This window comes from Chlorocebus sabaeus, chromosome 6 (genome assembly GCF_047675955.1).
Source record: "Chlorocebus sabaeus isolate Y175 chromosome 6, mChlSab1.0.hap1, whole genome shotgun sequence".
In the NCBI taxonomy this organism is placed as follows: Eukaryota; Metazoa; Chordata; class Mammalia; order Primates; family Cercopithecidae; genus Chlorocebus; species Chlorocebus sabaeus.
The window spans coordinates 60,834,263-60,902,965 of NC_132909.1; the positions used below are offsets into that span (position 1 = coordinate 60,834,263).

Sequence of the window (68,703 nt, forward strand, 5' to 3'; positions counted from 1 at the left end):
ATCCCTGAGCCCCTGCCACCCGCAGGACAGAACCCTGCGGGCTTCCTCCTGGCCTTAGGGTGGTCTCAATGGCTATAACCGCCTCTCCCCAGCCTGGTGCTCAGCCCTGCATCTGTGCCTAGGAGGCGCTCGTTGAACGTGTATGGGATGAATGAACGAACCCAGGACACGAATCAGACACGACTTACATACCTGCCTTTACCTGTGGTCCTTCCTCCTGCACTCTGCCACGCTATTCCCACCAGTCTCAGCCACATCAGGTCTGCAAGGCCCATCCGGCCTGACCCAGGCCCACCTTTACAAGAACCCCTCCAACCCCTCCCTGCGGTGCAGGTCCTTTCTGCTCCCCGGCCAAGCCCGGCCCGGCCCTGCCCTGACACCCTCTTCCCTTTCAGGCCCCGCCCCTGCACTGGCACTGCTCCCTAAGGCCCTCCCAAGGCCCTGCCGTCTGTCCTGGACCCACCCTGAGCTCCCTCCTACCCTGACCCTGCTGTGCGCGGCCCCGCCTTCCTCCTTGGTCACGCCCCCGATCCTAGCCCCGCCCCTACCTTGACCCAGCTTTGCAAGGCCATGCTCAACCACGCCTCCCTCTTTGGCTACGCCCCTGGATCCTGGTCCCGCCCCTACCTAAACCCTGCTTGCGCGTCCCCGCCTCCCTCTTTGGACACGCCCCGGGTCCTGGTCCCGTCCCTACACTGACTCTGCTCGGCGACACCCCCATTCGGCCCCGCCTTCCTCCTTTGTAACAGCTCCGGATCCCCGCCCCTGCCGTAACACTGCTCCCCGAGGCCATGCTCAACCCCGCCTCCCGCTTTGGCCAAGCCCCTGGGTTCTGGCCCCTCCCCTACCTAAACCCTGCTTGCGCGGCCCCGCCTCCCTCTTTGGCCACGCCCCGGGTCCTGGGCCCGCCCCTACTCTTACACCACTCGGCGACACCCTGCTAGGCCCCGCCTTCCTCCTAGCCCCCTCCCCACCCCAGACCCAGGCACCGCCCCCGAGCGTCTTCTACCCTGACCTGTTCTTCGAGGCTCTGCTCGGCCCCGCCCTTCTGCCGTGACCACGCCCCTGAGGCCTGGCCCGGATCCTGCTTGGCCCCATCCTCGAGTCCCCGCCCCCTTCCTGGCCTTGGCCCCACCCACCCCACCAGGCCCCGCCCTCGGCCCCCCTCCGGGCTCCGAACCAGCTTCACCTTCGCCTGGGCCGGGCCCCGAGACCCCGCCCCCCGTTTCAGGACCGTTGGCACCGGGCTAACGGTTCCACCACGTCAGCCACTCTGGACGCCCGCGGCCTGCCCCAGGCAGCCTGGCCCCTCCCTGCCTGTCCTGCGCCGGTGAGCAGCTGGTGCTCCCACTGCTGTGCGTCCCTGGGAGCCCGCGCACCCTCTCTGGGCTCCACCCGGGCTGAGAGCTGGGGTCGTGGCAGCGAGGGTAGAGAGGTCGCCCCTAGAGGTTAGCGCGGTCGGGGCTCGGGGGCGGGGGCGGACAGCCCTGGACTCTGGAGCCCTGTCCAGGGCGGTCCTGTGCCTCTGTGACTGCGGGAAGACGGGGTGGGGGGCTTCCGAGTAATGGGGCGTCCCAGTTAGTGAGGGGGCAGGAAGCCAGCGCTGTGTCCGTGTCTGTTTCTGCCCCCAGATACACTTTGAGTGGATTCTGGCCATCTGAGCATTCTCTCCAACTCTCCGACCCCCAGTCTGCCCCCACGGGGGTCTCCCCACCACTCCCCCGTCCCACAGCCTAAACCCCTCTTCGCCCTGAACCTCCCTTTTCCTCATGTGGTGAATGGGCACTGGCCCCGCTCAGACTCCCAGGAGCACCAGAGCTGGTCCTGAGCCAAGTCCTGTCCCACCAGGACCTGGGGACACAGGTGACTCAGACCTGACTCAGGAAGGCTCAGGTCCTGCTGGCATCCGCGGAGGTGGTGAGAAGGTGATCAGAGCTGGGATGGGGGACTCCCCAAGCAGAGGGGCACCCCAGAGGAGGCACAGGGCCCAGCGTGGTGGGGCTGGGAAGTATGAACGGAGACCAGAAGGGTGAGGACGGGTGCACCGGGCCGCCGGAACCCAGGAGCAGGGGCTTGGTGAGGAGGGCACTGCTAGAGAGTGGGCAGGTCGGGGGCCAATTGCTAGCGTCTGGGGTGGTTTGCCTATTCCTCATAGGGGGCCAAACCAGGGCCCCCAGTGCAGAGCTAGAGCCAGACCCACATTCCTAAACCTGCTAGTAGAGAAGATTCCAGGATCTTCCGACCATGTGCTGTCTGCCTCCATCGCCCCCATCAGAGTTATGCGCCCAGCCGGGAGGGTGAGGAGGGGGGATGGCCATGCCTGACCCTCATGCTGTGTTTTGAGATATAACATATAGCCCGGGGGTCCCATCCAGTCAGTCAACAGACAACTGAGCCTCTAAGCTGGTGCCGCGTGGGGAGAGGGGCAGGAGGCCGTCAGCGAAACCAGGAGGAGGTGAGAGTGGTCCTTCCAGGAAAGGCGAGGTGTGGGGAGCAGTGGCTGGAGTCTGGCATGGCAGGTGGTAGAGTCCTTCTAGGCTGAACTGGCGGGAGGCAACAGGGGTGGCTGCCGGGGGACACTGGCAGATGGGTTGTTGCAGGTTTGGGGATCATCTTGGGGTCCCCTGGGTCTCAGGGTGTCCAAGGCAAGACATACAGCCAATGGCTGGACATTCAGAGCCTGGGGGGAGGCTGCAGATGAGTGTGGGAGGTAGCATTTGAGAGGGTCGACCCCTAGGCCGTGAGCTCCTTGAATACGAGTGGTGCCCAGCAAGGGCTGGGGCCGCTGCTGTGACCCAGGGCCCCTCTCTCCCACAGCCCCACCAGCATGGACAGCCTAGCCCAGAGAGAAGATCTCCAAGATGATGAGGACAAGAACTCAGGTGCTGATCCTGAGCAGAGGGGGTGGTGCAGGTGGGAGGGATTACGAAGCGCAGGGCTGGCAAGGCGCAGCGGTTCTCACCTGTAATCCCAGCACTTTGGGAGGTGGAGGTGGGTGGATCACTTGAGGTCAGGGGTTTGAGACCAGCCTGGGCAACAGGGAGAAACCCCGTTCCTACTAAAAGTATGAAAATTAGCCGGGCGTGGTGGCGTATGCCTGTAATTCCAGCTACTCGGGAGGCTGAGACAGGAGAATCACTTGAACCCAGGAGGTGGAGATTGCAGTGAGCCGAGATTGTGCTACTGCACTCCAGCCTGGGTGACAGAGCGAAACACCACTGCACTCCAGCCTGGGTGACAGAGCAAAACGCCACTGCACTCCAGCCTGGGTGACAGAGCGAGACGCCACTGCACTCCAGCCTGGGTGACAGAGCGAGACGCCACTGCACTCCAGCCTGGGTGACAGAGCGAGACTCCATCTCAAAAAAAAAAAAAAAGTGCAGGGCTGAGGCTGAGATGGGCTGGGGCCCCCCAAACCTGCACGACAGGCCTTGCCTAGGATTCTCATTTGGTTTCTAGTACTCCCCAACCCTAGTACTGACTGGGTTTGGGGTATTTGACTCAGGATTTGGGGGCTGCATGCCCAGAAAGATCCGGGCTGTCTGCTGGATGTATGGCCTTGGACACCCGAGAGCCCATCACCAAGCCTCAGTTTGCCTCCCTCTGTAAAATGTATAGGCCTGAACGGGTCTCCCAGGGCCTGTTCTCTGCGTCTCAGGACTGGCCCATGGCCGGGGGTGGGGGTGGGGTGGCCACTCTCACAATCCACTTGTGCCCACGCCACCTATGGGCAGGGGTCTGGTAGGTCCCCAGGTGGTGCCTGCTGCCCGACTGTCTTTAGGGGCTCCGACATCTCGGGCCTCCCTGGCACCTGGGTCCCTCGGGGCCCATTAGCCCTCCTCTGGGCGGTGGTTAGGGCTGTTTTTCCTGGCCCTCGAGCTCCAGCGACGCCCGGCTCTGCCCTCGTTACAGCATTCACCTGGGAGGTCCAGGCCAACAACCGCGCCTACAACACGCAGTTCAAGGAGAAGGTGTTCCTGTGCTGGCGGAAGAAGAAATACAAGGTGGGCAGCCCCTCCCGTGCCTCCCCGGCCCCCAGAGGAGCTGCCGTGGCACCCCTGGGGAATCTATTTTTTGCACCTCTTCAGTCCTGCCTCTGCTTGTATTTGCTTGATATTTTTCTTTTCTTTTTTTTTTTTCTGTTTTGTTTTGAGATGGAGTCTCGCTCTGTCGCCCAGGCTGGAGTGCAGTGGTACGATCTTGGCTCACTGCAACCTCCGCCTCCAGGGCTCAAGCAATTCTCCTGCTCCGCCTCCCGAGTAGCTGGAATTACAGGCGTGCGCCACCACACCCAGCTAATTTTTGTATTTTTAGTAGAGACGGGGTTTCACCATATTGGTCAGGCTGGTCTGGAACTCCTGACCTCAGGTGATCCACCTGCCTCGGCCTCCCAAAGTGCTGGGATTACAAGTGTGAGCCACTGCACCCAGCCTCTTTTTTCTTTTTTCTCTTTTGTTTTGAGACAGAGTCTCGCTCTGTTGCCCAGTCTGAGTGCAGTGTCGAGATCTTGGCTCACTGCAACCTCTGCCTCTCGGGTTCAAGCGATTCTCCTGCCTGAGACTCCTGAGTAGCTGGGATTACAGGCACCCACCACCATGTCCCTCTAATTTTTTGCATCTTTAGTAGAGATGGGGTTTCATCATGTTGGTCAGGCTGGTCTGGAACTCCTGACCTCAAGTGATCCACCTGCCTTGACCTCCCAAAATGCTGGGATTACAGGGGTGAGCCACCACATCCGGCCGGTATTTTTATTTTCATCTCGAGGACTGAAGCGCCCGTCCTAACCAAATCACTGGTTTGGCGCAAGAGTTCTGGGTGTCTCATTTGCCCTGTCCCAGTGCACATGATGGTGTTAATACCCAACCTGAAAGTACAACGTGTCCATCGGGCCCTGAAATCCTCCTGGGTGTCCTGCTTTGGGAAATGCTGGTCACAGCTCAACGAGTCTTTGCACTCAGTAGAAGCTCAATTAATGCTGGCTCCAGGCTTTTGCATTACTGAGCAGGTGCTCAGTAAATGCTGCCCGGGGCCTTGTATTCAGCAGGTGCTCAGTAAATGCTTCCCTGAGGCCTTGCATTCAGGAGGTGCTCAGTAAATGCTGCCTGGGGCCTTGCATTCAGCAGGTGCTCAGTAAATGCTGCCCGGGGCCTTGTATTCAGCAGGTGCTCAGTAAATGCTGCCCTGAGGCCTCGCATTCAGGAGGTGCTCAGTAAATGCTGCCTGGGGCCTTGCATTCAGGAGGTGCTCAGTAAATGCTGCCCGGGACCTTGCTTCAGGAGATGCTCAGTAAATGCCACCCGGGGCCTTGCATTCAGGAGGTGCTCAGTAAATGCTGCCCTGAGGCCTTGCATTCAGGAAGCGTTCAGTAAATGCTGCCTGGGGCCTTGTATTCAGCAGGTGCTCAGTAAATGCCACCTGGAGCCTTGCATTCAGGAGGTGCTCAGTAAATGCCGCCCGGGGTCTTGTATTCAGGAGGTGCTCAGTAAATGCCGCCTGGGGTCTTGTATTCAGCAGATGCTCAGTAAATGCCGCCCGGGGCCTTGCATTCAGGAGGTGCTCAGCAAATGCTGCCCGAGGCCTTGCATTCAGGAGGTGTTCAGTAAATGCTGCCCTGGGGCCTTGCATTCAGGAGGTGCTCAGTAAAACGTGGCTTCAAGTCTTTGCATTCAATAACCCTGGCTCCAAGTTTTGCATTCAGCAGGTGCTCAGTAAATGCTGGCTTGAGGTCTTGCATTTATTAATAATGCTGGCTTGAAACTTTGCATTCAGCAGGTGCTCAGTAGGTGCTTAATGAATGGTGTCCCATAGCCCAGAGGATTCTGGGCAAGGCCAAGTGGGGCAGGTCTGGCCTTGGACACCCCCATCCCCTGGCCTGGAAGGCACCCCCCTGCCACGTGGCCTGCGGCTCTTGTTCCAGACCAACGTCATCCGCACAGCCAAGTACAACTTCTTCTCGTTCCTGCCGCTGAACCTGTACGAGCAGCTCCACCGGGTGTCCAACCTGTACTTCCTCCTCATCATCATCCTGCAGGTGAGGCACGTCGCCTCCTGCAGGAGGTCCCCCCTAGCCACCTGGCAGCATTGATGTATTTGTCTATGTGATGGGTGGGTTCATGTCTCGCTCCCCACAGACTGGGACCCTCATCGCTGAGTCCCTACTACCCTGCCCAGGGCCTGGCACACAAGAGGTGCTCAATACACGTTGAATGACGAAGGTGGATGGACGGACCCTCCAGGTCTGATGACGGCACCCTCTCCACGCCCCACTGGTTCCTGCTGGGCAGGGCTGGGTGTCGGGAGGCGTGGCCGTTCCCCAGCCTAGACAGTCGGCCACGCAGCTCCCTAGCCCCCGCCCTCCTAGCTGACCTCAGAGGCGAGGGGGAAGGAGGAGCCCAGAGCATGTTCTCTGAGACCTGCAGCGTCACATCCTGGGACCTGGGTGGTCCAGGCCAGCGTGGGGCCAGCATCCGGCCAGGGGCGCTGTTTTCAGAGCACCCACCCTCACCCAACGTCTCATTTCGGTTCTGGATAGAGAGGTTCTCCTTTTATCCATCGAGTCATTCAGCATTAATGCAGTACCTACTGTGTGCAGGCCACTGGCCGGGCACCAGGGTGGGGGATGGTGGAGCTCACACCTGCAGGGTGACCTGGGGAAGCAGGAACACGGGAGGGAGGGGGAGCAGTGAGGGCCAAGCTTGGGGCTGGGGAAGACTCCCTGGAGGAGGCAACGTGGGAGCTGGGCTTGGATGGGAGAAGAGGAGTTTGCTGGGGAGAGGAGGCGTGTGGGAGAAGTTCCAGGCAGGTGGAGGGATGCCGGCGGTTTGTCCCAAAGGCTGGGGGGTGCAGGTGATGGCTGGAGCCCGGCCAAGGTGGCCAGCAGATGGTGTCACATGGTGCGGGGCTGGGTTGGCTTGGTGGAAGGGCAGGGGACGGGGGAGGGGGCTGGTGTGACCCTTCCTGTGGCCCCCTCCACGTCAGAGCATTCCCGACATGTCCACACTGCCCTGGTTCTCGCTTGGCGCCCCCATGATCTGCCTCCTCTTCATCCGTGCCACCCGGGACCTGGTGGACGACATCGTGAGTGCTGTTGGACACAGCTGCCTGGGGGAGGGGGCGGGGACGCGGGGGGGAGCCCTGGGTGAGAGTGAGAGCAGGAGAGGGCTGGGCTTCCTGGAGCATTAGGGGAACATGGGCCTGGGAGCCTCAGCTGTTGGGGCTACGTTGTCCTTATCCACTAGCACCCACACTGGGGAGGTGCCGCTGGTGGCATTGGCTCCGCTAGCTGCGTGGTTTTGGGGCCATTGAGCTTTGGTGGGGTGGTGGTCTGGCAGGCACACTAGGTGGTGGGCAGCACACCTATCTTCTCCCCGCTGACAGCAGTGGGTCCAGTGGCCCCCGTGCCCGGGATCCCTGGGCAGACACAACGTGGCATGGGGCCAGCGGACAGGGACCCCGTGTTGTGGGTGGGCACTGCTGGGATGCAGCACGGCAGCGGCTTGGGCAGGGGCAGGAGAGGATGGACGGTCTTTCTGATCCTTTCCCTCCTGGCCCAGGGGAGACACAAGAGTGACAGAACCATCAACAACAGACCCTGCCAGATTCTAATGGGGAAGAGGTGAGGCTGGGGCTGCAGCCAGGATCCCCGGGGACACAGGGGCTCCAGCCCAGCAGGGTCATTGGCCTCGGCAGGGCAGGGTGCCTGGCCAAGTGTCCATCACCTTCCATGCTCCCCGGTCTACCAGCTGGTTGAGTCCGACGGGAACTGGCCTGCATTCATTAGGCGTTTGACTGGGGTGAGGACAGAGGCCAAGGCCCCGATGGCGAACCCCTGCAGAGCTTAGGGCTGCGGCGATGGGGAGGACAAGGAAAGTCTGAAGAGGACGTGGGTGCAGGACCCTGGAGGTCACTGGGTGGGAGTGTGGACCCGCGGGGAGTGGGGTGGGAGGCCGGGGAAGGCTTCCAGAGGGGGCAAAAGCCTGGAGGTGGGGACTGCAGCCGCAGGCCCCACGACATCCCGTTCCTCTGCTCTCCCCGTGTGGGGAGGGTCGGCAGAGGGAGGGGCCTCCCTCACAACCCCCTCTCCCCGCAGCTTCAAGCGGAAGAAATGGCAGAATCTGTGCGTGGGGGATGTGGTCTGTCTCCACAAGGACAACATTGTCCCGGTGAGCTGGGGTTGACCCTGAGGTCCCAGAGCCACGCCCCCGTACTGAGAGCGCCCCTCCCAGGGTGGGGAGGGCTGCCACACCCCCGGCTTGTCTTGCATCCCCTCTTGCAACGCTGCTGCCCACTCCACCCCAGGCTGACATGCTCTTGCTGGCCAGCACGGAGCCCAGCAGCCTGTGCTACGTGGAGACGGTGGACATTGACGGGTGAGGAACTGTGGCATCGCTGGGGACCCTGGGGGGTGGGGCACATGGCCCGGAGGAGCCCCCTTCCCTGATCACCAAGGAGGCGGCCAGCCAAGGTCACCCAGAGATTCTGGTCACTCACCCCATGAGTGTCTGGGGGGTGGGTGCTGCCAGGCACTGAGGGGAGGAAGACGCCCATTCTCCCCATTGTTTCATTGCTGGAGGCCCCCTTGTGTGCAGCCCTAGGCCCTGGCCTCAGCACTTTGGCAAACATACTGTGTGGCCTTGGGCAAGGCCTTCTCCCTCTCTAGACCTCAGCCATCTGACTGGCAGCTGGCAAACTAGTAGGTGCTCAGTGAAAATGTCTGAGTGACTCCAGAAGGGGTCCAGGGGCTCCTCGAAGCAACTGTCTCCCCATTTTCACCTCTCTTTTCACCTCCCTCCTCTCCTCGTCACCAGGGAGACCAACTTGAAGTTCAGACAGGCCCTGATGGTCACCCACAAAGAACTGACCTCTGTAAAGAAGATGGCGTCCTTTCAAGGTGAGCGACATTGAGCAGGGAGTCACGTCCCCCAAATCTGTAAAAGTTAAATGTTAGGGTATTTTGTTGTTGTTATTACTGTTTTACAAAAAAATGTGCTGGCCAGGCCCAGTGGCTCACGCCTGGAATCCCAGCACTTTGGGAGGCTGAGGCAGGAGAATCACTTGAGCCCAGGAATTCAAGACCAGCCTGGGCAACATTGCGAGACCCCATCTCCACAAAAAATAAAACAATTAGCTGGGCATGGTGGCATGTGCCGGTGGTCCCAGCTACTTGGGAGGCTGAGGTGGGAGGCTCGCTTGAGCCCAGGGAGGCTGAGGCTGCAGTGAACTGTGATCACATCACTGCACTCAGCCTGGGCAACAGAGTGAGGCCCGTGTGTCAAAACCACAAATAAAATGCTACATTCTATTAAGTGTAAAATTTAACCACAACGCAGTCATGTTTGGTTGTTTCATTGAAAAGGCACCTGTGTGCGTGGGCTGGCGATTCCTGTGGCGGGAATGGCCTCTAAGAACGGAGTGCTGACCCCGCCCCACTGCTTGGCTGCTTCTTTTTCTTTTCTTTTCTTTTTGAGATGGAGTTTCGCTCCTGTTGCCCAGGCTGGAGTGCGGTGGCATAATCTCAGCTCACCGCAACCTCCGCCTCCCAGGTTCAAGCGTTTCTCCTGCCTCAGCCTCCCGAGTAGCTGGGATTACAGGCACCTGCCACCACGCCTGGCTAATTTTTGTATTTTTAGTACAGATGGGGTTTCATCATATTGGTCAGGCTGGTCTCAAACTCCTGACCTCAGGTGATCCACCTGCCTTGGCCTCTGAAAGTGCTGGGATTATAGGCGTGTGCCACCGCGTCCGGCCAGCTCCCTTATTTAACACCGTCAGGGCACAGAATCATAGACGGGCAGTGACTCTTCCTCTGGCACTCCTCCTGGGGTGAGCAAGGATGCTTTGGTGCGCCCTGGCCTCCTCCCTCTGCCCCAGCATTCTCACTGGGCACGGACCCATTTTTCAGAGGAAGAGACTGAGGTTCAGAGAGGTGGCCTGAGGTGTGGGCTTGCCCTGTAGTTCCTCTGCCCTCTGGCCATCCCACCATGGATGTCTCCAGTTCCTACATTCAGGACGGAGTCAGGCTCCCCATCCGTAAGACGTGATGGGGAGGCAGATGAGGACCCTTCAGGAACCCTGTGGCCCCTCTCCCTTCTGGGGTCCCAACCCATGCCTCATTGTCATTTTAACCCTCACCGAATGCTGCCTGGGCCAGTCCGTGTGGTCCGAACCTGTTTCCTCCGGCGGAAGTGAGGACATTGCAGGGTGTTGGGGAATGGGGGGTGGTGGTGGTGGACGGGCTCCAGCACCCAGGAGGAGGCTCATCAATCAGGTGTCCCTTCTCCTCTTCCCTCTTGACACATTTATTGAGCACCTACTGTGTGCAGGTGCTGGGCCGTGCCCTGGGGTGAGAGTGTGGCTGAGACGAGGCTGGCGCCCGTTCTCAGGGAGCTCACAGACAGTAACAATAGCTTTGCACGAATAAACGTCGCAGAACCACGAGGGCGGGAGCTAGGAGCTAGGAGCTAGGAGGGGCTGATCTGGCTGGAGGATCAGAGAAGTGTGAGTCCCCGTGGAAGGAACAACCTGCCCAAAGTCCCTGAGGCCAGGCAGGGACAGGAAGGCTTTGGAGCCTTCCTGAGGCAGCCCTGTGCTGGGGCACCAGAGGGCAAGTTTGGGGCACTGAGGGGCTTGTGAGGGTGGCCAGAATGTTCTCACCTGCACCCGGCGCAGGGAACCTGGGGAGGAGGGCCTGAGCCCACTGACCACTGACCACCTGGCTGCCCACAGGCACGGTGACGTGTGAGGCGCCCAACAGCCGGTTGCACCACTTCGTGGGGTGCCTGGAATGGAATGACAAGAAATACTCCCTGGACATTGGCAACCTCCTCCTCCGAGGCTGCAGGATTCGCAACACAGACACCTGCTATGGAATGGTCATTTATGCTGGTACGTCTTCTCCAGGGTCCTGGAGTGGGAGCTGTCCCGATGGGGACGTGGTGGATGGATGTGGGGATGGGTGGGTGGATGGGTGCATGGATGGATAGACAAATAGATGGGTAGATGGGTGGGTGGGTGGATAGATGTGGGGATGGGTGGATAGATGGATAGACAAATAGGTGAGTAGATGGGGGCGTGGTGGATGGATGTGGGGATGGCTGAGTGATGGGTGGGTAGATGGGTGGGTGGACGAGTCGGTGGGTGGGTGGGTGGGTGGGTGGATGGATAGATGGATACGTGTTTGCAAACCTTGCAGGTTTTGACACAAAAATTATGAAGAACTGTGGCAAGATCCATTTGAAGAGAACCAAGCTAGACCTCCTGATGAACAAGCTGGTGGTTGTGGTGAGCTGCCAACAAGTGCCCCTGCCCCAGGAACACAGAGGAGGGTCGGTCAGGGATGTCATCTTCTAGGCCTCAGTTTCCTTCTTCTGCAAAATGTGTAGCCTGATCCTATGGGCAGGTCTTTGGGCCAGAAAATCTTTCATTAAAGTAATTTTTTAAAAAAAGTTTTTATAAAATAGTAATGATTATTTATTTAAATTATTATTTCTTTTAGAGATGGAGTCTTGCTTCATCACCCAGGCTGGAGTGCAGTGGCACAATCTTGGTTCACTGCAACCTCTGCCTCCCGGGTTCAAGCAATTCTCCTGCCTCAGCCTCTCGAATAGCTGGGACTATAGGTGCCTGCTGCCACTCCTGGCTAATTTTTTTGTATTTTAGTGGAAACGGAGTTTCACCATGTTGCCCAGGCTGGTCTTGAACTCCTGTGCTCAAGCAATCTGCCCTTCTCAGCCTCCCAAAGTGCTAGGATTACAGGCATGAGCCACCATCCCCGGCCAAAATAAATATTTTTTTTAGGCTGGGAGAGATGGCTTATGCCTGTAATCCGAGCACGTTCTGGGACCGAGGTGGGCGGATCACCTGAGGTTGGGAGTTTGAGACCAGCCTGAACAACGTGGTGAAACCCCGTCTCTACAGAAAATTGAAAATTAGCTGGGTGTGGTGGCAGGCACCTGTAATCCCAGCTACTTGGGAGGCTGAGGCAGGAGAATCACTTGAACCCCGGAGGTGGAGGTTGCAGTGAGCTGAGATTATGCCACTGTACTCCAGCCTGGGCAACAGAGCAAGACTCTGTCTCAATAAATAAATAAATAAATAAATAAATAAATAAATAAATAAACAAATAAAAATAAATGTTTTTCGGCTGGGGCCGGTGGCTCACGCCTGTAATCCCAGCACTTTGGGAGGCCGAGGTGAGTGGATCACGTGGTCAGGAGATCTAGACCATCCTGGCTAACACGGTGAAACACTGTCTCTGCTAAAAATACAAAAAATTAGCCGGGCGTGGCGGTGGGCGCCTGTAGTCCCAGCTACTCAGGAGGCTGAGGCAGAGAATGGCATGAACCCGGGAGGCAGAGCTTGTGTGAGCTGAGATCGCGCCACTGCACTCCAGCCTGGATGACACAGCGAGACTCCGTCTCAAAAAATTAAAAAAATAAAAAAATAAATAAACAAATGTTTTTCGATCTCACTGTATTGCCCAGGATGGAGTGCGGTGGCGCCATAATAGCTCACTGCAGCCTCCTAGGCTCAAGCGATCCTCTGGCCTCAGCCTCCTGGGCAGCTGAGACTACAGGTGTGCATCACCATGCCTGACTAATTTATTTCTTAAGTTTTTCATCGAGATGAGGTCTCACTTTGTCACCCAGGCTGGTCTTGAACTCCTGACCTCAAGCCACCCGCCTGCCTCAGCCTCCTGAAGTGCTGAGATTACAGGTGTGAGCCACCATGCCCAGCCTCAGCCTTATGTTTGTGTTCACCCCATCCCGATGGCAGAGTGGGGGACCCCTGCCCCCGTCACCCACCCCGTCGCGTCTGCTTTCCAGATCTTCATCTCCGTGGTGCTCATCTGCCTGGTGTTGGCCTTCAGCTTCGGTTTCTCCGTCAAAGAATTCAAAGGCCAGCACCACTACCTCTCAGGGCTGCACAAGAGCAGTGTGGCCACAGAGGCCTTCTTCATCTTCTGGGGCTTCCTCATCCTGCTCAGCGTCACCATCCCGATGTCCATGTTCATCCTGTGAGTCCCTGCCAGCCGCGCGCCCGGTGCAGACACAGAATGGGGAGGCATGGGGGATGGCGCACAGCAGGCGGGGCTGACCGTGACCCCGAGTGCCTCTGCAGGTCTGAGTTCATCTACCTGGGGAACAGCGTCTTCATCAACTGGGACGTGCAGATGTACTACCAGCCGCAGGACGTGCCCGCCAAGGCCCGCAGCACCAGCCTCAACGACCACCTGGGCCAGGTGGAATACATCTTCTCGGACAAGACGGGCACGCTCACGCAGAACATCTTGACCTTCAACAAGTGCTGCATCAACGGCCGCATCTACGGTGCGGCCCCGACACCTGAGCTCCCGGCTGGGTCCTCGATCTCCAAGGGGCTCGGGGTGCCCGAGAACCAGAGCCACGTCTGGCCCCATGCCCAGCACCCCCGCCCAAATCAGAACCAGGGAACCATAGCAAGATGGCCTGGTTTTTTTTTTTTAGAGGGGGCCAGCAAACTTTTTTTTTTTTTTCTCTTTGAGACGGAGTTCTGCTCTTGTTGCCCAGGCTGGAGTGCAGTGGTGCGATCTCGGCTCACTGCAACCTCCGCCTCCTGGGTTGATTCTTCTGCCTCGGCCTCCCAAGTAGCTGGGATTACAGTTGCATGCCACCCCGCCTGGCTAATTTTTGTATATTTTTTCAGATGGGGTTTCACCATGTTGCCCAGGCTGGTCTCGAACTCCTGACTTCAGGTGATCTGCCTGCTTCAGCCTCCAAAATATTGGCATTACAGGCATGAGCCATCACACCTAGCCAAACTTTTAAACGGTATTTTTTTTTTTTTTTTTTTTTTTTTGAGATGGGGCTTTGCTCTGTGGCTCAGGCTGGAGTGCAGTGGTACAATCATAGCTTACTGCAGCCTGGAATTCCTGGGCTCAGGTGATCTTCCCACTTCAGCTTCCCAAGTAGCCAAGACTACAGGAGCATGCCACCATATTCAGCTTAGTTTTGTATTTTTTGTCAAGACAGGGTATCCCTGTGTTGCCTGGGCTGGTCTTGAATTCCTGGGCTTAAGCGATCCGCTCGCCTCCACTTCCCAAAGCGCTGGAATTACAGATGTGAGGATGTGAGCCACCATGCCCGGCCACTATTCTTCTTTTGACTTTCACAAGCCTTTATTTGTGAATGCTGAAATTCGAATTTCTTGGGTATTTCCCAGATTGCAAAACAGTTTTTTATTTTTTATTTTTTTTATTTTTTGAGACGGAGTCTCTGCCCAGGCTGGAGTGCAGTGGTGTGATCTTCGCTCACTGCAAGCTCCGCCTCCTGGGTTCACGCCATTCTGCCTCAGCCTCCCAGCCTCAGCGCCCGCCACCACGCCCAGCTAATTTTTTTGTATTTTCAGTAGAGACGGGGTTTCACTGTGTTAGCCAGGATGGTCTCGATCTCCTGACCTCGTGATCCGCCCGCCTCGGCCTCCCGAAGTGCTGGGATTATAGGCGTGAGCCACCGCGCTCGGCCACAAAATAATATTCTTCTTGCCATTTTTGTTCCTGACCATTTAAAAATCCAAAAGCAATTCTTAGCTCACAGGCCATACAAAAACTGACGATGTGGTGGGGTGTAGTTTGACAGCCCCAGGTCTAATTTATAACCAGGGCACATGGTTTGAACTGGGTCATAATTTAGTGTAGTGAGAAGTCCCCAAGAAATGGTTCAAGTTCAGCTATAGAAAAAGGGGCCCGAGGTTGAGGCGGGCAGATCACCTGAGGTCAGGAGTTTGAGAGCAGCCTGGCCAACATGGCGAAACCCTGTCTCTACTGAAAATACAAAGAATTAGCCAGGCGTGGTGGTGTGCACCCGTAGTCCCAGCTACTCAGGAGGCTGAGGCAGGAGAACTGCTTGAACCCAAAGGTGGAGGTTGTGGTGAACCAAGGTCAAGCCACTGCACTCCAGCCTGGGTGATAGAGAGAGACCCCATCTCAAAAAAAAAAAAAAAAAAAAAAAAAGACACCACAAAGGGGTGGTGTGCACCTGTTGCTCCAGCAACCTGGAAGTCTGAAGAGGGAAGATGGCTTGAGCTCGGGAAGTTGAGGCTGCAGTGAGCTATGATCGCACCACTGCACTCCAGCCTGGGCCACAGAGTAGGACCCCATCTCTAAGAACAATAAAGAATAAAAAGTGACTGGGCGCGGTGGCTACACCTGTAATCCCAGCACTTTAGGAGGCCTAGGAGGGCGGATCACGAGGTCAGGAGTTTGAGACCAGCCTGGCCAACATGGTGAAACCCGTCTCTACTAAAAATACAAAAATGAGCCAGGCGTGGTGACAGGCACCTGTCATCCCAGCTACTCGGGAGGCTGAGACAGGAGAATCGCTTGAACCCAGGAGGCTGAGGTTGCAGTGAGCTGAGCTTGTGCCACTGCACTCCAGGCTAGGCGACAGAACAGGACTGTGTCTCAAAAATAAAAAAATAAAAATAAATAAATAAATAAAAAAGAACAAAAACTCACCCAGGAGTAGGAAACAAAATACGTCCCACGGATAGGGCCGCGTCCCGCTCCAGGCCGTCCTTTAGGGATCCCTGGGAGACAGGATGGGCGTGCTCCCCTCTTCCCGCTTTCTGCAGATGGTGGAAACCGAGGTCAGCTTTCGCCCCAAGATTGCTCGGGGCGTCAGTTCCAGGACCGCAGGCCTGGCTCGTGTGGCTGCATCCGGTGGCCCCCAGAAGCCTGAGACGAGGGGGCAGGGGCTGTGGGATCCCGAATGGGGGGCCTGTGGGAACTGGGGCCTGAAGCCATGTCTTTCCCCAGGGCCGGATTCGGAGGCCAGGACCCGACCCAAGGTGAGCCTGCCCGCCCTGCAGCGCGGGACGGTGAGGGGCATGGGGCACAGGGAGTGGCCCGCCCACAGCCCGCCGCGCCCCGCCCCCAGGAGAACCCCTACCTCTGGAACAAGTTCGCCGACGGGAAGCTGCTTTTCCGCAACGCGGCCCTGCTGAACCTCGTGCGGAGCAACAGGGACGCGGCGGTGCGCGAGTTCTGGCGCCTGCTGGCCATCTGCCATACGGTGATGGTGCGGGAGAGCCGCCGTGAGTGCCCCGGGCGCGCCCACCCGCCTCCGCATCTCTGAGGGGCACGGCAGTGTCCCCAGCCCCACGGCTCACCCAGCCCATCTTCCAGGGCCCCCTTCACCTGGCTTAGGGGGCGCTGAGGCCGGTGACCCCAGCCCCACCTCGAGGGTGTCCGGGCCTGGAGCCCAGAGGTGTTGCCCAGTACCGTGGCGGGAGGGCGGATGTGTCATCCTCAGGGCTCAATAAAGGATGCCCAGACCTGCGGCTGGAGCCCCAGGATGTGTTGTTGAGCAGGAAGGTCGTCTAGACTCAAGTGCTCCCCTCCGTGCATTGGGCTGAGAGGTTGTCCAGGCGGGGATCCCCCGCCACACTCAATAACGGTGTAGCCCGGGCGGTGCCCATCTCCTCCCTGCACCGTGGAGATGGAGATGGGCTCCACCACGTGACCCCAAAACGGCCCCCTCCCCACCAGACCAGCTGTTGTACCAGGCGGCCTCCCCCGACGAGGGGGCGCTGGTCACCGCGGCCCGGAACTTCGGCTACGTGTTCCTGTCCCGCACCCAGGACACCATCACCATCGTGGAGCTGGGGGAGGAGCGGGTCTACCAGGTCCTGGCCATAATGGACTTCAACAGCATGCGCAAGCGGATGTCGGTGCTGGGTAAGCCCCGCCGCCCAAGCCCTGGCCCCCCCACCAGGCGGGTGGGCAACCGGGGAGCCTCTGTGGGCAGCAGGACCTGTTCCCCCACAGTCCGAAAGCCAGAGGGCACCATCTGCCTGTACACCAAGGGCGCCGACACGGTCATCTTCCAACGCTTGCACAGGAGAGGGGCAACGGAATTTGCCACAGAGGCGGCCTTGGCTGTGAGTCCCTGCAGGGAGGAAGGCTGGTGTGTGTGTGTGTGTGTGTGTGTGTGTATGTGTGTGTGTGTGTGTAGGGACAGGAGGAGGAGGCAGGGGAGGAGACTGTACAGAGAAATGAATGGCTGTGGGTACCTGGGATGGCTGTGTACAGTTGGGTAGGTTGTGCACTGTACAAAACACCCTCCCCTGGCAACACACAACACACACATACACAGGTTGGAAGGCAGCTGAACTCCAAAGTGTCCCCCCACAGAGACAGTGTCTTTTTCTTTTCTTTTCTTTTCTTTTCTTTTCTTTTCTTTTCTTTTCTTTTTTTTTGAGACAGAGTCTTGCTCTGTCGCCCAGGCTGGAGTGCAGTGGTGTGATCTCAGCTCACTGCAACCTCTGCCTCCTGGGTTCAAGCAATTCTCCTGCCTCAGCCTCTCAAGTAGCTGGGACTACAGGCGCCTGCCACCTCGCCTGGCTAATCTTTGTAGTTTTAGTAGAGACAGGGTTTCACCATGTTGGCCAACCTGGTCTGGAACTCCTGGCCTCCACTAATCCGCCTGCCTCAGCATCCCAAAGTGCTGGGATGACAGGTGTGAGCCACCACGCCTGGACTCAGACCAGTTTTCTGAGCTCCTTCAAGGCTGCTGTTGGCAGGGGAGGCAATAGGCTTTTGGTTGGGGGGCACAGGCTCGGGAGCCCAGCGGGGGGGTGAGGAGGGCTGAGCCTCAGATGTCGGCTTCAGGATGGTGACAGCTTCCACCTGCCCGGCCCCCAGGCCTTTGCCCAGGAGACCCTGCGGACACTGTGCCTGGCCTACAGGGAGGTGGCTGAGGACATTTACGAGGACTGGCGGCAGCGCCACCAGGAGGCCAGCCTCCAGCTACAGAACCGGGCGCAGGCCCTGCAACAGGTGTACAACGAGTTGGAGCAGAACCTCAAGGTGGGTGGGCAGCAGGGCTTCCAAGGGGGCCCTGGACTCTCCTGCCCCTGCCAGGGAGCTGGGCGGCTGCTCAGCATCTTCCCCGTCCTGCCCTCCTCCCCCACCAGCTGCTGGGAGTCACAGCCATCGAGGACAGACTTCAGGACGGCATTCCTGAAACCATCAAATGTCTCAAGAAGAGCAACATCAAAATATGGGTGCTCACTGGGGACAAGCAGGGTGAGTCCTGGGCGGCTCCAGGTGGCTGAGCCCCCGCAGCATGGATCTTCAAATTTCCCCGAAGTTTGAAGGCTCACGCCTGTCATCCCAGCACTTTGGGAGGCTGAGGCGGGTAGATCACTTGAGGTCAGAAGTTTGAGACCAGCAGAGCCAACATGGTCAAACCCTGTCTCTACTCAAAATACAAAAATGGGCCTGGCCGGGTGTGGTGGCGCGCGTCGGTCACCTCAGCTACCCAGGAGGCTGAGGCAAGAGAATCACTTGAACCTGGGAGGCGGAGGTTGCAGTGAACCAAGGTCGTGCCACTGCACTCCAGCCTGGGAGACAGAGTGAGACTGTCTCAAAACAAAACAAAAAACAAAACAAACAAACAAAAAAGGCTGCAACTCTCAGAGGGGCGCGGTGGCGCATGCCTGTGGTCTCAGTTTCTCCAGAGGCTGAGACAGGAGGCTCGCTTGTGCCCAGGAGGTTGAGGCTGCAGTGAGCCATGATCGCGCCACTGCCCTCCAGCCTGGGTGACAGAGTGAGCCCTTGTCAAAAAAAAAAAAAAAAAAAAAAAAAAAAAGATTTTCAGGGTGCCCTCTTTTGGCCAGGAGCCAGCCCAGGGAAAAATATTCAATTATTTCCCTTCTGATTTAAGAAGATATTAAGATCGGGCGCGGTGGCTCACGCCTGTAATCCCAGCACTTTGGGAGGCTGAGAGGGGCGGATCACGAGGTCAGGAGATCGAGACCATCCTGGCTAACACAGTGAAACCCTGTCTCTACTAAAAATACAAAAAAAAAAATTAGCCGGGCGTAGTGGCCGGCGCCTGTAGTCCCAGCTACTCAGGAGGCTGAGGCAGGAGAATGGTGTGAACCCGGGAGGCAGAGCTTGCAGCGAGCCGAGATCGCGCCACTGCACTCCAGCCTGGGTGACAGAGTGAGACTCTGTCTCAAAAAAAAAAAAAAAAAAAAAAGATATTAAGACATTTTGGGGCCGGGCGCGGTGGCTCAAGCCTGTAATCCCAGCACTTTGGGAGGCCGAGACAGGCGGATCACGAGGTCAGGAGATCGAAACCATCCTGGCTAACACAGTGAAACCCCGTCTCTACTAAAAAATACAAAAAACTAGCCGGGCGAGGTGGCGGGCGCCTGTAGTCCCAGCTACTCGGGAGGCTGAGGCAGGAGAATGGCGTAAACCCGGGAGGCGGAGCTTGCAGTGAGCTGAGATCCGGCCACTACACTCCAGCCTGGGCGACAGAGTGAGACTCCGTCTCAAAAAAAAAAAAAAAAAAAAAAAAAAGACATTTTGTGGGTTCCTGAAGGCACCGTGGATCCTAGGCACATGTGCCTGATGATTCTGGCCTCAGACACGTCTCTGGGCAGCCCAGTTCCAGCCAGAACTGCAGTCAAAATCTCAGGGCTGGCTCTCATTGGCGAGCCTGGGTTACGAGCCCTTCTCTGAACCAATCACCATGGCCAGAGGGTGGGGCATGCGGCTGCCACTGGTCGGGCCAGGGTCCACCGGGTACAGTGGGCGTGGCCCCCAGGCCGCCGGTGCAGGGCGGGTCACAGAGGCACTGAGCAGGTCTGGTTCTGGTTCGCAGAGACCGCTGTTAACGTCGGCTTCGCCTGCGAGCTGCTATCAGAGAATATGCTCATTCTGGAGGAGAAGGAGATTACGTAAGAAGTGTGGGGTTGGGGGGGTGAGCAAGGGGAGTGGGGAGATGAGAACAAGGGGCACCTGGCCCAGGTGCTTGTCTCATTGGACGGGGAGCCTGAGGCACAATGGGAAGCGGGAGATTGAGGGGAGAGAAGGGTAGGAGGAAGGAGTGGGGGAGTGGGCAGTGGGGGGAGCCTCAAGGGAAGGGGAAGGGGCAGGGGAGGGAGAGGGGGAGAGGCAGAGGAGGGGGAGGAGCAGAGGAGAGAGAGGGGAGGGGAGAGAGAGGGAATGTGAGGGAGAGGGGTAGGGGCAGAGGTGGGGAAGTGGGCAGTGGAGGTTGGGGGAGGGGCAGGGGAAAGGGGCGGGGAGGGGCAGTGGATGGAGCAGGAGGGGAGAGGGAGGGGAGGGGGAGGCACAGGGGAAATGGGCAGGGGAGGGGAGGGGAGGGGGAGGGGCAGGGGTGGGGGAGGAGAGGAGCACTGAAGGGAGAGGGGAGGGTAGGAGGGAAGGGGAGGGGAACCGGGAAGAGGAGAGGGGGAGGGGGAGGGGCAGCGGTGAGGGGGTGGGCAGTGGAGGGGTTGGGAGGGGCAGTGGAGCTCCCAGGGAAGTGGGGAGAAGCCCGCCCCCTCCCCTGCCCCGCTGACCCCTGCGCCTGCCCCGACAGCCGCATCCTGGAGACCTACTGGGAAAGCAGTAACGACTTTCTAACCAAGAAGTCCCTGTCGCAGGTCAAGTTGGCCTTGGTCATTAACGGAGACTTCCTGGTCAGTGTCGCTCAGGGTGGACGGCGGGGTCCCGGCGCCAGGGAGGGGCCTGGAGGGGTGGCGGGCTCGGGGTGGGGGCCTCAAAGGACCCCGGGGTGGGGGCTGCTGGCAAGGCCGAGGGCCGGGCAGGCTCCAGGCTGGACTGGAGGCCGCGGCGCCTGGCACAGTCCCCTCCCCGCCTGCCAGGACAAGCTGCTGGTGTCCCTGCGGAAGGAGCCGCGCGCCCTGGTGCAGAACGTGAACATGGACGGGGCGTGGCAGGAGCCCGGCCAGTCCAGGAGGGATTTCCTCTACGCCAGGCGCCTGTCCCTGCTGTGCCGGAGGTTCGGGCTCCCGCTGGCCGCGCCGCCGGCCGAGGATTCGGCCGAGGATTCCGGAGCTCGCCGTAGGTCCGAGGTGCTGCAGGAGCGCGCCTTCGTGGACCTGGCGTCCAACTGCCAGGCGGTCATCTGCTGCCGCGTGACGCCCAAGCAGAAGGCCCTGATCGTGGCCCTGGTCAAGAAGTACCACCAGGTGGTGACCCTGGCCATCGGGGATGGCGCCAACGACGTCAACATGATCAAGAGTGGGTGGCAGCGGCAGGGCTGGGGGTGCCCGGGGCGAGTGGGGGCGGCTGACGGAGGTGGCGGTGGGACTGGGGGGACCTGAGGCAGGTAGGGGGGCTGATGAGGGACGGAACGATGGGGGGGGGTCTGGGGGCGTGCGAGGGGCTGACCCGCTGCCTGTGCCCCGCAGCCGCGGACGTGGGCGTGGGGCTGGCCGGCCAGGAGGGCATGCAGGCTGCTCAGAACAGCGACTTCGTGCTGGGCCAGTTCTGCTTCCTGCAGCGCCTCCTGCTGGTGCACGGCCGCTGGTCCTACGTGCGGATCTGCAAGTTCCTGCGCTACTTCTTCTATAAGACCATGGCCAGCATGATGGTGCAGGTCTGGTTCGCCTGCTACAATGGCTTCACTGCCCAGGTGCATCCCCCGGCCTGGCTGCCCCATGACCAGGGCCTCTGGGGATGCCGTGCCCCTCCCAAACCTGCTAGGAGCAGCACTGGGCACACTGAGAACTCCGGAATCCTCGGTGGGCAGGTCTTGCCTGAGGCCACATGGCAAGGCTGCATTAGTGGAGGCCTAGAGTCCAGGTGAAGGGAAGTGATGGTCCCTGGCTAGCTCTGTGCCCAGCAACTTCCAGGATATTTGTTTTGTTTTGTTTGAGACAGAGTCTCACTCTGTCACCCAGGCTGGAGTGCAATGGCACGATCTCGGCTCACTGCAGCCTCCGCCTCCCGGGTTCAGGTGATTCTCCTGCCTCCACCTCCCGAGTAGCTGGGATTACAGGCATTGTACCATCAGGCCTGGCTAATTTTTGTATTTTTAGTAGAGACGGGGTTTCACCATGTTGGCCAGGCTGGTCTCGAACTCCTGACATCAGGTGACCTGCCCACTCCGGCCTCCCAAAGTATTGGGATTACAGGCGTGAGCCACCGTGCCGGGCACACTCAGAGCTTTCAAGCAAGGGCAGGCACTACACATGGACCTCCCCTTCTGGGGACAGTTGAAGGAACAAGATGTTGAACCCCAGAGAAGATCTGATGTGGGAGCTGGCACTCCACTCAAGACTTTGAGCGGTATCATGACAAGGACTAGAAGAGGCCCAGGGCAGTGCTGTTCCCTGCGTGTAGGGAAGCTGTTGGGAGTTAGGTGCCTTTGAGAAGGAATGAGCTCCCAGTACTAACACCTGGGCATTTGAGAGAGAGTTTTACGGAAACCCCTTAGTAAGCATATATTGGTTTCTGTTTTATTTTTATTATTATTATTATTTTTTGAGACAGAGTCTCGCTCTGTTGCCCAGGCTGGAGTGCGGTGGCACAATCTCGGCTCACTGCAACCTCCGCCTCCCGGGTTCAAGCGATCCTCCTGCCTCAGCCCCACTAGTGGCTGAGATTACAGGCGCCTGCCACCACAACCAGCTAATTTTTGTATTTTTAGTAGAGACAGGGTTTTGCCATGTTGGCCAGTCTGGTCTTGAACTCCTGTGATCTGCCTGCCTCAGCCTCCCAAAGTGTTGGGATTACAGGCATGAGCAATGACACCCAGCCTTTTTTTTTTCTTTTTTAGGCAGAGTTTCACGCTTGTTGCCCAGGCTGGAGTGCAATAGTATGATCTCGGCTCAGTACAACCTCCATCTCCTGGGTTCAAGCGATTCTCCTGTCTCAGCCGCCCGAGTAGCTGGGATTACAGGAGCCTACCACCACACCCAGCTAATTTTTATATCTTTAGTAGAGATGGGGTTTCACCATGTTGGCCAGGCTGGTCTCAAACTCCTGGCCTCAAGTGATCTGCCCGCCTCAGCCTTCCAAAGTGCTGAGATCACAGGCATGAGCCATTGTGCCTGGCCTGTATCTTTTTTGAGGCCATCCAATTAAAACAAAAACCCAGAGGTGCCGTTATGAGGGAATTTGATCATGCTTTCCTCCCTCCCTTTATCTTCCCACGTTTATCAGTCCACACTTCACCCCACCCCAGTCCCAGCCCCAACCTTGAGTGTAACTCGACTTTCTACCTCACCCAGAACCCTCCCTGGGTGCCCGCTTGGCAGGCTCCTTGGGTGTCTGGAGGCTGACTTGTTCTTCTTGCCCTTCTCCCCCGGCTCAGCCCCTGTATGAAGGATGGTTCCTGGCTCTTTTCAACCTCCTGTACAGTACCCTGCCAGTTCTCTACATTGGGCTCTTTGAGCAGGTGAGCAGGGCAAGGCTGGGTCCTCCTTTCAGATCTCTGCTCAGCCTCTCCTCCTCTCCTCTGCTCCTTGGGGGGAAGGGGGCTGGGAGACCTTCAGGCCATGGGGTAGGGCTCAGGGGGTGCAGTCCAGTACCTCTCCCTACCCACTGCCATTGACCTCCTCCCACCAGAGCCTACACTCATCCTGGGGCCGTCCAGCTCCTCCTGTGTGTGGGAGCCCCCACCCTGTGCTGGAGCCCCGGGGCCTCTGTTTGCTCATCCATGCAATGGGGAGAGGGGATCAGAGCAGATGACTCTGCTAGGTTTATTATCCCCCAGCTCCAAGAGGCCCCAGCTACGCGATCTGGAGTTGGGAGGGTGGGTCACATGGAATGTTCCAGATGATGGAAGTGTCCCACACCTATGCAATCCAGCACAGAAGCCAGTGGCCACATGTAAGCAGTGAGGAACGCTTGTGCTGCGGCCGATGTGACCCAGGGACCGGATTTTACATCTCATTTCATGTTTGCTAGAACCGTTTTTTTTTTTTTTTTCCTCGAGACAGGATCTCGCTCTGTTGCCCAGGCTGGAGTGCAGTGGCACAGTCTCAGCTCACTGCAACCTCTACCTCCCGGGTTCAAGCAATTCTCCTGCCTCAGCCTCCCAAGTAGCTGGGATTACAGGCGTGCACCACCACGTCCGGCTAATTTTTTTATTTTTAGTAGAGACAGGATTTCACCATGTTGGTCAGGCTGGTCTTGAACTCCTGACCTCAGGTGATCCCTCCACCTTGACCTCCCCAAGTGCTGGGATTACAGGCGTGAGCCACTGTGCCCGGCCTTGCTGGCATCTTTAACCGTGGTGGAATACAAATCATGTAAACTACCCTCCTCAGCCAGACTCATGCATACAGCTCAGCAGCACCCAGTGCATTCGTGTGGCCGCGTGACCAACCTCCAGGGCTCTTTCCATTGCATTTTATTTTATTCTGTAGATGAGGTCCCATTCTCTCACCCAGGCTGGAGTGCAGTGGTGCAATCACAGCTCACTGCAGCCTCCACTCCTGGGCTCAAATGATCCTCCTGCCTCAGCCTCCCAAGTAGATGGGATTACAGGTGCCCACCACCACACCCGGCCACTTTAAAAGGTTCTTTTTAGAAATGGGAGGTCTCACTATGTTGTCCAGGCTGGTCTCAAACTCCTGGCCTTAAGCGATCCTCCCACCTTGACCTCCTAACGTGCTGAGATTACAGGCGTGTGCCACCGTGCCTGGCCTTCCTTGGTTTTAATTCACTTAAACTCAAAGAGCCGCACACAGAGAGTGGCCACCCTACTGGTCTGCCCGAGGAGGTCCTGATCTCTGTTGGGGGTCCCCCATCCCCCGCAATCCCAAGAGCTTCCCCTTGCCCCCAGGATGTGAGCGCGGAGCAGAGCCTGGAGCAGCCGGAGCTGTACTTGGCGGGGCAGAAGGACGAGCTCTTCAACTACTGGGTCTTCGTCCAAGCAGTCGCCCATGGCGTGGCCACCTCTCTGGTCAACTTCTTCATGACGCTGTGGATCAGCTGCGACACGGCGGGACCTGCCAGCTTCAGCGACCACCAGTCCTTTGCGGTCGTGGTGGCCTTGTCCGGCCTGCTGTCCATCACCATGGAGGTGGGCAAGGTCCTCACCTCCCCGGGCCCTTGGACACGGCCTATGGAGGCCTCCTCCTCCGGGGACCACTGCTTTGGGGGCCTTGCTGGGCGCCCTCCCTGGACCCTGGGGGCGGGTGTCCTGGTGCAATCTCCACCGGGCCCCGGATTTACCCCATGCTGCCTGTCCAGGTCATTCTTATCATCAGGTACTGGACTGTCCTGTGCGTGGTGACCATCGTTCTCAGCCTGGGTTTCTACGCCATCATGACCACCATCACCCAGAGCTTGTGGCTCTTCAGAGTATCCCCCAAGACCTTCCCGTTTCTGTGTGAGCCCCCGTGGGGAAGTGTGATGGGCGGTCGTGGTGCCGGGGGTCCCTGATGGAAGAGGTGGCAGGTTGCTCGTGACAGTCGTCAGGCAAAGTGTCCCGGGGAACGGGCTCCTTTATGAACCAGGCACAAAGGCACCAGGGCGCTCCGCGGCCTGGGGGCGTCTTCGGGGCTGGGGGCGGGGGAGGCGGCACAGGCTCCCAGCAGGCTCTGCTGTGACCCCGCCCTGCCCCCAGACGCTGACCTCAGTGTGCTGTCCTCCCCCTCCATCCTGCTGGTGGTCCTGCTGAGCGTGTCCATAAACACCTTCCCTGTCCTGGCCCTCCGGGTCATCTTCCCAGCCCTCAAGAAGCTGCTCGCCAAGGTGAGGTGGGCCTGGGCCTGGGGTCCTCACCCGGTACATTCCAGGACCCTGGTGGGGGAGCCACGCGGGGTGTGGGGACTGCAAGGTGTCCCAGCCCCTCTTGGCCCCCCAAGACACTGGGCTGGGGGGAAGGGTGGGTGCAGAGCCCCGACACATGCCCAGTGCCCCCGGGACCCGATTTGCCAAGAAGGGAGACCTCACTTCCCAGACAAAGCAGCAGAGAGCACCCAAAGGCCACCCTGGGTTCCAATGCTGATGCTATTGGACTCTTAAGGTTTTATTTATTTATTTATTTTTATTTTTTGAGACAGGGTCTTGTGCTGTCACCCAGACTGGAGTGCCGTGGCACAATCTCGGCTCGCTGCAACCTCCATCTCCTGGGTTCAAGCAATTCTCCTTCCTCAACCTCCCAAGCAGCTGGGATTACAGGCGCACACCACCACGTCCAGCTAATTTTTGTATTTTTAGTAGAGACGGTGTTTCATTATGTTGGCCAGGCTAGTCTCAAACTCCTGACCTCAAGTGATTCGCCCACCTCAGCCTCCCAAACTGCTGGGATTATAGGAGTGAGCCACCGCGCCCGGCCTTAATGTTTCTATTTAATTAATTGATTTATTTAGAGATAGGGTCTCACTCTGTTGCCTAGGTGGGAGTGCAGTGGTGTGATCACGGCTCACTGAAGCCTCAACCTCCCAGGCTCAAATGATCCTCCCACCTCAGCCTCCCAAGTAGCTGAGACCACGGGCATGCACCACCATGCCCAGCTAATTTTTTAGCCTTTTTCTAGAGATGGAGTATCATTATGGTGCCCAGGCTGGTTCGAACTCCTGGGCTCACGCAATCCTCCTGCCTTGGCCTCAACATGTTGGGATTTCAGGCATGAGCCACACCGTGCCCAGCCAACACCATCAGATTCTACCCTGAAAGATCTAGGGCTTGGGGATTGAGATGACGGAAACAACCTTGAAGTGGTTTAGGCAAAAGGAGGAACTTGGAAACGAGTCCGTTGACAGATGGTCAACACAGCGTGCTCCATCCATGCAATGAAACACACCTGAGCCATGAGAAGGAGTGAGGCTCTGACAAAGGCCACAGCATGGATGCACCTTGAGGACATGTGCTCAAGGCCGGGCACAGAGGCTCACACCTGTAATCCCAGTACTTTGAGAGGCCGAAGCAGGTGGCTCGCTTGAGCCCGTGAGGTTGAGGCTGCAGTGAGCTATGATTTTGCCACTGCATTCCTATCTGAGCAACAGAGCAAGACCCCACCTCAAAGAAAAAAAAAAAAAAAGGGAGGGAGACTTACTAGCCCACGTAACCAAAACATATATGGAAAAGCAGGTTGCAGCTGAGATGGGCCCCAGAATTGACTGGAATGGTGTACCTGCCCTGCCACCTCTGTTCTCCCTGCCCAGCTCCTGCCACCTTTACTGCACAGGCTGGACACATGGCTGTTCCAGGCTCACCTCTCCTGGATTTGACACTAAAGGGCAGCCAAGGCACCTGGTGGCTGGTCTAGAGTTAAGTCTCAGGGAAGGACTCTGATTGGCTGAGCCAGGGTTAAGTCCCAGGCAATAACTCTGATTGGCTGATCCAAGGTTAGTTTCCAGGGCAAGGCCAATTAATGGGTCTTGAAAAGCAAAGGACTGGAGTCCTCCTTAGAACTCGACACTGGGAGTTGAGGAGTCTAATTGGCTCAACTGGGTAGGGAAGAACCTAGCCAATCCATAGTGGCCAAGGGCTTTGAATCCTGCCTCTCCTCCTCGGGGGACAGGTCACCGGAGAGCCGTCAGCCAAGCATAGAAGTCTGATTCCCCTGCTCTCCCCTTTGCTTTTCAGGAGGAGAAGGTGGAGGAGGGCCCGAGCGAGGAGATTTTTGTCGTGGAGCCCTTGCCTCATTTGTACCGCGAGTCTCGCGCCCGGCGTTCCAGCTATGCCTTCTCCCACCGTGAGGGCTACGCAGACCTCATCACTCAGGGCACAATTCTGCGGAGGGGACCAGGGGTCAGCAGTGACATAGCATCTGAATCCATAGTCCCATCTGAGGAAGAGGCATTTTCAAGCCCAGAGGAGTCACACTGGCATCTCAGGAAGATGCCCTTCCTGGGGAAGAAGCAGCGCCAGTCACAGGGGCAGGTGTCCTCCCTGGAAGTACAGCACTTCCCTACAACTAGCTCATCATTTTCTGTGGATAGACAATCCACTCTTTATTCAGAAAACCAACTTGCCCTCCCCAGATATGTGCTTACCAGCACCAACAGATTGTCTGGGTCTTTCCAGGAGCAATTGCCAAGGGTACAGGAGAGGCCACTGTCACCCAAACAGAGGCCATCTTCTCCTGAGAAGTTGCTGTGGACCAAGGAGAGGTCATATTCTCATCAGGAGAAACCACCGTTGCACAGAGAAAGCCAGCTGTCATCTTCTGAGAGCCAGCCACAACCTCTGGGGAGCCAGTCATTGCTTTCAGGCCAGCTGACATTGGAGAGCCAGCCAGACTCCTCAGAGGAGAAGTCAGCATTTTTGAAGCCCTCCACACCGTTATGGAAGAGCTGGCAAAAGGAGCCCCTCAACCCCAAGGAGGGGACGGTGCCACTTCCAGACAAGACCCACGAATCTCAGGTGGAGACTCTGCCACCAAGTCTGGCGGAATCGTCCACGTCCACGAGCGAGCAGCCTATGGAGGTGGAGCCCTGGCCTGTGGAGAAGCAGTCATCATCATCCATGGAGTGGCTGCTGGTGCCCGGGGAGGAGCAGCCATCCTTGCCCCCAGAGGAGCAGTCATTGCCCTCTGCGGAGGGGACCAGGGGTCAGCAATGACATAGCATCTGAATCCCTAGACCCATCTGATGAAGAGGCATCTTCCAGCCCAAAGGAGTCACACTGGCATGTCAGGAAGATGCCCTTCCTGGGGAGGAAGAAGCGCCAGCCAGTTCTGCTGCAAGTCAACCAGCGTGCAGGGGGCCTCCCTCTAACGACAGGGCTCCACATGCTTTTCTTTTTCTAATAAACCAGGGTCCATCTGACCCCAGCGTTAATTGAGGCTCACTCTTTCCCTACAGTTTTTTTGTGATGGAGTATTCCTTTCTGGTTTTTAAAATCAAAGCACTGACCTCTAGTGCTCTAGCCGGGTATTTGCAGGGAAAACTTTTCTTCATACTGGGGTAAGATAATGTGGGTAAAGCTTCATTGCTCTCCAAAGTTGTTCATTAAAAGCTGTGGCTCCCCCACTGCCTGACAGCTGGCCCCTCCCAAGAAAGTTTATAAATTCCAGTTCTGGTGCCATCTAGCTTCTTCATCTATCGGGAAGCCCTGGTTTCTCCCCTTCAAATACACCTTCATTCGCTGGGGTCTCCGTTCACTTTAGACTCCAGAAAGCAGTGAGCAGTGATGTCACAGAAGCAGGTCCTGACAAGGTCTGCATCTTGGGGCTTGGTTGACTCAAAGGCACCAAGCTTTTCTTTCAAAGGCGCTAAGCTTTTCTTTCTGATTCTTAACCATTCCCTGTGGGTGGTGGAGTTGTGTGGGCGGTGGAGGCTCAGAGCAGGTTGCTGGCCCAGGAAGAAGATGGGACTCAAGAGCAGAGAGGGGCGAGCTGGGTGGCAGCAAAGTCCCTCTTCCCTGCGCTCCCGTCCTCCCGCCCCAGCCTTGAGGTGGGTGAGTTCCATTCCCGCCCCGCATCTGTGCCGGGCCCGTCGGCCAACACACACACCCAGATGAGTGACTAGAAAATAATTTATTGAAGAAGAACAAATGAACAAACCCAGCACAGCAATGGTTAACAATGATGAGACTTTTTTTTTCTTTTTTTTTTTAACTTTTAAGCCTGTCGCCCGAGGGTGAAGGTGGAAGAGGGCTTCTCTCCCCTGTCACTGGAGGGGAGCGGACTTTGGAGGGTCCAAGTGGTGTCTCCCCTGAAAGCAGCCCTCAGTTCCGGTCTGTTCAAAACACTCAAGGCCGCAGGGCCTCCTGGCTCTTCCCTCCCCCGCAGCTGAGCCCATTCCACCAAAACCAGTCCCCGCAGGGGTCCCACAGGGCCACGAGGAGGAGCCCCAGGAGTCTCTTGGCCTGATTTTGCTTAAACCCCTTGGGGCAGAGAATGTGAAATGGCCCAAGCTGCGGCTGGTGCAAGGAGCATCCTGGCCCCGGCATCATTTCAGATTTCAGGTCGGCTGAGCCCTCAGCCCCAGGCCCAGCCCTCCAGACCGGGGCTTTCTGCTTTATGGGGTGAGAAGCACCCCCTTTAGCTTCGCCGTCCCCCCTACTGGGGCCTGTCCCCGAAAGCGGCCCCTCTCATCTCTCCCCTGCTGCTCTCTCCTCCAGCCTCGGTTCCCAGGCCAGCACACCTGTGCCCCTTCCACCTCCAGGGGCTGTTTGGGGATGGCTCAGGGACATGGCCTCATGGCACAAGAGGAGTCAGAGGCAGAGGACATTGTCTCAGAGCCCCCTTTGATGATTTTGGGGGGTCTTCTCTAGGCCCCCAAAGTGGGCTGGGAGGGAGGTGTCTCTGCAGGCATACACCCCCTGCCTCCCCGACAGGACAGAAAGGCGGAGTCATGCCCAGTCCAGGGAGGGGAGGCTGAGGCTGTCTGGGTGGAGGTGTGGGGGGGCGGTGCTGGTGCCTGCTGTTGGGGGCCTCAGGAGGGTCCTTCAGATCTCAGGAAGTTGGGGCGTACCCGCATCCCCCACCACCCTGGGCGACAAGCCAAGAATAGGCTGATTGTCTCTCTCCTCTGAACGAGACACTTGGGAGTTCATGCTAAAGTGAAACCAACCGGGTGATGAGGGGTTGGGGTGGTCTAAGATGTCGAGGACACCAGAGCGCCCCCAAGAACCAGGAATGGCCTGGGGGGCTCATTGGTTCCCACCTGGCTGGGGCAGGCAGGTGGCATCTCGGGGCTGGGAGGTGGAGGAGACCCGGGCACTGAGGCTCTGCTCCCGCCCCCGCTGCCTAGAGCCCCGTCCGCCTGTCCCGGCTGGACACAGTTCCTTAGAAAGGAGGAAAGAAACAGTAACGAAAGACCACCGAACAGCACCGATCGGGCACCAGACACACAGAAGCGACACGGAACCGGGCCACGCCCCCGCCCCCCACCCCGACCACTTTATTACAATTAGCGTCAAGAAAGAGTACATTAGTCATGCACCAACTCAAATTCCATTTTCTTTTTTTTTTTGCATTTTTCTTCCTTTTTTTTTCTTAAATTACATTTGAACACAGAGCACAGAGAATAATAAATACTCTTATAAGACATGACTCCAGAAAACAAGAAACAGAACAAGCCAGAGAACAGAAAGATATACCTCTGCCTCTCTCTCTCCCTCTCTCTCTCTCTCTCTCTCTCTCTCTCGCTCTCTCCCTCTCTCTCTCTCTCCCTCTCTCTTTCCTAAAGGACTCGTTTAAATAAGAAATCTGTAAACGCCACTGGTCCTTTCTGCCGCAGTCTCTCCCACGATCACGCTCCCTCTGACTTTCCCTCTGGTCTCCAGCCCTGACATTCAATGCGTCTCCCACGGAACTCGTCAAAGAAACGACATGCCATCGTCTGCAAAATTATAATTTAACGGCATAAAGCTTCAAGTCACGTATTCCAAAAACTAGCTAAGGATTTTTTTTTTTAATCACATAAACTATACATTAAATATTTTGAGGTATTTCAGAGAAAATTGTCAAAGGCTCGAAGGAATTGTGCTGGAGGTGGTGTTCCCTGCATGGAGAATGCATGCTCTTTGGTATGTGACAGCCAAATGGGCATGGGGGGGGAGGCAGGAGAGGGCCCTAAGGGCTGGGGGGCGGGTCGGGGATAGAGCCTTCTGTGGGGGTCTGGCCAAGTTTGGGATGGGGCCGGGAACAGCTGTGTGTGTGTGTGTGTGTTTGCGTGTGTGTGTGTGTGTGAGAGAGATAAAGACATGTGAAAAGGACCCAGGAGTCCTGGGCCACTTTATTTTTTTGTAGAGGTGGGGTCTTGCTGTGTTGCCCAGGCTGGTCTCAAACTCCTGGCCTCAAGTGATCCTTCTGTCTCGGCCTCCCAAAGTGCTCCTGGGCCACTTCTGTGACCAAGAGGCTTTACCCGATCTGACCACAGTTCAGCATAGCTAAAACGTTCCTCAACAAGAACGATCCCAAGTCAAGTCCTAAATTTCCAGCAGGGAACAAAACTGGAGGCCCCCTAGTGTCTGACCCTTGGGGCCCTGAAGGCCAGGCAGAGGGCATCTAGGAGACCCACCCCCTGCCAGGCCCATGCTCCGGCCAATGCCTGAGGCCCAGGCATCGATTTTCTGAAAAGCTCACTGGGCCAGGGCTGCAGCGTGATTCTCTTGGATCAGAAGCATTTTATTGCCTTTGAGAGCCCCTTCCTCCACTAAATGTCTACCTACCTGTAATCCTAGCACTTTTGAAGGCCGAGGTAGGAGGACCCCTTGGGGCCAGGAGTTCAAGACCAGCCTGGGCAACATAGCGAGACCCCATCTCTACAAGAAATCCCTTAAAAAATTTAGCTGGGCATAGTGATTCGTGCTTGTGGCCCCAGCTACTGGGAGGCTGAGGCAGGAGGATCACTTGAGCCTAGGTAGTCGAGGCTGCAGTGAGCTACGATTGTACCACTGCACTCCAGCCTGGGTGACAGAGCAAAATCCTGTTTCCAAAAGAGAAATTTAAAACATTGTATATCTATAGGCTACCTTGGTATACAAACTAATAATATGGTATGTTGAATAGGTCTGCATCTTCTTGGACCAAAATTTTTTCTTTTTTTTTTTTTGAGCCAGAGTCTTGCTCTGTCGCCCAGTGGTGCAGTCGCGGCTCACTGCAAGCTCTACCTCCCGGGTTCACACCATTCTCCTGCCTCTCAGCCTCCCCAGTAGCTGGGACTACAGGTGCCCGCCACCACACCCAGCTAATTTTTTTGTATTTTTAGTAGAGATGGGGTTTCACCATGTTAGCCAGGATGGTCTCGATCTCCTGACCTCGTGATCTGCCGGCCTCGGCCTCCCAAAGTGCTGGGATTACAGGTGTGAGCCAACCGTGCCCAGTCACTGGCCTAAAGCTTTTTCAAAAGAAATTAAAATGTGGGCCCCGGACCTGCTGGGCCCATAGGCTACGTCAGTCTGGCCTGGAGTGAACAGGACAACTCTAGGTTCATCCATCAGGAACTTAGGGGTGGGGACAGGAGAGAAACTGAGGCCCAGGTTTTAGTGGGAGGTGGGAGATACTGAGTTGCTGGCACCCAGTGACACCACAGAAGAACAGGAGCCAGTGTGCGTGCATGTCTGTGTCTGCATGTGTGTGCCTGTGTGTCTGCATACATCTCTTCGTGTGTGTCTGCCTGCGTGTCTGCATACATCTCTTCGTGTGTGTGTGCCTGCGTGTGTCTGCATGCATGTCTCTGCATGTGTGTGCACATGTATGTGTGTGCAAGTGTCTGTATGTGAGTGCCTGCATGTGTGTGTCTGTGTGTTGTCTGCATGTGTGTCTGTGTCGGGGCAGAGAGGTGGGGTGCTGAGCAGGAATGGGGACCATTTCTACTATTAGGAACCCCCCAACACCCAAATGTTCTAGAAGCATCACTCAGATCCGATCGCTTGGAAAGCTGGGAGCAGAGCGAGTCGATAAGGACAAGAGAACACTCCATACACGTCTTTGGTTCAAGAAGAAGGCACTCATCGACCTCACGATCCTCTCCCTCCCTCTCTCCCGGTCTCTCTTTCTCTCTCTCTCTTTCCCTCTCTCTTTCTCGATCTCGCGTTGGGGAAGGGTTGGCACCCGGCAGGCGGGGCCCCGAGCCGGGTCCCAGGCCAGGGAATCCTATCATCCAGCACAAATCCTTGGGAGAAATCTTTGGTATCAGGCGTGATTTTCCAATCACAGACATGAGCTTGAGTGAGGTAGCCTTTACCTGGGGGAGGGGAGGGGCATTTCACTAGAAATGTCTTTTGCATTTTCAAGGGGGGTGGGCGGGCCGCTTCCTCCCTGGGAGGCAGCCGATGGGTGGGGGGATTTCAGGGAGGAGGTTCCTTCTGGCCTCGGATCTTGAACCCTCGGGGGAGGCGGGCTCCTGGGATCCCACGACCGGCCAGTCTAGGAGGTCACCCAGACCAGATGAGAGGAGCGGGGGAGGGGGGGCGCTCATCTTCATTTCCGACCCTTCCCACTTGTAAATTTTTTTGGCAAAAACTGGAGCAAGCAGATTCCACCTTCTTCAGCTTCTTCTCTCTTTGGCGAGAGTGGAGACCAACACCAGGTTCAACCCCGCTGCCCCCTGCAAGCCCAGTTCAGCCTCCGAAGCGGGAGGAAAGGGGGGCGGTCAATTCCAGAAGGTTCCACGCAGGAAGCGGCTCCACGGCCCCGTGCAGAGGGGCTTCTCCGGGCGGCCCCAGCGGCGCCTTCTCCGTCGGGGTCCCCTTCTCCGGGGAGCGTGGACGCGGTCTCCCGTGTCCGGGGCTGCGTCCTTCCCTGCGCTCCACGAAGGTGCCTAAAGGTAAAGTGAACTCAACAGAGATGGCGGGGCGGGGGCGTCTGGAGTTTACCCGCATGTGGGAGCCCCCCGACCCCTGCGGCCTGGGATGGGGTGGGAAGGGTGCTCGCCCGTGGGTGCTGGGCGCCCGCCGCAGGCCCCTCCCCAGCCTTTAAGGCAGGCGATTCTTGGCACGAGGAATCCTGGCCGCTGGGAGGGGCAGCTCAGTTCTCGGCCGCAGGGGCCGTGCTGCCAGCGGGTGGGGTTGGTTTTGGGGAGGGTGGGGGACCGTAAGGATCCGGCCTGATGTGGGTTTTTGGCGACTTTGGAAGGGGCTGAGGTCTCTGGGGTGGGGGGCCAGGGCGGGTGGGGAGGAAGGAAGGTTTCTTCTACCTCCCTCGGGGGTGGGGGCAGGGGATCTGGCGGAGGAGGGGTTATTCTTTAAAATTCCTTTTTTAAATACCCGGTTTATATTTCTAGTATGTGCTTCTTGACCCGCTTTAGGGGACAACACAGTGAGCCCTGGTTTTTCTCGAGGCCCTCTGGGCGTCCTGAATGGAGAGGGGGCTGGGGAACCCCTTTCTGTCACTCCCTCTCCTCTGTGGGGGTGGAGGGCTTCCTTTGGCCTGGAGGGAGTGGGCATGGAGGGAGGAGGGGGGCCCTTTTTGTGCACTTGGGCTGGGGGGTGTGCTGCTTCCCCCTCCCCGGGTGTGGGGGGCCCGGACAGCACCCCCTCCAGGTGCCCCCTGGGGGCGGGTCTCCGGGCCGGCAGGATGAAGGGAGGAGACGTGGGGGCACAGCGCCCAGGCCGTGGAGGCAGGGAGGGCGCGGGGCCCGGGCGCCTCAGGCCTTGGAGAAAGTGGCCGTGGCGCCAGCGGGGCCCCCGGGGGCCGTGCTGGGCTCCTCAGCCCAGCGGTTCATGCAGCGGCGCCGCGCGTTCATGAAGAAGTTGCTGACGGTGTTGAGCTCCAAGCCAAGCTGCTGCGAGATGGTGACTTGCATCTCCTTGGACGGCCGCTTATTCTCCTTGAAGATGGCGATTAGCGTGCGCCGCTGCAGGTCGGTGAACACCAGGCGCTGTTTCTTGGGTTGCAGCGCGCGCTCCTTCTGCTGCTCCTGCTCCTTGCGCTTGCAGGCTGCGGGCGAGCAGCGAGCGGGCGGGCGAGCAGGACACAGCGCCACCGTGTGGCCGGCCGGGGAGAGGCAGGCGGCGCACGCCGCCGGGAGGATGAGGAGGAGGGGAGAAGGGACACGTGGGGGAAAGGCGGATGCACGTAAGGACCCAGGGAGAGCCCAGGAGGAACAGGAATGCAGGGAGAGGCGGAGGGGAAGACAGCGGGGAACACATGGACGCACAGAGACAGAGACAGGGAAACAACAAGGTCAACAGGGAGACACCAGGAAAGTCCAGGATGCAGCCAGAGGGCGGTGGACACAGAATCCAAGGTGAGGACAGGCAGGAAAAGCAGATGGGGTGGGGGTGGGGGGAGGACAAAGAAGGGGACACAGTGTGAGCGCCCCTCAGCAGGCACGGGCACAACTCCCTCCAGCCAGCCCCCTTCTCCATGGAGCCCACTCAGGCACCCCAAGCCTCATATCCCCCAAAACCCCATCCTCCCCTCAAATGCTCCCGACCTAAAGGACCACAGAAATTCGTGTTGGTAACTTCTGCAGCCCCAACCTGGGGGTGTTGGGGAAATGACATGGAAACTGCACACGTGAGTTTTCGGCTGAGTGTAGACTTGGGTGAAATAACTGGTTAATTACCAGGTCCTGGGGTGCATCACAAAACCCAGCAACCTTCCCCAGAAATGATGGGCCAACCAGGGTCTTTCCTTTCTTTCTTTTCTTTTTTTTGGGTAGGGGAAGTCTTGCTATGTTGCCCAGGCTGGTCTCGAACTCCTGCCCTCAAGTGATCCTCTGGCCTCAGCCTCCCAAAGCACTGGGATTACAGGCATGTGCCACGGCAACTGGCTCTGACAACCAAGCTCTACGAATGAGCAGCAGGGACACTCCTGTAAGGCCTGATACCCTTAGGGACCCTGGGAGTTCACAGTCCAATTCTGACACTGAATCCCTGCCTCCTGGCCCTGCCCCTATCCACACGCTGAGACCACCCAGACTTGGCCTCCCTCGAGCACCCAGTGGACCCTCTGGAGCGCAGAACATTTAAGGAAGAAGACTTAGGAGGAGGAGGGGAGGAGTGTAGGGACCACCTCTTCCTCTTCCAGATAAGCAGGTCACCCTTCCTCTTGGCCAGTCCGCACAGATTAGGGAGAGGGCTGAGGGAGGCTGCCCCACCGCCTGCAGACCAGACACTGGCAAAGGGAGTAAAGCAAAGGCTCGGGGTGGTGGGGCAGGGCTGAAACCGAGTCCTGCTCTTCCTGCTCCAGTAGCAAAGAGGACCCCTCCCCTCAATGCAGTCCATGTCAGTGGATACAAAACACAGGCTTCCCCACCTAGGAGCTGGGCCACAAGTCAGATGGTCTCATCTGTGGCATCAGCTTGAAACTCTATGAGAATCTCAATTTCTCTCCTGCATCCACTCTGGGACTGTGGTGCTGGAGAGGCTGTCCTGCCCTCGTCAAAATCCCGGAGTCCCAGCTACTCTGTGACCCCCAGAAGCAGCTGGTGGTGCAGGTTGTACTAGTGCGTCTCTGCTCCCAGTCTCTTCTCTGTGCCAGCCCTGGTGGCCTACTGGGATGGCACAGAGAGCTTTTCTTTTGGTTGCAGAACAGACTGGAACGTGATATGCTAGATCAATGTCCATACACATCCACAGAAATAAATGAATGTTCCCTCTGCTGTGACTCACGTCTCGGGGACAACAGGTTCGCCCATCTAGGGTGTGAGCTGACACACACTTCACTCCCTCTGACCCGGAACGTGTGGGGCTTCTAACTGTGGTTTCAGGTTTTACGACTAAATGCAAGTGATGCCTGTGGGTTACTGCACATTTTAGAAGTGTCTTAACATGAAAAAAAGAGGGGGAGAGAGAGAGAGTGAGGGAGGGAGGAGGGGGGAGAACAATGGAGAAAAATGGTTTAGTGGGGGAGGAATAAACTCAGAAGGAACCGACAAGGCAGGCAAAGATATAATTAACATTCCCAGAGGGGTAAGAGAAAAATACATCCATGAAACAAGTACAGGATGCTGTTAAGTAAAAGCGACCCTTAGAGAGTGAGGAAATGCTCTTAAAATGTCAGTACGTAATAGCCAGAGTAAAACAATTCCACGTAAGGACTGGAAGATAAAGTTAAGCAGATACTGGCCGGGCGTGGTGGCTGACGCCTATAATCTCAGCACTTTGGGAGGCTGAGGCGGGCGGATCACGAGGTCAAGAGTCTAGCCTGGCCAACATGGTGAAACCCCGTCTTTACTAAAAATTCAAAAATTAGCCGGGTGTGGTGGTGGGCGCCTGTAGTCTTAGCTGCTCGGGAGGCTGAGGCAGGGGAATCGCTTGAACCCGGGAGGCAGAGGTTGCAGTGAGCTGAGATCATGCCACTGCACTCCAGCCTGGCGACAGAGAGAGACTCTGTCTCAAAAAAAAAAAAAAAAAAAAAAAAAAAAATTAAGCAGATATCCCAGAAAATGGAACACAAGCAGCTGCAAAGATGGGAAATGAAAGAGAATAAAACGTTAAAGGATGAATTAAGATGAAGCAGGGTTGTCACCTGATCAAGAGACAGTTCAAAAATAGAGGAAGAGATGATCAAATAATGAAAAAAAATCTAGGGTTGAAAGATGAGTTTCCAGTTTAAAGGTGGTCAGGTGTAGTGGCTCACGCCTGTAATCTCAGCATTTTGGGAGGCTGAGGCAGGAGGATCACTTGAGGCTGGGGATTCAAGGCTGTAGTGAGCATGATCTCACCATGACACTCCAGCCTGGGTGACAGAGTAAGACTCTCTCTTAAAATAAATAAATAATTTTTAAAAATAAATAGGCCCACCGGGCATGGTGGTACATTCCTGTAATCCCAGCACTTTGGGAGGCTGAGGTAGGTGGATCACTTGAGGTCAGGAGTTCGAGACCAGCCTGACCAACATGATGAAACCCCATCTCTACAAAAAATACAAAAAAAAAATAGCTGGGCGTGGTGGCAGGCACCTATAATCCCAGCTACTGGGGAGACTGAGGCAGGAGAGTCGCTTGAACCCAGTAAGCAGAGGTGTGAGCTGAGATCACACCACTGCACTCCAGCCTGGGCAACACAGCGAAACTCTATCTCAAAAATAAATAAATACATAGGCTGGACAAAATGGCTCATGCCTCTAATTCCAGCACTTTGGGAGACTGAGGTGGGAGGATCACTTGAACCCAAGAGATTGAGAGTAGTTTAGACAATATAGCAAGACCCCATTGCTACAAAAAATTTAAAATTAGCCAGGCATGATGGCTCACACCTGTGGACCCAGTTATTCAGGATGCTGAAGTAGGAGGATCATTTGAGCCCAGGAGGTCAAGGCTGCAGTGAGGTGTGATCGTGACACTGCACTCCAGCGTGGACGACAGAGCGAGACCCCAGCTCTAAACAAATGGGGGTGAGACATCAAGTCCTCAGCTCAATGAATGAAAAAGGCACTGAAGGCTCATTGTGAAATTTCAGAGCACCAAGAATAAAGAGAAAATCCTAAAAAGCGTCCAGTGGAAAGCCAGATGTCATACAAAGGTTCAAGAATCCAAGCAGCTTTGGGTTTGCAAAAACTAGCAGACAATAGAGCAAGGCTTTCAAAGTTCCAAGGAAAAGTTTTTTTCTGTTTGTTTGTTTGTTTGTTTTTGAGACGGAGTCTTGCTCTGTCGCTCAGGCTGGAGTGCAGTGGCGCGATCTCGGCTGACTGCAAGCTCTGCCTCCCAGGTTCACACCATTCTCCTGCCTCGGCCTCCTGAGTAGCTGGGACTACAGGCGCCCACCACTGTGCCCGGCTAATTTTTTTTTGTATTTTTAGTAGAGACAGGGTTTGACCGTGGTCTTGATCTCCTGACCTTGTGATCCACCTGCATCAGCCTCCCAAAGTGCTGGGATTACAGGTGTGAGCCACCATGCCTGGCCTCAAGGAAAAGTTATAGTCAGCTAGAATTGCTAAACATCAAAACATCAAGCATGAAGGTGCAATAAAGATATAATCAGGGCCGGGCTCGGTGGCTCATGCCTGTAATCCTAGCATTTTGGGAGTCCGAGGCAGGCAGATCACCTGAGGTTAGGAGTTTGAGACCAGTCTGACCAACACGGAGAAACCCCATCTCTACTAAAAATACAACATTATCTGGGTGTGGTGGTGCATGCCTGTAATCCCAGCTACTCGGGAGGCTAAGACAGGAGAATTGCTTGAATCCGGGAGGTGGAGGTTGCAGTAAGCCGAGATTGTGCCACTGCACTCCAGCCTGGGCAACAAGAGTGAAACTCAGTCTCAAAAAAAAAAAAAAAAAAAAAAGATATAATCAGACGTTTGAGGACTCCAAAACTTGACTTCCCATATACCCTTTCTCAGAAAGCTACTGGAGGATGTGTTCCATTCAAACGAGGAGGTAAATCAAAAAAGGATGGTGTGGGATTCAGGAAATGTGATCTAACTTAGCTGAAAGAGAAAAGGGGTCCTCCAAATGAGGATGAGGCGGACCCTGGAAGACAGCTAGACAAAAGGACCCAGGGTATGGAGGGGACCCCTACCCAGATCAGAGACGACCTAATATGTATGGAAAGTCCCATTGAGTTGGTTTTAAATTTTGTTGGGGAGCATGGGAATAATTTTTGTTTGGCAGCTATCAACTCCTGGAAAATCAAAGAGTTGTACAGGAAAGGAAATGCAGTCCTAGTACTCTACATGGCTCATCTGTGGACCATGTTCGCCAAAAGCATAATAATGTTAATTACTAAATGCTAATTTAGGCAACAGACTGTATTTGTAATTAAACTGAGAGACTGACAGAGAGGGAGGGTATGGCTATGAATCTGAAAAGATGGCAAAGGAAAACCTGAAGGGTGAACAGTGTACCGGGGAGCCTTATATGTATGAAAGGAGAGGCAAGAACCTATGTTTATACTTTATCTGCATAAAGAAACATGGAAGGAAATGCAAAAAAACTGAATTGACTTCTCACCTCTTTGGCACTCAGCCACCCCGTGAGGATTACGGGAGAGGACCCAGTCCTCCATTCTTTCAAAGGGAAAGCTGAGTCAAAGCTCAACCGGGGCCTTGAAATTCCAAGGGAGGCCCTCTCGCTCACCTGTTGTAATGTTTAATTCATTCACTCACTCACTTATTCATTTACTTAGCAATTTACTCACAAATTCATCCTACATTTACAGTAGGGACAGAAATACAGATGTTCCTCAGAAAGTTCACAAGATCTTTGTGTCAAGAGCTTTATGTGTATCTGGTCACTCAATTCTTAACAATAATTCTTGTTTTGTATTAAGACAGGGTCTTGCTCTGTCGCCCAGGCTGGAGTGCAGTGGTGCAATCATGACTCACTGCAGCCTTGAACTCCTGGGCTCAGGCAGTCCTCCCGCCTCAGCCTCCCAAGTAGGTGGGACCATGGGTGCATACCACCACATCTGGCTAATTAAGAAAAAAAAAAAAACAGCCGGGCACAGTGGCTCATGCCTGTAATCCCAGCACTTTGGCAGGCCAAGGCAGGTGGATCACCAGAGGTCAGGAGTTTGAGACCAGCCTGACCAACATGGAGAAACCTTGTCTCTACTAAAAATACAAAATCAGTCAGGAATGGTGGTGCATGCCTGTAATCCCAGCTACTAGGAGGGCTGAGGCAGGAGAATCACTTGAACCTGGGAGGTGGAGGTTGTGGTGAGCTGAGATTGTGCCATTGCACTCCAGCCTGGGCAACAAGAGCGAAACTCTGTCTAAAAAAACAAAAACAAAAACAAAAACAAAAACAGGCCAGGCGCGGTGGCTCATGCCTGTAATCCCAGCACTTTGGGAGGCCGAGGCGGGCGGATCACGAGGTCAGGAGATCGACACCATCTTGGCTAACACGGTGAAACCCCATCTCTACTAAAAATACAAAAAATTAGCTGGGCATGGTGGCGGGTGCCTGTAGTCCCAGCTACTCGGGAGACTGAGGTAGGAGAATGGTGTGAACCTGGGAAGTGGAGCTTGCAGTGAGATGAGATCAGGCCAGTGCATTCCAGCCTGGGCGACAGAGCAAGACTCGGTCTCAAAAACAAAAACGAAAACATATATATATATGTTTTTTGTTTGTTTGTTTGTAGAAATATGGTCTCACAATGTTGTCCAGGCTGGTCTCTAACTCGTGGGTTCAAGCAATCCTCTAGCCTCGGCGTCCCAAAGTGCTGGGGTTACAGGCATGAGTCACAGTACCCAGCCTCAATCCTTACAACAATTCTGTAAGGCAGGGAGTTTTCTCCTTATTTACTCAGAGAATGTGAGCCACCCCCCAAGCTTTCCCAGCCAGTCCCAACAGGGCAGCCCAGAAACCAGAGTCCACTGGCCTAGATGGGGGAGGGAGGTAGGATGCAGATAGTCCCTTTCCCACCCCACCTCCCAGGCTCCAATCTGGTGCCTAATGGGGACCCCAGAGGCAGAGGCTGGGGGAGGGGCCAGGCCAGGCAGAGTCTGAAAAAACTTCGCGTTTTGTCGATCGCAGCAAAAAGAGGCTCTGCTGCCCCCCTTCCCGGCGTTCAATCTAATTACAGCTCCTCACAGCCCAGATCGATCCAGTCGGAGCTGTTTACCGCGAGCAGCTTTGTCATCGTTCCCATCCCCCACGGCCGCCGACAGAGGTGTGAGTCGGAGTAGGGGGGCCGCCTGGACGCCCCCTTCGTGTGTCCCCTGCCCATCACCATCGCCACCTCACCCCTGCCAGCACCCCACCCGACATCAGGGTCACCCCCACGCCAGCCCTAAAGGCCACCCCTGTGCCAATCCCAGAGGCCGTGGTGGTTCTGGGCCCCTTGTGTGGAAGTGAAAACCGAGGCTTGGAGAGAACGACTGACGGGGCTCAGAGTGGGGACGGGGGAGCTGGAATGAAGCCCTGGACTTGGCCCTGGTACCAACCACCAGCCTCATGCTGCCAGAGCCCGCCATTGCCACTTCTGCCACACAACCTCCACCAGCCTCCAATGAGGCCTCCACCTCCGTCCTCTCCTCCACCATAACTCCTGCACCAGCAATGTCAGTGCTATCCCACCACACCCTCCCTATCACCTCCAACTCCAGCACCTCCTCCTCCACCGCCATCTCCAGCACCTCCACCTCCTCCTCCATCACCTCCACCTCCATCACCTCCACCTCCTCCTCCATCACCTCCACCTCCATCACCTCTACCTCCATCACATCTTCTTCCACCACCTCCACCTCCACCTCCATCACCTCCACCTCCATCACCTCCACCTCCTCCTCCACCACCATCTCCAGCACCTCCACCTCCTCCTCCATCACCTCCACCTCCATCACCTCTACCTCCATCACATCTTCTTCCACCACCTCCTCCTCCATCACCTCCACCTCCATCACCTCCACCTCCACCTCCATCACCTCCTCCTCCATCACCTCCACCTCCATCACCTCTACCTCCATTACATCTTCTTCCACCACCTCCACCTCCTCCACCTCCACCTCCACCTCCATCACCTCCACCTCCACCTCCATCACCTCCTCCTCCATCACCTCCACCTCCATCACCTCTACCTCCATCACATCTTCTTCCACCACCTCCTCCTCCATCACCTCCACCTCCATCACCTCCACCTCCACCTCCATCACCTCCTCCTCCATCACCTCCACCTCCATCACCTCTACCTCCATTACATCTTCTTCCACCACCTCCACCTCCATCACATCTTCTTCCACCACCTCCACCTCCTCCACCTCCACCTCCATCACCTCCACCTCCATCATCTCTACCTCCAGCACTTCCTCCTCCATCACCTCCTCCTCCATCACCTCCACTTCCACCTCCATCACCTCCACCTCCATCACCTCCACCTCCATCACCTCTACCTCCATCACATCTTCTTCCACCTCCTCCACCTCCACCTCCATCACCTCCACCTCCATCACCTCTACCTCCAGCACCTCCTCCTCCATCACCTCCTCCTCCACCTCCACAACCTCCACCTCCATCACCTCCACCTCCACCTTCATCACCTCCTCCTCCATCACCTCCACCTCCACCTCCATCACCTCTACCTCCATTACATCTTCTTCCACCACCTCCACCTCCATCACATCTTCTTCCATCACCTCCACCTCCTCCACCTCCACCTCCATCACCTCCACCTCCATCATCTCTACCTCCAGCACTTCCTCCTCCATCACCTCCACTTCCACCTCCATCACCTCCACCTCCATCACCTCCACCTCCATCACCTCTACCTCCATCACATCTTCTTCCACCTCCTCCACCTCCACCTCCATCACCTCCACCTCCATCACCTCTACCTCCAGCACCTCTTCCTCCATCACCTCCTCCTCCACCTCCACAACCTCCACCTCCATCACCTCCACCTCCACCTTCATCACCTCCTCCTCCATCACCTCCACCTCCACCTCCATCACCTCCTCCTCCATCACCTCCACCTCCATCACCTCCACCTCCATCACCTCCTCCTCCATCACCTCCACCTCCATCACATCCACCTCCATCACCTCCACAACTTCCACCTCCATCACCTCCACCTCCACAACCTCCACCTCCATCACCTCCTCCTCCATCACCTCTACCTCCAGCACCTCTTCTTCCACCACCTCCACCTCCATCACCTCCACCTCCAGCACCTCCTCCTCCATCACCTCCACCTCCAGCACCTTCACCTCCACAATCTCCACCTCCAGCACCTCCTCGTCCATCACCTCTTCTTCCACCATCTCCACCTCCACGACCTCCACCTCCATCACCTCCTCCATTACCTCCTCCTCCATCACCTCCACCTCCACTTCCACCACTTCCATCTCCAGCACCTCCTCCTCCACCTCCAGCACCTCCACCACCTCCACCATCACCTACACCTACACTTCCACCTCCATTACCTCCAGCTCCATCACCTCTACCTCCATCACCTCCACCCACTCCGCCACCTCCATCTCCACCATCACCTCCACCACCTTCACCTCCATTATCTTCACCTCCAGCACTTCTACCTCCACCTCCTTCACCTCCATCACCTCCACTTCTACCTCCATTACCTCCACCTCCACCTCCAACACCTCCACCACCTCCACCTCCACCTCCACCACCTCCACCTCCACCTCCACCAACTCCATCTCCTCCACCTCCATCACCTCCACCCCCTCCACCATCACCTCCACCACCTCCACCTCCACCATCGCCTCCACCACCTCCTCCACCCTTGCCTCCACCACCTCCACCTCCACCACCCTCACCTCCACCACCTCCTCCACCTCCACCATCCTCACCTCCACCACCTCCTCCACCTCCACCTCCTCCACCTCCACCACCCTCATCTCCACCGCCTCCTCCACCTCCATCTCCACCACCTCCACCTCCATCACTTCCATCATCACCTCCACCTCCACCTCCATCACCTTTACCTCCACCCGCCCCATCACCTCTACCTCCATCACCTCTGCCTCCACCACCTCCGCCCCCATCACCCCTACCTCTATCACTTCCACCTCTGCCACCTCCATCACCTCCACTCCCACCACCTCCACATCCAGCACCTCCACCTCTACCTCCACCACCTCCTCCATCACCTTCACCTCCACCTTCCACCTCCCCACACCTCCTCCATTACCTTTTTTTTACTCACCCCCTCCTCTGTTTTCTTCACCTCCCCCTGATTTCCTTCATTATCCTTATCAACACTGCTGAACCCCATCCTGGGATTCTCCTAGTACGTGGCCAGCACAGGATACTCAGCCCCGGGTTCCATCACCAGTGGCTCCCGACCTGCGGTCGGGGGGATAGAGAGTGGTCCCCAACACAGACCTTGGCCACCAAGCTGGAGGAGGAGTGGGGTGGGGCCAGGCTGTCAGGCTTGCTCAGGGACCCCAGGTGAGTCCCACTCCCTTGGAGGCCTCAGTCCCTTCCTTTGTAAAGACAGTGCACCCCCTTCAGGCATGTCCTGGTGCAGGCCAGTCTTCCCTGGGCTCCTGAGCTTTTCCAGGCCCTTCCCTCTCCCCACCCACCACCACCCCCCCTCTCTGTCCTGCCTCCTGCCCTGGCCTCACTCACTCAGCTCCACCTCCCTGGCAGGGTCCAGTCTGGGACCTCTGCACGATGGTTCTCTCTGCCTGGTTGCTCTTCCCCAGGTCCCCTCCTGCCCTCCTCAGCTCCTTCTAGTCTCAGATATCTCCTTCCCTGTGTGGCTACCCAGATACCCCTTGTCTAATCCCGCAACTATCCCTGTCACCCCTGCCACACCTCTTCTTCTTTTTACAACAGTTCACCCACTCTGTTCAGGGTTCCCACTGAGTGAGGGTTTGGATCCCGACAGGATGCCCACTCCCTGCAGCCAGTCCTGCACCTCCTCCAGGACCCTGGGGACTGAGGCCCTGATTCCAGGAGCAGTCACCCCTGAGAGGCTCTGATCTGAGAACTCCAGGTACCCCACCCGTCCCGTCTCCCCAACGGTTATCAGCCTTTTTGGAATCTAAGGATGAGGATGACCTGGGGCTGGTTCCTGGGAGGTCCCCGAGACCCTGGGAGGATATCGAAGATCAACTAGAAGATACAGAGACCCCACGCCCACATCTGAGCCCATGCACAGGGCGCCGGCAAATGCAGTCATGGTGGCTTTACCGTAGCGTCCAGCCTCCCGCCCCAGGGCACCGTCCTGGGTCTGCCCCACCACCCCCAGCATGAACAAGCCGGTCGTTTTATTTTCTGGGCAGGTGGGATCAGGAAATCTCCGGGTGCGGGGTCCCAGCAGTGTGGCTGCCCCTTGGCTCAGTCATCCCTGATGTTCCCGCTGTGTCCAGCAGAGGGCAGCCTTCCCTGCCCCAACCCAGGAAAGGGCAGGGGCTGTAGGCTGTGTCTCCTTGGGGGGAAAAGGAGGCTGGATAGGGGGAGACCCTCAAGTTCCGGATGAAGGCATTTCCTGCAGACCCCCTGGGATTTATCCCCCACACATCAGCTCTGTCCCACTTCCTGCCTTTCTAAAAGTTGCTGGGGGCAGCCGACCACCGGGTGCCCGAGAAGGTGGTCTGCCCTGCTGCCCTCTTGGGCCCTGCCTGGTGTTGGACCATGTTAGCCTCAGTTTCCCGAACTGTAAGATGGTCTTGATCATGGCTGGGCTGTGGGGAAGGGTTTAGCCAGACAAGTCCTGAATGAATACAGCAGGGCTAACACGAGGCTGCCAGCTCCCATCTGGGGGTCCCTGAGAGGAGCTGGGCTCTGGGTGACACTTGCCTTCCAACCATAAAGTTTCTCCCTCCCTCAAGGAAGTCCTTGAGACTTAGGTTTTCTCTCAGGATCTTCCTGGAGAGGGGAGAAATGGAGAAACTGGGGCCACGAGTAGAAAGTTGGCCAGAGAACTCCTACACATTCCTCAAGGCCCAGGAGCAATGGCCTCTCCCCAGGAAGTCCCTCCCTCCCCCACAGCAGAGTCCGAGGTCCCTCCTCTGGGACTCCAGCGGCCACTGTTCCTCCTTTTAGCCTCGTGGGGCCTGAGATCTTTCTGTTGCCCAGCACAGAGTGGAGGTACAGGCAGTGGCTGAGTGATTGAGCAGTGACTACCACATTCCTGAGTTGTCCCACACGAGGGTGGTGGAGTGTGGGGGGGTCTCAGCCCAGACTGCAAGACCCTGTTGGGGAAGACCAGCAGCCACTGCCCTGGAGTGCCAAGTGGGACTGTGGGGCTCCCCGAGTGCCCTTAGCAGGAAGCCGGTAGCTGAGCAGGGGCCCTGGATTCACTCATTGCTGGGGCCCACTTGTCAACCCCTATTACCTTCGAAGAGGGGACCAGCCCCTCTCCTTCTCCTCACCCCTCCTTTCCCCGTCATCCTCCAAGAGGGGACCAGCGCCTCTCCTCCTCACCCCTCCTTTTCTACTCACCCTCCCTCTCTCTCCCCTCTCTGCTCTTTTCCTCCCTTTCCTTCCCTCCCTCTCTTTGCCTCCCTCCCCTCTTCCCCTTCCTTCCCTCACTTCCCTCCCTTCCCTCTCCCCCCCTCTTCCTCCTCTCCCGCTTCATCCTCCTGTTCATCCAGAGGCCTTTGGAGGGGCTGGGCTTGTAATGGGGGAGCCTCCAGGATGCAGCATCCGCTTTCTCCCTGGGGGGGGTCGTGGGTGCCTCTGCACGCACCTGACATTGGCTGCATGCGGGCTGAAGGTGCCAGCCTCTGTCCACTGTGGGGTGTGCCCACGTGGGGCTGCCTGAGGCTTCCCAAATGTCCCGGCAGGGTGGAGGGCGAAGTCTGAGTGAGGGACTGCACAGGCGCTCAGCCACAATGTGGGGGCGGTAGCCCTGCACATCCCAGCCCCACCGGAGCGAGGAGCTGAGAAACCTATGACTGTCAGCAGAGCTGTCTCCGCTCCGGGCGGGAAAGCGGGAGTCAGCCTGTGGGGGCCTGGACGGACGGTGGATGGGGCAACGGATCTCGGTGTGACATCCGTGTGTGGGATGCAGCAGGCTCGCGGTGTGGACGTGAGACGTGAGGGTTGTGGGGTGTGCAGGCTCTTGGGGTGAGTGTAGCTGTCACCCCGCAGAAGCCTGCGGTATGGGATATGCATCCATGTCCGCCCAGCCCCAGGGCGGCTCCTCTCTGCCTCCCCCTGCTCCCCTCACTACTGAGCCAACGGTGATACAGGTGGGCTCCATGGGCCGAGTGGCCTTGAACGCACACCCTGGCGTCTCTGGACATCAGCTTCCCGCTTTATCAAGCGGACGCAGTGACCCAGAGCCCTGTGTCCTCACCGGGCAGCAGTCCTAAGAGTCATGAAGGAGTGAACGCCAAAGCGTGGACCTGCAACCCACTCATCCATTCCACATTCAGGGAGCAGCTACTGCATGAGGCCAGAGAGAGGCAGCTCCAGGAACCGGCCTCCACTCACAGTCACAGGGCAGTGTGAAGCTGCGGCTGCCTGGGACTCCGTTCCCCAACGAGGAGGTCAGCTCTGCTCTGAGTCCAGGAAAGCGGGAGGGAGGACGCCTTTGGGTGGGTACTGGAGTGGAGGCGCGGGCCCCACTGGGCTCTGTGAGGCCTCCGAGTGGATACACAGCTGGCCGGGAGGGAGAATGGACCAGAAGGGCAGGCTCAGGCATCCGGACAGCTGCAGGGAGAGTCCCTGAAGCCCAGCGGACGCCGGCAGTGCTGGGGGCTGGCATGGCAGGAGAGGCACAAGCCAGGGTGGTGCCAGGAGGAGGGGAACGTGGAATCTCCTGGGGGTTTCCAAGGTCTAAGGAGATCAAAGAGCAACTAGGGGAAATGGAGACCAGCTGGGCGATGCCCAAAGGGAGAAGAAGAAATGGCCTCAGGATGCAGCAATGGGTGATTCAAGTGACCGTCCCCCGTCCCTCTGTGCCCGACTCTGTACAGTACCCCAAACCACCAAGTCACGCGAGTCTACCCCGCGATGTGCCCGTCCCCCCGTGTCCTGGAGCTGGATGCCCTCTCCGGCCACCTCTGGTGCTCAGCCCCGGCTTCATGGAGGAGACAATTCAATACGGAGCCCGGTCTCCGGCTGGGATGATGACCCGTTTCCTTAGCGACGCATCCTGCCCCCACCACCAGCTGCCTGGCCCCAGATACGGGGTGCACTGATGGCCCCCCACCATGCTGGTGTCTTGTCCCCACCATGGCCTCTCCAGACCCGAGTCAGTGGGTGACTTGCCCAAGGTCACATGTCCAGTAACTGTGGGGGGCCCCGGTCACATACCTACACCCTCTGTCTACACCCTGTACCCCTGGGGGAGCTGGAAAATTGATTCCCATGGGTGGGAGGCAGTGAAACCTTCTCCAAGGAGACGGGGCTGAGTCATGCCCCAGGCGTGGATCCCCAGAGGCCTCCCCAGCCCCTCATCTGGCCCCACTCCGTTCCCGCTACCCCTCCACTCTGGGTGGCTTACCCGCCCCAAGCCTGCCCTGCCTGCATCTCACGAGGCCTCGGAGCTCACCTTAGCCTCGGCAGGTGCCCAGCCTTGGCAGGGGTCCCCGCCTGCCTCCCTCTTGTCCCCACCCCTCTCCCTCCAGCTTTCCCTGCCAGCCTCCCTGATGGGATTTTAATGACTGCATTTTCAAATTAGTTCTGAGCCTTTCAAAGATTTAACCGGGAAACGCGTTTCCACTTAGACTCTCGGGCTGTCCCTCCCTCGTGGCTCCATCTGGAGGCTGGGCCGCCATGGGGTGGGGGCATGGGGGTGTCAAGGGGCACCTCTCACCCTTGGACATTCAGCCACGGAGACCCACCCCATCAGGCACCCTCAAGTGGGGCAAATCGAGTGGGCAAACACACACACGCACAAGGCGTTGATTTAAAAAAAAAAATGTGATGGAGACGCAGAGCCTGCAGTGGGAGATGGATGTGAAGAAGATGACAGGAAAGGAATCAGTGATAAGAAGCGGCTGAAGCGGCCATCCAGAAAGGGGCTGGGGAGGCTGATCCAGCGTTTCAATGATTGGGAAATTAATCCACAGATAAACTCACACTCGTAAAATGATCCGCCCCGGACGTATTCATTGCAGCTGCTATGGTGACCGCTAACGATTGGAAACAGCCTAAATGTCAGCGGGGCGGGAAGTGCTTCAGGAAAGCCTGAAACCACCACCGAGTCAGAGAGTACTAGGCGTCCAGCAAAAATGACCAGGACGCGCGCTTCATGGATCTGAGCAAGGGGAAGAATCACGGAGCATCTGGAGCTCCCCTTTCTGCAATCAATCAATCAATAAATAAATAAATAAAAATAATTTATTCCTGGAGTCTTTTGCAAGGAGAAATACAAACTGTGATTTGCAGAAGGAAGGGCAACGGAAGCCCCCTCGTCTTGCATTTAAATTCAGAACCTGGCGAATGTGTTAACTATTGTAAAATCATGTAGATTTATTTATTTAGAGACAGGGTCTGCCTGTGTTGCCCAGGCTGGAATGAAGTGAAACAATCACATTTCACTGCAGCCTCGACCTCCCTTGCTCAAGAGATCCTCCTGGCTCAGCCTCCTGAGTAGCTGGGGCCACAGGTGTACACCACCACATCCGGCTAATTTTTTTTTTTTGAGTTGGAGTCTCGCCCTGTCACCCAGGCTGCTGGAGTGCAATAGCGCAATCTCGGCTCACTGCAACCTCTGCCTCCTGGGTCCAAGTGATTCTCCTGCCTCAGCCTCCCGAGTAGCTGGGATTACAGGCACCCGCCACCACACCCTGCTAATTTTTGTATTTTTAGTAGACATGAGGTTTGGCCCTGTTGGCCAGGTTGGTCTCACACTCCTGGCCTCAGATGAACCGCCCACCTCGGCCTCCCACAGTGCTGAGATTACAGGCGTGAGCCACCGCGCCCGGCCACATTCGGCTAATTAAAAAAGTTTTTTGTAAAGATAGGGTCTTCCTGTTGCCCAAGCTGGTCTGGAACTCCTGGCCTCAGGCGATCCTCTTACCTTGCCTCCCAAAGTGCTGGGACTACAGGCGTGAGCCTCCCTGCCTGGCCAAGAGAATGTAGAATTTTTTAAGGAACCAGGGAGCAAAACCAAGGGAGGCGGAGGAGGGGAGGAGGAGCGTGTCCTGTGTTGAGCGCAACCGGGACAGCCGCGGTTCTGGGGCGCCGGATAGGGAAGAAGGCCACTCGCGCCTGGTGGGGTGTGGTTTCCCCGGGGGTGGGATGCGGGGGTGGGATGGGGCGCGCCTGCTGGGGGCTGTGCTTTCCTGCGGAGCCCGCGCCAGTGACCCTGAGGCTCCGAGGCCGCGGGCGCGTGGTCCCGGGTCCCGGGTCTCCTGGTGCCAGGGCACGTGAGTCCAGGTCCTGCCAGGCTCTTGGGGGCTGGGCGCGCTCGGGAATCCACACACCCGCCAAAGTCCGACGTGCGGAACGCGGTGGGCCCAGCCCGACTCCGCAGCTTCCTGGGTGCTGCGGGACGGCGTTTGCTGGGTGACGGAAAGTGAGGCACAGTCATCCCCCGAGCAGGCCCTTCGACGGGAAAGGGCGCTTGGAAAGGCGTGGACTCCTGCTGCCCCGCAACTAGCGTTCCCCACTCACGCATCTCACTCCCTGAGTGTCGGCCAACCTTCCCAAAGCCCCAGCCCCAGGGAGGAGAGCCCAGCAGCATCTGTCCCGACTCCCAAAGAGGAGCAGCTGGGGGCGCACGGAAGGCACGACGGACCCCCAGCCGCCAGCACGAGGGTCTCCGGACGGCGCAGCCGCTGCGTCCAGGGAGAGATGGGGCTTCATCCAGATGTCCCCGCGCCCCACTTTGGGGCGTTGCTGGCTCAAGACTCGGCCCGAGGGCGGATGGGGGTCCTGGGTCAGTCTGCACTGGTCCCAGTGTGAATGGAGGCATCTACACACGTGTCCCCGGGTGCTTCTACACCTGTGACCCGGGCACGCCTCTCCAGCAGCCTGTGCCAGGCACATCTCTGTTTCTCTCTGCCCTGAGTCTGTGGCTCTGTGCTCGGAGGGCTCCCTCATCGCCCCCCACCTCTGCCCACACTCGGGACTCAGGAGGGGTGCCGGTTTCTCAGCCCCTCTCACATTAGCATCTATTTGGCAGAGGGGAAACTGAGGCCATAGGTGTCCCAGGGCTGCCCAAGGTCAGGTGGGTCTCCCTGGCTCCTGGTCCAGCCCCTCCCCTCCCCCACCAGTGCTTCCCTCCCTATTGATCAGGGCCCATATTTAATTAAGAACTTGATTCCAACCAGCACCAGCTCCCCAGGTTAAGTCAGGCTGCCTGCCAGAGACTTACAAAGGCTCAGCCTCCCTCCTAACAGCCGCTCAGGACTTTCCCACCTCCCAGCCTTTGTCTGCTGGTCCCACCAGCCAGAAGTCCCCTCCCACATCCACGTGGGAGGCCACAGTCGGATACTGTAGGACACCACAGGAAACCACATTTTTATCTTAGGGCTCTGGGGAGCCACGGGGCAGAGTGCCAATCAGGGGAAAATGAGCTCCAAAGTGGCCATGCAAAGTTCCCTTAGGATGTGGGGGAGATGGCAGCAAGGAGGAGGAGTGGGCTGGGCGCGGTGCTTCACGCCTGTCATTCCAGCACTTGGGGTGGCCGGGGTGGGTGGATCATCTGAGGTCAGGAGTTCAAGACCAGCCTGGCCAACATGGTGAAACCCCGTCTCTGCTAAAAAAATTAGCTGGGCGTGGTGGCTTGTGCCTGTAATCTCAGCTACTTGGTAGGCTGAGGCAAGAGAATCGCTTGAACCTGAGAGGCAGAGGTTGCACCACTGTACTCCAGTCTGGATGACAAGAGCAAAACTCCATCTCAAAAAAAAAAAAAAAAAAAAAAAAAAGGAGGAGTGGAGCTGGGAGGCCATGATGGAGGAGGAGGGGGAGGAGGAGGAGGAGACCACCATAGTGGTTTAGACTAGAGTGGTAATGGTTGTTGGAGAAGTAGCATGGAATGGGAGGGAGATTCAGGGAGAAGAATGAATGGTTCATGGTTAGTTCTAGGACTTCAGGCTAAGAGGACTTCACAGCCAAATGCCAGTCCAGCCCCTCACCACTCAAGAGACTCCCCCAGACTCCTCTGTGATGTGGGGGTGAGCGTCCCTGTCTCCCAGGCTACAGAAAGGAATTACTGGGACTGAGGCTGGCGTTGGGAGGGGGAGGTCTTCCAGGACAAGCAGAAGTGGGGATGGTCCTGGGGTCTCTGAGCTGGACTTGATGAAGCTGGGACCTTGCCCTCCCATCCTCTCTGGGAGTCTCCGGTGGTCTCCCAGCGGAGAAGACTCACATGCCCACAACACCATCACACTTGGAGGAGCTGGGGGGCGGGGGGAAGCCCAGCGCAGGCCTCACCATCCCTAAAGGATGTGGCTCCTGTGAGGTGGGAAGGTGGAGCTGGTCGGTCACCTGGCTCCACCTGAGGATCGGGCAGCAGCTGAGAACGTGGGAAGTGCCACCGCCCTCTGGTCCCTTCTCTGTGGTCCTTGACCTCAATACACCTCCAAGCCTTCGTCCCCAAGTGCCACCTTCCTGGAATGATCCCCAATATCTGCTGGAGATCAGGGAGCCTGGGCATCCCCAGCCTAGCGTTAGGCCCACCAGACTCAGCGGGGTCGGGGGCGCTGAAACCGCCATGCCCTGGTCCTGTATGGCTCCTCCTGGCGGAAGCTGGCTCCAGATCAGAAGCAGTGTGGGGCTCTGGCAAGCGCCTTTCTCTTCCGCCTCAGCTTGCTGGTCTGTAGAGTGGGGTATGGGAAGTGCATCCGGTTTAAAAGGTCATTCCGGGCAGGTAAGCTGAGGAGGAGGCGGAGGGCTGTGGGCACCCAGTGGGACGCCTCCCCATCTCTCTCCCCGCTCTTCGTGGGAGGCAGGAGCCTGATCCCTGATCCTGGCCCAGGTTCCTAGCTGGGGCTGCTCCTCCCCAGGCCCTGAGGTTTTAAGGGAGGGTGCTGGTTTGGGGTGCCAGAGTCACCTGGGCCTCACGCACAGCCCCACATGGGTCTGGTTCTCATGGCCCTGGGCACAGTATGGGTCTATCCCCACTCCGTACATCCCTGTGGAAACCTACGGTGTCCCCTTCAGACCCCTGAGCCCCTCTGGCACCTCATACCCCCTCTCCTAGGCATCATTTCATTCTGCCCATTTCTCAGATAAGAAAACTGAGGCTCAAGCCCTTTTGCCAGGGATCAGCCAGGGACAGAGCCCGGGGGAGGCCCGGGTCTCCAAGCTCCCAAACTTGGTTATCTCTACTGTCTAATGGGGCAGGGCATCTTTTTCTGGGGGTGTTGGTAAGAGGCGTGGACCCCTTGCAGTGGAAAGTGGGGTTTTCGCAAAAGGCACAGGGGTCTTTACCTCCCTCCCCTCTTCCCCTTCCTTCCCTCCTTTCCCTCTCCTCCTCCTCCTCCTTCTCCTTTTCCCTCTCATCCCTCCCCTTCATCTAGAGTTTGGGTGGGGGTGTCCAGAGTGCTTGTGGAGGGGTGGACACCTGTCCCTTTGAAGGGGATTCCCGGATTGCCTCTCCCATTTCAACCACAGCCCTTGACAGTGGCAGCGGGTAGCGGGGAGAAGTGGGGGAGGGAGGGCCCGCATGAGCCCTGGTGGGGAAGAGGTTCTGCCTCTTTTTCCTTTCCATGTCCATCCCCTTAGGTGCCCAGTCCCTGGCATCTCCCCTGCTCACCCACCACCAAGCAGAGGTGCCCAGTTCCTGCACCAGGTGTCCTCAGCGTGCAACTCCATACACAGCTCTGGTTTTTGTCCCTAGGACAATTTGTCCTGCTTAAGGGCAAAGCATCCCATCCACCTGCGGGGAGGGGTTGGGGTCCTCCCTGCCTCAGTTTCCCCCACGCTGGGCTCCACCATCCCTCAGGGATTCTGGGCTCCTGCCTCCCCATGGTGCCCAAGGAGGAGATGAGGCCCTTCTTTCAACCACCTCCATCTAACTTTGTATTATCTATATACATATTTTTTTTCTGATCAGTTACAAAAAATACTTTTCCTCTGGAGTTGCAATTTAAACAATATTTGAAGACGGACGAAGCTATCGACCCAGCGACGGTGATGAATTAGAGACGGTAATTCGAATTCATCGACCGCCCCCACCCCCGCCGAGGAGCCCGCCCGCCCCTCCCCCAGCCCCTCTCCCATAATTACTGCTGGAGACGGCGCCAGGGGAGGGCTTCGACCAGGAGGCAGCTCCGAAGTGAGGGACTCGGAGGACCTTGGGGTGGGGGTGGGGTGAGGCTCCCAGCCCCATGGGAATGGACTTGGGGACTGCAGGACTCCTAGACGACAGGGGTCCAGAATCTGCCAGTGTCAGACCCAGAATTCGGCCCATCACACGCACATTTTACAGATGGGTAAACTGAGGCACGCAGAACAGGTAGTGGGGCCGAGACTCCGAGGTCTGCGGTGGGATTTCTTGCGTGCTTTAGTGAAACAAACAAACCATCCATTCCCCTCTACCCAGTCCTACCGGATGGGGAAGGAAGGGAGGCTGTGGGAGCTCGGGGCACAGAGGCAGCCTCCAGCACCCAGAGTTTCTCTCCCCCCCATCTCTTTTTTTTTTTTTTTTTTTGGTCTCTCTGCCTCTCTTTTCGTCTCTCCTTCATCTCTGTTCCTCTCTGAGCTTCTTTTTCTCTCCTCTCGGTCTGTTTCTCCCGCTCCCGGTCTCTCCCTCCCCACTCTCCGGTTTTGTCTCTCGACTCCTCCCTCTCTCTCCATCTCCCCTTCTCTCCCTCCCTCTCCGTCTGCACCTGCGGGTCTTTCTCTCTCCTGGCCCCGGCGCCCGGCGGGACACTCGGTACCTGCGGAAACGCGTGGCCGGCCCGAGCTGGGTAAGCGCGATGGGAGACCCGGGGCGCAAAGTTCTTGGAGGAGGCCTGGGGAGGCCCGGGGAGGCCCGCGGTGTTCGCGGAGCGGGGGATGGGGATGCGAGAGGAGAAAGGGCGGCGAGTTCTCTGCTGCGGGGTTGAAATGATGCAGAGGGGTAGAGTTCCCTTTCGAGCACCAGTGTTGGGGCGTCGCCGTGTTAGGTGGAGATGAGGGCGCACCCGGCCATCTACCCGTAACTGCCGCGATTTGCCGCCACTTAACCGCTTTTCATTTGCGCAGCGACCGGAACTAAAGGCCTCCGCCTGAGCCTAATGACCCCGCGGCCCTCGCCCCCGCCACCTCTTACGTCCCAGGCGGAGTCCGGTGGTGTAGATGCGGCCCGCAGCGCACCTGAGACGCGACAGGTGCGCAGGGTTGACGGCGTGAACTCCGCGACCGCAGGTCTTTGCGGGGCCGCGCGGACGGCGTGGGCAGCGGACCCGGCAGAGAGGAGGCGGGCAGGGTGGTCCGGGTTTATCATCCTCAACACCTCAGCGCCTTGCGGGAGGCTCGGTGATGCCAGGCGCTGCGCTCACCCCTCCGGTTCCCCCACGCACCCCTGAGGCGGCGACTGTTCTAACTCTCCCTCCGTCGACGGGAAACCCAGACTCCCACAGCTGAGACTGTTTGTCATTGTCACAAGTCAGGAAGGCGAGGCACAAACGCAGCCTGTTTCCCCATCTGCAACTCTGCCCGTGGCAGGAAGGGGACGGCGGAGGCCTGGATGGCGCTGCGGCCGGCAGAAGCGAACACAGACCTGGGTGCAGGGTCGGGTGCAGGCGAAGCAGGCGATGTCCACTCAGGGCGGGTGCTCCGTGCTGCTGACCCGGCTGCGGGGAGCCCACCCCCCATGGGACTTCTTGCCTGCGGTTTGCCCTTCTGTGACGCTCTGGCTGATGTTTCCTGTGGCCCCCAAATCTGCAATTGCAGTACTGCTAATGGGTCATGTTAGTTACATAACGTGGCAGTGGGAAAAATGGAGAGTGGTGTGGGCTCCTGTTCCACCCACGGTAGACACAACGTCCCCCAAATACGTGCTGGAGAGGAGGCAGCAGGCGGTGGGTATCGAGATACAGAAGCCGTCGCTACCTTACTGGTGTGATGGCAACCACTTGGTGTTTAAACGTCAGAGCTAGGCCCAGTGGGGTGGCTCAAGCCTGTGTAATCCCAGCACTTTGGGAGGCAGAGGCGGGCGGATCACCTGAGGTCAGGAGTTCGAGACCAGCCTGGCCAACATGGTGAAACCCCGTCTCTAATAAAATTACAAAATAATAATAATGATAACAAATAAATAGCCAGGCGTGGTGGTGGGCGTCTGTAATCCCAGCTATTCAGGAGGCTGAGGTGGGAGAATTGCTTGAACCTGGGAGGCAAAGATTGCAGTGAGCTGAGATCGCACCACTACACTACAGCCTGGGCGACAAGAGTGAAACTGCATCTCAATAAATGAATAAATAAACGGTCAGAGCTGTCAGAGGTGTGCCCTCTGCCACCTGAAGCCTCGCACTGCACCTTGAGGGCCGTGACTGTGTGCAGATGTGGCTGCCTGTCGGTGGTGAGCACACAGGTGCCACTGTATGTGTGATGGGGAGGGGAGCGGGACAGACTGAAACCGTCCAGGTTCACGCGACCTCCCTGGGCATAAGGTTACCCTGCCACATGCGAAAGACTATTTTCCTGTGCCCCAAGGCAGAAAAATCTAAGAATCCCATAAGAGGTTCCAGCTAGCCACCTTGCTTGCTCTGCAGAAGGGCGAAACTGAGGCTGGCCTGTTGGTCCAGGTTCCCAGGGGGTTGTCTGGTCCTCCTGGGGTGGAGGGAGGGAATGGCTTGCTAGGGAGGAACAGGACAGGACCCCCGCTGTACTCTTTCCCCAGCCCCCCTGCCTGGACGGGCTGCCTGGGGGCACAGCTGCAAACTCCCTCTGCCTCTTTGCAAGTGGGGCGCCTCCCAGAACCCCCGCCTTTCTCGCCCTTGTGCTCAGAGGAGCGATCGATCAGGCGCCAGGCGCCGCGGCTATTGTCCCTGTGGCCCGGGTGGGCAGCCCCCTCCCCAGCACCACCAGGGGAAGAAACCCCCACCTAGGCCAGGGGCTCTCCTGCACTCCTACACCCCCACCTAGGAAATGGGGGCCCGGCCGGGCTGCCTGTCAGAGGGCAGGTGTGGACTTAGCTGCTGTCAGCTGGGAGGGAGGAGGGAGGAGGGTCCCCAGGGGGCCGGTGGCTGAGTATGAGACAGAGACAGAGGCGGAGAGACAGGGAGAAGAGAGAATGAGCAGGAACAAGAGCAAAACGGAGAGCAAGAGAAAAACAGAGATACCAGTGTGTTCCGACCGAGAAAGGAGAGAAGTGGACATGAGAGACACAAAACCCCAAAGCCAGGCGGGCAGGGGTGCGCGCACCCGAGCCACCACCAAACTGCGCGGGGCGGGCGCCGGCTCGGGGTGTGAAGGCCTCCAGGCGGCGCGGGCCGAGGGTCCCCCGGGCCGCCCCTCCCCCGCCATTCTCGGGTGACCTTTGCCAGCGGCCGGAGGGGAGAGGGAGGGGGTATCGATCGCAGGGCCGAACTACAAAGAAGCGCGCGCTGGGGCAGGGGGGGATGAGCGCGGGCTCGGCCTCTGCTGCTGAGCTGCGGGCGCCCGCTGCACGGTCTCGGAGCTCTGTGGCCCGGGGCTGGGGCCTCAGTACCCCTCTCCACCCATTCTGGAGGAGGGGAGTGGCATCTTAGCGGACAGCAGCTCGTTCGGGGACACAGCTCCCCCCAACAGGCGCGCGCGCATGCACACACACACACACACACACACACACACACACACACACACACACACAATGAGCTTTCCTGAAGGCTGCTTGGGGAGAGGCTCGGAGCCTCCCAGCAGTCTAACAAGGATTAGAGAACCCCTACGCGCTCCCGAAAGGGCAGGAGCAGCGACCCGGGTGTGGGGAGGCGGCACAATCCCTTTCTCCCTTCTGGTAACCGTACAAACGGGTAGCGGCGCGGATCGCAGTCTAGCTTCCTGAGAGGGGGTCCCGGGCTGCCGGGGCGCAAGGGTGGGGCTTGGGGAGCTGGACCCGGACATCAGGCCGCCGCCCCGCTAGGTGCTCGGGAGTCCACAGCCGGCTCCCCCAGGGTCCGGTCGTGCGCGCCACGCTCCTACCTGCCAAGCGCAGCGCCGACATGCGCTGGAACTCTGGCTCCTGCAGCCACTTCCACATCCTGCGGAAGGTCTCGCGGCCGGATTTGAGCTTGCTCCACGGCTTGGGGTTGCGCAGCAGGTCAGAGAGCGTGCCCTGCGAGCGACACAGGATCCGCTGCGCGAAGATTGCCTGCGGGATGCTGTAGCGCTTCAGCTCCGCCGTGATGCGCTGCGCCACCTCCTTGGTGTTGATTTCCTCGGCCGCCGCGCCCGCGCTGGGGCCGCCGCCACCCCCGCCGGGGCCGCCGCCTCCTCCGTGCGGCCCGTGCGCCCCGGCCGCCGCCAGCCCGCCCAGCGGCGCCAGCAGCCCCGCGGCGCTCCCGCTGCCCGCTCCGCCGCTGCCTGTGCCACCGCCGCCTCCGGGCAGCCCGCGGGCCAGTGCGTCCTCGGCGCGTCCCAGCAGCGCGGCGTGAGGCTCGAAGGCGGCAGGCGGCAGCAGCTTGTCCCCGGCCAGGTGGCCTGGCGCGCCGTATGCGGCCAGCGGCGGAGGCGGAGGCGGCGGCGGGGGCTGCGGGGCGCCGTGCAGCGCGGGCGGCAGCGCGTTGGGCAGCGGCGACAGCGGCGACCCCATGGCGGGCAGCTCCTTGCCGTAGGGTCCGTAGAGGTGGCCCACGGAGGCGAGCGCCGCCCGTTCGTCGCGCATGAGGGTGAAGCTGCCGCTCACGCTGGCAGCCAGACGCTGCGGCGGGGGTGGCGGGGGCGGCGCGGCCGCCGGGTGCGGGTGCGCGTGGGGATGGCCGCCGTGCGCCCCGGCCACGGCCGCGGCCGCCGCGTGCTGGTGGAACTTGTCGGCTACGGCGGCGAGCGGCGGCAGGTGCTGCAGGGGCGTGAGCGTCGTGTAGGTGCCGCCCAGGCCCGGAGCCTCGCAGGCCATGCCCATTGCCGGGTGCAGCGGGCCCGCCAGTTCCCCGCGGAAGTCCGCGCCACCGCCCGCGCTGCCCGCGCCGCCCGCGCCCCCGGCACCCCCACCGCCGCCGCCGCCGCCGCCGTCCAGCAGGCTCGCCATGCCGGCCACCAGGCCCGGGCGCCCGGGCGCCACCAGGCCGCGGTGCTGCGCCGCCGCCGAGCGCGCGTGGCCCGGGCTCAGCAGCTCGCCCGCCTGCGCGTGGGCCACGCTGTGCAGGCCCCCCAGGCTTTCCAGGCTCAGCTCCATGCTCGGCTGCCCTCCCGCCGCGCGCGCTCCTCAGCGCCGGCCCCTCGTGCTCAAGGCTGCTGCATGACTCCCGCCCGCTCCCCGGTGGCTGCGCGCGAGGCTGCCCGGCTGCGCGGCGCACGGCCCGGCCCGGCTGCGAGCGCGGCCACCAGGATGTGGCAGGGGAGCGGCCGCCGGCTCCCGGGCCCGGGTCTGACGTCAGCGCCCCCGCCCACCCGCTCCCGCCGCCGCTGCCTCCCGCAGCCTCGCTCTCCGCCCTCCCCGGCCCCCTCGAGCACCAGACAGGCCGAAGTCGGCCAGACTTGGGGCTTCGGCGTCCCTGGCCACTGCGCCTGCCCGCGCCGCCCGGGGCAGGCCGTACCTGGGGGACAGCGGGCGGGGGTCCGAGGACAGACTCTGTCCTGGTGGGACTGTGAACCTCGACCCTGAGTCTCCGATTTCGCGTCTCTGCGTGATTCTCTCTAGAGTCCCAAATGTGGCTTTCCTGCCTGGCGCCCCCAAGTCCATCTCCAGGCAGTTTATGAGAGTGTGACTGGACGGTCGCCTGTGATGCACTTGTCCCCTCTTCCCTACAGACCCCCAGGAGCTAGATCCCCGCTGCAAGCTCAGCTCCCCGCGACTCCCGCTCACACCTACGGGAGTCACAGCCCCCTTCCCACGACCTCTTTGTGGGGGAGAAGGGAGATCCTCAGGCTAGATCAGGGCCTCCGTGCGCCCCAGGGTCAGCACCTGCCCATGTGTGGGCACCTGGGCCTGCGTTTCCCCAACTGTACAATGGGCTACCCAGCCTCCGGGTTGCCAAAGGCCCCTTCTAATTGCAGGGCCTTTTTACAGTGCCGCCGCCGCCGGAGCTCCTGTCACCCTCCAGCCCATGGAGGCTGAGTCTGGATCCCCTGTCTTCTGAGACGTCCCTGGTGCAAACTCCTCTCTGTCCCTGGGGCTTCTCCTCAGTGTGGGGGGAGGCAGGGGTCTCCTTTTTCTCACCACCTGGAGATGGCGAGAGTGAGGCCCAGGGACCCCTGGGAACTGGGATAGATGGCGGGAGGGCTCCTATAATCAGAGAGACCCCCAGGGGACTAGATCTCTCCAGTGGGGTAAGGTCAGGGCTGGGGGTCTGGAGGGGCCAGACCAGAACCTAGAGGATGCCCTGTCTTGTGGGTGCAGAGTCCAAAAACCAGCCTCAACCCCTTCCTGCTTCCCCAGTGCCTCTGCCCCGCCGACTCCCCCCAACCCTTGTGCACTTGCTAGAGGATGAAAGGGATGGGTCAGGCATTCGGTTTGCGGGAGCCCCTAGTTACCCCCATGTCAGTGGGTTGCATCAGGGCTCAAAGCTGAAGAAAGAGGGGAGGACACAGTCAGGCCGTCACTTCCCCTTTGGTACAAACCTTTTGGGCAAGCCGCAACCCCAGCTTTGCACCTGCGTCCAGATTCCCTGGCCCCTGTAGACGTGGCTACACATTGGAGATGCGATTTTCTGAAGCAAGACTAGGTTTGGCTCTGGAACAGGGTCCTTTCGGTGCCTCAGTTTCCCCTTCTCTGGTGTGGGAGGGGCTGCCCTCCAGCCTGCCCAGCTGGGGCTGGAGGCGGCTCTATGCTGACCACAACAGCCAGAGAGAGAGGGGGCCTGAATAATCTGGGTCCCCAGCCTGAAGTGGCCTGATCCAAGTTCTGGGGAGGGATAGAGTTGAAGAGGACCCCTGTTAGTACTCGCTGCTTAGGGCTCAGCATTTAGTAAGTGCCTGCTGTTTACCTAGCATACTCTCCTCACTCAGCCCTAGAAAAGAGGAAGTCAAATCATAATTTTTCTGGGTGTCTCTGGCCCAAGGTGGGGAGTAGTGGCCCTAGAGCTCCCCGCTTCATTCCTACATCAGCCCAAGTGCTAACTCCCGCCCCCTGAAATGTCGGTCCCTAAACTTTCCAGTTCCAGGGTTCAGGTATAATTTCTGGAGTTTACATAATTACACCCATCTTCCAGGTGGGAAGAGAGGGGCAGGTCCGAACAGTCGCGTACCCCACTCCCTGTGTGGATGCTGAATCTGTGGGGAGGAAAGGGGCCGCACAGAGCCCCAGCCTGAGCTCCTCAATCTCACCCTCCAACAATCACAGATAATTAAAAATAATCGTGAGATCTAAAAATCAATCAGCCGCCATAAAACGCTAGCATCCCAGGCTCAAGGAAGGGCAGACCAGGTGGGGGCTGGGGGTCTCTATGGGTGGGAGGATACCAAGGTGGAAGGAAGTTCCCCCAAATGCCAATGTGGGGGAGCTCCTAGGGAGCTGGGATTATGCCGGCTTCCTTTTTAATATATTTTCTACAGCTTGATTATCGTGTTCATTTTAATAGCAAGCGTGTGTGGCTTTTCTAGCAGGGAAAGCATCCATTTTGAAAGAGAAGAGGAGGGTCAGGGACTCTGAGAGGAAGGGGGCCTCTCGCCTCTGCTGCCTCAGGACACCCTAAGGTGGCCACAGACCCGTTTCAAAGCTCCCTAGACTTGGAAGAGGCAGCCCAGCCTGGTGGACCTAACCCTGTCCAGATCTGCGAAGCCCCTCACCCCTCTCTTAGGCTGATGGAGACTTGGACTCCCCCAGGGATGGGGATCTCACTCCTTGTAGGGGCTGTGGTCCTGCTGGGAGATTGAACAGAAATTTGCTGGCCCCAAGAGAGGGAATGTGGCCCCCTGGAGCCCCCAGCCTGTTTCTCCCCATCAGCAGCGGCCTTTTAGTAATTAGTACAATAGAATTGAGCCAGACTCGGGGCAGGCCGGCTGCCCAGGCCCAGATCGATCCTGGGTCATTAGGCAAATTGTGGGCAGGGGGAGGGGTGGGCTGGATGGGACAAGATGTCCCTCTTCCCTGCCCCACAGGGACCTCAGCCACCTCGAGGAAGCTCTCTGGCCTCAGTATCCCCTCCAGGAAAATTAAAGTTTGGCTCCCAGAGCCTGAGTCTGTGCCTGGGAGTGGGGGAGGGGGACCTCAGCAGGTGCTGGGCTGCCCCAGACCAACACCCATCCTCTCTGTGCCTGGCCTGCCTCTGGGAGGAGTCAAAAAGGGCAGCCTCTGGTCCCACCAGAGTCAGGGCTTGGAGAGTCCCGCGGGTGGAGGGGAGGACTGGGGGGCTCCACCCACGCCCCAGGGGTGCGCACTCCATGGCTTCAACCTCCCTAAACCGACCCCCTAAGCTTGAACCCCCTCTTTAATCCTCCACCCCTCCCCCACTTTTGCACCCACTACCTTCCCGGTTGTGATTGACTCTCCCATTGCAGCTAAAAATATCAAAGGCAGAGTTAGATACCTCAAGTTTTCCTTTCCTGGGGCTCCCCCAGAACCCTCCACGGTGCGCCCCCAACTGACTTTCTGATTCGATTTGTCTCCTACCGAAATGAAAGCGTCAGGGCTCTGCGCACCCCTCCCTGCTTTTATTAAAGCGAGGTTTTACTAAATGATGGCAATGAATGCCCGCCCCACCCAAGCCCAGCCCCAGCCCTAGATCCGCCCTTCTCCCACTCCCGGCCCCCGAAACCTGCCGGCGCCCCGAATCCCGGCCTCCGGCGCCTAGTGTGTGGCAGGAGTTCTCCCTCTGGACTCCAGCCGCCTTCGTTCGGGCGGGGTCCGGAGATTTTTATTTAGATTTGGGGGGAGACTCTGGGCTTTTTCGGCCTGGCTGGGGTCCCGGCAGGGCTGAGCGCGCAGCTCCCGAAGGTTCCACGTTGGCCGTGGGGACGTCCTGAGCTCCCCACCCTGGGCGCGACTTTGGGGTTTCGCCCCTGGCGGGCCCGACGTCCCGGATTTCCTGCCCCCAGTTGCGGGGCGCCCGGGCAGCTCTGGCCCGCGGGTGGACGCTCCCGCGGGCTCTTCGGCAACAGCTGTGCCCGATCGATCCCCGCGCCCGCCCGGGCTCCGTGGCCCCCGCCGCGGCAAGAGGCTCCATCGAATCCTCATCGCTCTCGGGCCGCGCCGCCCGCCTCGCGCTCGGCAAACACTGCGCTTGTTTGCGCCGGGGCACCGGGGCTGGGCGGCCGCGTTTGGCCGGGGAGCGGAGGGGGTGGTCTCTGGGGCCCCGCGTCCTCGTCCTCTCCCTCAGCAGCTTGGCCTCCGTCGTCCCGGAGTTCTGGGACACAATTAGAGGAGGGAATTCCATGCCCCCTTCTTGGGGCTCTGGCGGGCAGGCGCGGGAGACGCCGGGCGCAGGACTTCGGTCGCATCGCCCGGGCCGCGCCTCAGTTTCCCTATCTAGAAAGTAACACCCTGGGGCGGGAGCATCCGAGGGCGCCCGAGGGGAGGGGAAGGGTCCGGGCTTAGGCGGGAGATCTGGCTGCTCTCCTCTCGCGAACTCCGCTTGCTTTGCTTCCTCTGCGCCCGGCCCGACCGGTGCAGGTCACAGAGCCAGGCTGGGGGCTGAGGTGCAGCGGGAGGGGTCTGGGGACAGGAACGTGCCCCCCCTCACAGGCTTGGACCCCTCCTCACTGGGCTCCGTTGGAATCGTCTCCCCGCAGCGTGCGCTCAGGAGAAAACCAGTTCGTTTGCTGCAGTTTGGGAAAATGGGGCTTGGCGGCGAGGGGCGCGGGCTGCAGCCCCCAGGAGGGTGCGCGGGAGGGGAACGGCCTGGATCAGGGGTTGGGGGCCTGGAGAACGCCCCCCTCCCGGGCTAGGCTGACCGCCTGGGGCCTGGGCGCTGCAGGCTCGGACTTCCCCGACGCAACGAAACCCGCGTTAGGCGCCGCGCTCCGAAGGGGCCCAATCGTCGGCCCCGCGGCGGGGTTCGCGGTCCCCGCAACTGAGCGGGATCCCGGAGCTGAGTTAAACCGCCTGAGCGCCCTCCCTGCCCTGCCGGAAGACAGGCTCCTTTGACCATTAAACATGTAAATATCTAGATTTAATTCTCTTCATACTCCTCCGGGATGGAGGCAACCCGCGGATCCTGGAGCGGGGCTCGGCGGCCCGCGGTGAGCTGGTTTGCGGAGGCCCCGGGCTAGGGGACCCGAGCAGGGCTGCAGTGGGGCTGCCCTCGGAGCGTCTCCAGGGCCGCCGGCTCTGCGGGACCCGAGCTCGCCGGCTTGGACACCTGGGAGTGTCCACTCTGCACCCTGAAAGCTGAGACGAGACGACAGGCGGGTGGGGGGAGGACAGGCCTGGGGGCTCCCACTTCACAGACGCAGAGACAGAGGCCCTGGTCGGGAGTGAGGACCCCCACCCCCGGGATGGTCCGAGGGGCGTCCCCAGGTGGGTTAGGCTGGGCGCATCTGGCTCTGAGCCTCACCTGGGCCTGGCCTGTTCCGGGCAGGGATGGCGCCTCCATTAAGGCGCCGTTTATCAGGACACGCCCGGGCCCTTTCTGCTGGGTCAGGAAGCGGGGAGGGCAGGGCATCCCCTCCCCGCAAGACCGACCAACGCCCACGTCCTTGCCTCTCTCTTTGGGTCTGTCTCCCCTCCTGGACCTCTGGGTGGGGAGGAGGTGTTGGACTGGGGAAGGGGGAAAGGGGAAGGAATTTGCAACTCCCTAGGCAGAATCTGCAGACCGGGGATGCGGGAGGGAAACCAGGTCATTCCCTGGATTTCACTTCTCAGGTCACTCCTGCTCCCCTGCCCCCACCACCCTAGAGCTGCTGCCTTGGCCCCTGTCCCTTCCTCTGGGGCTCCCATAGTTAGGGAGGGGAAAAGTCATCCCCATCCCACTGAGATCAGGACTGGGGAGGCGGCAGTCCTCCCTACCTGGAGGAGGAGCCCTGAGGTTGGGTTTTGAAGGATGTGTAGGAGTCCAAAGTCAGGTAGGCCAATGGAAGGATGAAAAGACTCCGATTAATCTGAGGAAGACGCTGTGGGGCTGGGGAGGCGTCTGGCATTAGCCCAGTTTCTGGGCCCTCACAGGACTTCCTTAGGGAATGTTTGTTGAATGAGTCAATAAGATAAAACTGAATCAAGCTGGAGTGTGTGTGTGTAGGGGGGATGTGTTCAATGCCAGGCTCGGGGGGGGCTTGGGCCTTCTCTCCCTGGCTGTGAGGCCCAGCAGGGAAGGTCCCAGGTGGCCCTTAGAATAATCCCCCTGCCCCGCAGGTTAGTACGTACCCGGGTACCCGGGGAGGCCATCACAGGCGTGGTGGGGTAGAATGACTCAGCCCTCTCCGAGCTGTGGGGCGTGTGTGTGTGTGTGTGTGTGTGTGTGTGTGTGTGTGGTGAGGGTGGCTGGGGCAGCTTTTGTCCCTGGGCCAGCAGGTGAGGCACCTTGTGCTAGAAGCTTGTTTCTCCCTTTGTTCAATCAGCAGCCTCCTTCCGGGCTCGCCAGGGGTGGGGGTGGCGTCCCCAATTCCTCGGGGGAGGGGTGCATCCTGCAGGTCCCCGCTCTATCTCCCGCCCCATCCCCACTGTATCTGCAGGGAGCTGGGGGTGGGGGTACTTTAAGGAAGCAACTCTAATTATTCCCATTTTTCAGATAAGGAAACTGAGGCACAGGGAGGTCCTGAGATGTGCCTTAGGCCCCCAGTCGGTGAGCTGACCTCAAGCCCGAGGGACTGGGCGGCCTAGAGCTGAGTCCCAACACGCTGAGTCCCAGTGTGTGCATGCTGTGTGGACACGCTGTGCATCCAGGCCGGCTGGCAGTGGAGCCAGTCTCCGGAGAGGGTTGGCCACACAGGGAGTCTCAGCTGAGTTCCTGGGTAGAAACGCAGATCTCGGTTACAGAGAACATTCCCTGCACCAGGGTCCCCCTCCGACCCAGCCCGTCAGATGATCCCAGGGAGCACAGAACTCTCTGGACCTGGCAGTTGGGGAGCTCTTCAGCCTGAGCTGGAGGGGTCCCCCGTTGTGGCCCATGAGCTGGCCAAAGGCGTGCCGGGGATTTGAGGAACCGGCTCCCAACATCCACTCCTCACTCCAGCCGCACTGGTTCATCATTAGAGGCAGCAGACAGGGGAAGGGGCCAGCTGCCTCCTGCACTGGCCATCGCCTCCCCACCTCCGAGTCCCAGGCCTGGAGCGAGCCAGCGGGAAGAAGAGCCAGCCCTGTGGGGCCCTGGGCAGGGCCTGTTGGGGAAAGCACTTGTGGAATGTGGGAGCAGAGACTTCTCTCTGGGCCTCAGTTTCTCCCACTGGGAAGGAAAACTTAATGCTCTTGAAGTGTGAGGGCAGGATGGGAGTCTCTGAGGATCCTCTTCCTCCCCATCCTTCCCACTCCTCCTCTCCCCTCCTCTATCTTCCTCCCTCTTCCTCCCCCTTCCTCCCCCTCCTCCCCCTCCTCCTCCCCATCCTTCCCACCCTTCCCACTTCTCCTCTCCCCTCCTCCCCCCATCCTTCCCCCTTCTCCTCCCCTTCTTCCTCCTCCTCCCCATTCTTCCCATTCCTCCTACGCCCTCCTCTACTCTCCTTCCCCCTCTTCCCCCCTCCCATTCCTCATCTCCCTGCTGGCTCCTCCCTTTCCTTCCTTCTACTCCCCCTCCTTCCAGCCCTCCCCTCCTCCCTCCCAGCCTCCTCTCCCTCCCCCATCCACTCTTCCCTCTTCCTTCTCCCTGCTCCCCTCTCCTCCTGCCTCCTCCATTTCTCCTTCCCCCTCCTCCCTTCCCCCTTGGTGCTAACAGCTGTAATTGCTGTTTCTCCCACCTCCCTAACAAGCACGGGACCCTCCGAGCAGCCCGCAGTTCCGCTCAGTAATCGCCTCCATGATAACTCCCCGCACCTGGGCTGGGCAGGCGCCTTCTCTTCGCTCTCTCCCTCCTGCTCGCTTTAAGCAAAACCAAACAAAATGTTTCTGTTATGACTGAACTCCCCGGGCGCCGGGAGGCGAGAAGGTGGCATTTCCCAGGGACGGATTGGAGGGGGAGCCTCCTGCAGCCCCTCATCACCCCACCTCTGCCTGGAGGTGAGAGTTGGGGGGGTTCCGCAGAAAGTGGGAAGCGTCTTCCTCCCTGTGGCCCCAGTAGGAGGGTCCCCTGGGGGCTGCCAGGCCTGGGGGGCAGGGGCTCCCTTGGGGTCACAGCACCAGCTAGAAGAGGAAGGGGTGGGGGAGGGATGGAATCATCCTGTTGACCCCTTGCTTTTACGGATAAGGAAGCTGAGGCAGATCCAAGGCTCCTGCCTCCCGGACAGGGCGCCTCTCATTGCCTGGAGAAAAACCAAAGACCACCCTGCTCTCAGAGGGGAATAAAAGAGGGGGGTGGGCGTGTGTCCAGCCAGCTCTGTATCTCCACGGGTGGGTTCCCTGTTTCACAAGTGGGAGCCCGGGCTCCTGAGCGCTACTGGGTGATCTCCGTGGGGCTGCCTCGCGGGGCAGGTGACCTCTGACCCCAGCCCGCCCAGCTCCATCCACCACAGGTGCCTCATTCTCAAAGTGCTTGCCTGGTGTCCAGGCGTCACCCTCTTGGGGTTGAGGGTGGGTTCCAGACTCAAATCCCAGCCCCACCCTCATTTCCCTCATCAGGGATCCTCCTGGAGCCTCAGTTTCCCCATCTGTGGAATGGGGATACAACACACACAGTGCACCCTTGAGGACAATTGATAGCGCTCAGGAAAGGCTGTGACCGGGCGGCCGCCAGGCTCTGCCCACCCCACAAACAGCAGGGGCGGAGCGGTGGGGGAGGGCAAGGCACCCTGGGCCAGGCTCAGAGGACAGAAGCTGGACGGGGGAAGAGGAGGGAGGAGGAGGTGAGGAAAAACAATGAGGAAGAAGGGATGGGGAGGAGGAGGAGGAAGAGGAGGAGAGGGAGGAAGCAGAGCGGGGATGGGAGGAGGGGAGGAAAGGGAAGGGAGAGGAAAGGAGGGGGAGGGAGGAGGGGAACTGGAGGCTTCCCAGAGGAGCCCCCCTCCCAGCCACAGCCCTGTGCTGCTGCTGGAATTGATCCTCCCATCGATCCTGGGGGAGCTGGAGCCGTGGGGCCAGCTCTGCTCTGGAGGCCAGGAGGAGGCCAGGGCGAGGAGGAGAGGTTTGCACAAAGGGAAGGGAGGCTCTATTGTCCCTCCGCGCAGATTCCCTCATAGTCCCTTGAGCTGGGCGGTGCAGGCCCCACT

General features: G+C 58.5%; 2 protein-coding genes across 2 annotated transcripts; one reads left to right on the plus strand and one right to left on the minus strand.

The window, feature by feature from the left end:
• Positions 1-1,569: 1,569 nt before the first annotated feature.
• Positions 1,570-28,614, plus strand: ATP8B3 (ATPase phospholipid transporting 8B3). The gene is made up of 28 exons (XM_073017153.1): positions 1,570-2,029; positions 2,818-2,882; positions 3,913-4,004; positions 5,918-6,031; positions 6,979-7,077; positions 7,554-7,615; positions 8,090-8,162; positions 8,299-8,369; positions 8,808-8,890; positions 10,726-10,884; positions 11,192-11,280; positions 12,825-13,015; positions 13,120-13,328; positions 15,794-15,825; positions 15,915-16,088; positions 16,531-16,714; positions 16,805-16,917; positions 17,681-17,845; positions 17,953-18,064; positions 19,653-19,728; positions 20,373-20,472; positions 20,659-21,037; positions 21,208-21,431; positions 23,115-23,198; positions 24,591-24,830; positions 25,001-25,139; positions 25,377-25,504; positions 27,344-28,614. The coding sequence occupies exons 1-28, from the start codon at positions 1,779-1,781 to the stop codon at positions 28,319-28,321; spliced, it is 4,686 nt and encodes a 1,561-aa protein (XP_072873254.1). The 5' UTR covers positions 1,570-1,778; the 3' UTR covers positions 28,322-28,614.
• A 704-nt stretch (positions 28,615-29,318) lies between these two features.
• On the minus strand, positions 29,319-59,867 carry ONECUT3 (one cut homeobox 3). The gene is made up of 2 exons (XM_037994432.2): positions 58,519-59,867; positions 29,319-35,090 (listed from the first exon to the last, which is right to left on the minus strand). The coding sequence occupies exons 1-2, from the start codon at positions 59,708-59,710 to the stop codon at positions 34,798-34,800; spliced, it is 1,485 nt and encodes a 494-aa protein (XP_037850360.1). The 5' UTR covers positions 59,711-59,867; the 3' UTR covers positions 29,319-34,797.
• Positions 59,868-68,703: the final 8,836 nt, after the last annotated feature.

Bases quoted from the DNA above. Each gene is read 5' to 3' on its own strand.
- ATP8B3 (XM_073017153.1), top strand. From the start codon at position 1,779: ATGGGCACTGGCCCCGCTCAGACTCCCAGGAGCACCAGAGCTGGTCCT. The intron at 6,032-6,978 runs GTGAGGCACGTC...CCTCCACGTCAG, and splicing joins TCCTCATCATCATCCTGCAG to AGCATTCCCGACATGTCCAC. The intron at 13,016-13,119 runs GTGAGTCCCTGC...GTGCCTCTGCAG, and splicing joins CCGATGTCCATGTTCATCCT to GTCTGAGTTCATCTACCTGG.
- ONECUT3 (XM_037994432.2), bottom strand. From the start codon at position 59,710: ATGGAGCTGAGCCTGGAAAGCCTGGGGGGCCTGCACAGCGTGGCCCAC. The intron at 35,091-58,518 runs GTAGGAGCGTGG...GCTCGCCCGCAG, and splicing joins GTCGGCGCTGCGCTTGGCAG to CCTGCAAGCGCAAGGAGCAG.